Genomic DNA, 70,955 nt, shown 5'->3' on the forward strand with positions numbered 1-70,955 from the left:
CTCTGGAAATATTTATAGTATATAAAAGTAGTAGCAAGTAAAATAGAAACTGAAGTTGTTGAATGCTGATTAACTGTTGTCCTTAACTTCAAATATTTTTTATTACAGTTAACACACACTTTTAGAATTTTAAACAAAAGTCTAGGTATTACAAGCCATAAAAACAGGTAATAATAATTAAGGAGAAAAAAGGTTGGACCCTGGACCTTTGTTTTTATTTACCCTAAGGTTCCTTTTTATTTTTCTTTTTGTGTGCGGGTATCTCTTTTCAAATACTTTTAACACACAATTCCTGGAAATATTTATTGGTGTGTGTTTGTGGAATTTTGTACATTTATTAATGTGACCTTTTAATCTTTTTTAAAATTCTCTATAAAGATTTCAATACTACAAATATATTTACACTTTGTTTAAGAATTAGCTCCATTTTCCCTCATATTTTACAAAATAGTTGCTGTCCACTTCTGAGAAATCAGTATATACTTGTTAAACGTTTATCATATAATTACTGGTTAAAAATAAATTACTGATTTCAGAATAAAATGGTCACCATCACACTTCTGAATCAAAAGCTGGCTACAGGGCTCTAAAAGTTTCAAAAGAAAAATTAAAGTTCAGTCCATTCTTTTTCTGTCTGTGAAACTCTAAACAAATTACCTGCCATTTAAGTACTTTTCAGGATATTTCTAACCTCCTATAGATATAACTAGAGAGGCTTTGTGTTCTGACTATCAAATACATTCTGTATTCATATGTATGAAGATAATTTTATATTTGTGAGAGCCTCTATTTACTGACTATATGCAGTGATATATATGAGTTTTATTTTTATATTCAGGATCTTCCAAATGGCTAATTCAACTAGCCAATTTCAAGGAAATTATTTATGACAAATAAGATAATATTTAAGACGTTTGAATTTGTGGATTATTATTTCCACTTACATAAAAATTGTCTTAATTTGGCTGGGTTTTTGTTTAATTCTAATTTCACTTTCTTCTTTTTTTCAGAAAATCACTTCACCATCACCTGTGGAATTTATCATACTGCATGATTTTTTTTTTTTCCCTTTGCAGGGAAGAGCCCAAGAGAGAATTCGCCTCACAATGACCCTGCTGTGCCCTCTGTTTACTCGGCAGTGATCCTCAGAGAAAGGGTTTTTGAAAATGTATTAGAGCTAGAACCAAGACCTGGTGTGATTTTGAAGAAGTTTTTGCCGCTTAAAATTCTATTTTGAGCTAGATACTATATGTCTAATTCCTTTTAAAACAAAAGAAAAAAGGAGAGCTGCTTTCGATGCTACAAATGAAAGGTTTCGTTGCTGATACCGAATTGCACTGCTCATTTATCTTGGCCCTATCGGTGTACGTGGGGTTTTCCCCCCTTTTTTACTCAACAACAACAATAATAATATCAGATCTCTGGCTAAGGATCTAACCCAATGGAAAGGGTGCTATGAACATCCTATATCCAGGTTTAGGACGCAATGCCCATCCCCATCTCATCCCCTTGGGTGCTGGAGATGATTGAACTCCTCAAGCTTGAATCTACAGGGAAGTTGTCGATGCGAGTCTCACAGGAACAAATATTGGCGCGTCCACCAAGAACCTCCCAAACCAGGTACAAAATGAGGAGCCCACACCTACGGAAGAGTGCACGCAGGGGGCGGACCTGGACGCTGGAGGGTGCGAAGTTACTAACTATGCTTTGAGAAACCGAATCATTGTTTCCCACTCCACTTTTTTTTTCTCTTCTTTTCCCGCTCTCCACACCAATATATATATATATATACACATATAAATCTCAAAATCAGTTCCCGCCTGAAAAGCTTGAGCTTTCTTCGCAATATTTGGCGCCTGATAATTAATGACGCTCGCGCCGGGTGCCTCGTGGCCGGGGCTCGGGCCACCAGGAGCCCCTGACGTCAGCGACCGCGCTGCCTGCGTCAGGTCCAGAGCAGCCCCCGGGTGGCCGGGCCCCGGGCAGCTGGGGCTGCAGGGAGGGAGCCCGGGGCAGGGCCGGAGGAAACCCCAGAAGGGGCGAAAGGGGCTGCCCCCGCGCCCACCAAAAAGTCCTGCCGCAGGCGGAACCGCAGTGCCCGCTGCTTCCGGACACACGCGGGCACCGAGACTCGAGGCCGCGTGTGGAGGCCCCAAGCCAGGGGGAGACTCGCGGGGCTGGACGTGGGTGGGCGGTCTAGACAGAGGGCCAAAGAAACTCGGACAAGTCCTCAAGCGGCGGGCGCTTCCTCCCTTCCACTCTTTATAAAAGTCAATGGTAGATTGTTTCCACTGACTCCAAAAGCGGAACTTAAAATGAAATAGACCCGCCTTTTCTTCCTCAAACTTGACACAACTTGGACGTCGGTGATCCGGGGAGTTTCTCCCCCAAACACCGCTCGCTGGTGCTCCAAACCTGGGGAAGAAGGATGCTGGGACCCGCCACTGGGGGAAAATGAACTCGATCTCGCAGTCGACCAGCCACAACTTTTCCTCTCTCTTTCCTCTCCCAACATTTCCCTCTTCCCCCAACTCTCCTCTTCACCCTAAGACCAGCTTTTGCAACCCTCCCAAGCCAGGGCCGTTCTCAAGATTCTGGAGAGGTGTGGTTTCTCCAAAGGGGGTCAGGACCTCTGTCCCGAAAAGTGTTCCACCGGCTCAGTTGCCCTTGTCCTAAAGATCGGGGACCCGAGTTTGGCGAGCCGTCAGTCTGTGAGTGGGGCTAGGTCTACAGAACTCGGTCTGGAATGAATCCTGTAGCTCTCGTGGGCCCTGTCTGGATTTCTTCATCGCAGGTCTGGGAGAATCACTTCTCTCCCCTAGAATCCTTGCTTTTAAACTCTTTTTTTTTTTTTCATGATAGATAGTGCCTTTCTCGCTTAATTTTCCATCCTTGTATCCACATCCAGAGGACAGAGGGGAGTGGAGGCAGAGACTCCCCGAGCAAAGATTTGAGGCCGAAAACTGCTTCGCGTACGTTTTCGCCTGGAATAAATTCTGGTCCCAGCAACGGCCTCTGGGCAGCGCCAGCAAAACCCAGCAGCGGAAGCCAACACTCAGGTGCAGAAAACTGCCTTTGTCGCTGCGATCCTCCCCCAGGACAGTAGCTGAAGGAAATAGCCGTTGCAGGACTGCGGGACACAGCAAGAACACGATTTCCCTTCGTCTCCCCTCTTCCCCCCTAAGAGTGGCTGGGAACTCCGGCAGGAGCGATTCTCCCCCTCTACAATTCAGAGCACTTCGCGGGCTCTGTTATTAGGAGAAAGAGAAGAAAAACATTTTCTGGGGGGTGATTTTTTTAAATTTTAAGTTGGAGCTCTATTGCCAACTTAAATAAAATACCTTTCCCAAATCAGTAAATACCGCGGGAGCCGCCGCATCCTCCAATTGGCCTCCCATTCCACTGCCACTGCGCAGCCGAGTCCCCAACTCCAGCCCGCTGGGGAGCTGCAGGTTCCGCCGCCGCGCGCCAGGCCGGGGTCCCTGCGGCCAGCCTGCCTTCCCTTTCTGGGCTCTGAAGTCTGGACACGAGTCGAACCAAATTAAATCGAGACGCGTCAACTTGTAAACGGCTTTAAAATCTGTGACTCTCCCCTCCGTATGTGCCCCACTGCCTGGCGGATATAAATTGTCACATTCTAGCATCTCCAGAGAGTAAAAGAGAAAAAAATTATACACATGTGTATATTATGTATATACGTATAATATATTGTGTATGTGTGTGTGTGTGTGTGTATATATATATATATACATTAACTGTGACACTGTCTTCACAACTTTGCCTCGCATTAGGATTTAATACAACAGAATTCACTAGAACGAGATGATTAGCCTTATTTATAAGCATTACTTAAAAGTGGCAACTTGGAGGATTTCAGGAATTATTCAAAGAAGATTTAGGGGTTTTATTTTGTTTGTTTGTTAAGGAGCTAGGAATGTGCCTTTTACCCAGTGTTCTTCGCTACCCTTTTCAGGCAGCAATCGGCTCTCCTGACACTTGGTTAAGCCTCAGGACTTAAAAAGATCATTTCCTCGTACACTAATTTGAGCGAAATCTGGATTCAGAGTGTGGGTTTACACGCCCAGCTCGAATGTCTAATGTATCAAATCCTCGTTAACGAACGGCCCGCTCCGTGGCCGTGTCAGCCAAAGGTCAGCCCCGTGCAACAGGGCAGCGCGGTTCAAAAGCACTCTTCCAGCGCCCTGCCTCCCCCTCCCCCCCAAAAAAATTCCATCTTGCACATTTCAGTAATAGAGCGCGCGGAGTCCCAATGAGAAATGCCAAGCTTGTTTTTCTTTCTTCCTTTCTTCCCTCACACTAGTGACTTGTAAACGACCTGTCCTAAGGCAACTACTGAAAAATTAAGTTTATTTTTTTCCAGTGGGAAGGGAGGGGAGTTAGTGGACAAGGTAATTGTCGAAATGCCCTCAAGAGGCACGTATATTTGAGAAGTTGTGACTCTTAGAAATCTTCACTTGAAATAGTAATAATAATACTAACTTCACAGAATTCAAATGGAAACCATAAGTAAACTTTGTTGGGGACCTTAGGGATTAGAAACTGCTTAGGGGAAGGGGCACTTCTCCTCCCCCGCTCCCCTCCCCCAACACACACACACACACACACACACACACACACACACACTGTAGAGACCAGCAGAAAGCTTATTCTTAAAAGATAGCTTTAGTGGCTGTCCACAGGGACAAAGAGGATCCAGGAGAGCGAGGCTGGACCCTCTTCGGTCCCTCCTCACTGGGGAGCCCCGCGACATCTCTGACTACCTTGGGGTGCTCGGCGTTCCTACACACCAGCCGCAGAGGCCAGGCTGGCGCGGCTGCTCCGCGTCAGCCCAACTTCTCGGCGCGCGCCTCGGGCCCCTCGCGCACACGCAGCCGCGGGCCGACTCCGCCGGGAAGGTGGCGGGACGGGGTGGGGGAAAGAACGCGACTTACCGGGTCTGGGGTCTAGATTTCGGGCAAGGTTGGCAGCAGAGTGAGGCCGGGCAGACAGTCAGTCCTACCGGAGACGGGCAGTTTGGGCAGGGACTGAGGCGCGGCTGGGGCGGGGGAAAGGGGGAGGGAAGGAAAACGCCTGTCCGGTTCGGGGTCCCTCGTTCCTTGGCCCTGGCCCGCGCCCCCCGCCCCCGCTATCGCCTCCGCAGACCAAACTCGGCCTGGCCCGGGGAGGCCCCAGAGCCCGCCTCGCCGCCTGAAGTCAGAGCCTCCGGGCCTCAGGGACTCTGGCGCCGACCCCGGGGGCGCTGGGGGTGTCAGGGGCGGGGAAGGGGCGTCCCCCGCTCTCTGGCCCGGAGAGGGCAACCGCGTCGCCGGCACGGACGCGGCGGCCAAGCGCGGGAGCCCCAAGTTCGCCGCGCCGGGCTGCCGGCTTGCAGACCCCGGCCTGCTCCCGCCCCCGCCCCTCCTTTCCCTCTAGCCCCCCGCCAAATGCAAAGGGTTCTTTGGGCCTTGGCCTTTTGGGCAAGAACGCAGGAACCCACGCTGGGTTAGAGCTGCCCTGAGCGAGCCTGACCCAGGTCTTCATAATTAGCGTGGAGTTCGTAGAGTCTAGATCGCCCCCCTCTCCCAACATATTAAAACATAAAAGGACCCAACTCGGGAATGGGTTTCCTGTGGGGTGGCCCTTGTGGCGGGGATTCGTTGGATGGAAGGTCTCTTCGCCCCTAACTAGACGCCCGGTGCTCTGTCCTCCGGGGACCTCGGACAAGAGAACTCTGGTGAGCCAGCCCCTTTCCACCGAGTCCCTGGGACCAGTCCCAGGCTGATTGGCTTCTGCCAGGCCTCCCTGGGCCAGGTCCCCGGCAGCTCTTCTCGTGCCACCCCTATGTTATTGAGCTCCCAGACTCGGATGCTGGGTGGGAGGACAGGACTTTTCCTAACAGGAACGTTTCCAAAACCCCTCTGCCACACCTCCAGGTTCAAAGCTGAAGACGTGGCGAGTGGTGGCTGTCAGGTGAAATGATGCTATGGACCCCGGATCTCAGAACTGGCAGGAATGAAGCTGGCCCTGGATTAGCTGCAGTGCGAACCAAGCAGTGACAAAAGGCCGCTCCTGTTAGCAGTGAGGGAAGTGAGAGGCGTGGGCCCCATGGAATGGGTCTGTCCCTCCAGCTGAAAGTAAAATCCAGAGGAGGATTGGAACCTGTCTGGCAGCCATTTTCTGATGTCATGGGACCTAGGATTTTTGACCAAGACACCCAAAAGCATAACTCTATAGACAGTGGTGTGAGGATAGAGTGCCCCAGGGACTCTCCACTACCCCTCGCCTTTGTTTACAGGTGTTGGTCACTCTACCAGACATATTAGGCACTTGCTCTGGAAATGTCAGTACATTGACCACAAAATATTATGCAATGTGCTGACCCCCAGGAATGTCACCAGGAGGGGAAAGCAATAGCTCAGTGCCTGAACTCTGTGTTTCCCTCACCACACCCTACACTTTCCAGGTCTCGTGGCCAGGGCAGTTCCTCTACCACTTGTCACGTTTGCACCATGTAAGCCCGTTTGAACTCAACAGGACTATACCAGCTCTTAAACATGTGCGAGCTAATGAGTCTTATTTGGGAAGGGTCGAGAGAAAACCCTAGAGCAATCGTTCAAGTAGGCGGCTGATAGCCCCCCGCATGAGTGGGTAGGGGCTGGGGGACAGCCAGAGACAGGAATAGGAACCCGGAGAGAGAAAGGAAAAGGGGGAGAAGGAGAGAGACAAAGACAGGGGACAGTCAAGCCTGGATAAGAGCAAAGAAAGAGGGTGGGCGATAGGAAAACCCTTAGTGCCCTGCCCTCCCACCTCAGGCTTGGGGTCTGTGACTGGAGGGGGGCCAGGTGACTGGAGGGGACGTCTTCTCCAAAGAGCTAGAAGAACTGCCAGGGTGCCAGCTCCCTGGAAGGGGACAGGAGGAGGACAGCTCCTAAGTGGGCAGGGCTCGTAGTGCACTGGGGCGGCCCTTAAAGAATGGGAGATTGCCGGCCCACTCGATGGCTGGAGCCTACACTGTCTGCCTGGCTTTGTGAACTCACTTAAACCAGTGCGGTTTCAAAACAAACACGTGCAGCTTCCTCGCCGCACTATTTTGGCAGCCGGGCCAGCAGCTTTCGCAGGCCAGAGCCTCAGAGCTGTTCCCCGCGGCCCGTGTGGGCGGGGGGGGGGGGGGGCCTCATGCATATTCATTAGCACGTGGAACCGCGGGCCCAGGGCCGCGCTTGCGCACTGCTCTCCCAACCACAGTCCCAGCCCGCGGCAGCGACTTCGAAAGCGCCCCGCAGGGCTGCAGGGTGGCGCAAGGGGCCCCTCAAACCCTGGCCGCCGGGCCTTCAGTGGAGGGGCTGTGGGGAAGTCTTGCTGTTCCACCCCACCGCCACAAACTCACCTCCAAAGCCAGTGTTTATATATTTTCAAGAAATTCTCCAGAACAAGAATCTCCCTTGACGCACAGACTCACCCACCCCTATCCTTTTTCGTGGTTTTACCTTCCTCCACAGTTTTCAGCTTTCTGTGCCAGAGGCTAGGATTTTCCCGGGTAGACAGAAAAAAATTTTAAAAGGAGTTAGGATGTAAGCTTCTCTCACCTTCCTTATGTCCTTATGTTTTCTGTAGCTTAACGGGGATTATTACACAAAAGACAGAAGCAACATAATCGTAATTTTTTTTTGAGTTTGCTAAAGTCGCTGGCCTTCGAACGTCTGTTGTTTTTTTTTTTTTTTTAGAGAGATATAATTCCCATCTGTTTATATCCATGCTTAATAGTTGATTCTTGTGTATGCTGTAGGTGAAAATATCACTGTGTAAGTTTCACAACCCGTGAATTCTTCTGCATAAACTTACAAAGATGACCCGCAATATCAGAGGCAGTCAAAATTTTGTGGACAAGAGACAGACAATGGAAGTCTCTAGTACCATTGACAAGCAATGTCATTTCCATACTAGATAGCTAAATTCAGTTTCTTATTCTTGAAAAACCCACCTCCAGTATAGCATCAACTGGAAACTTCATACTGTTTTAACTCCTTGCTCTAAAGTGGAAATAAACGTTAGGAACTAATGCCAGAATTCAGCTTGCATGGTAAAAATAGCCCCTGGTTTGGGCTGATCGTGTTTCCTCTTACTTGGTGAGACACTCTGGAATGAACCTGACTTGCATAGATTAATGGAGAACACTGCTCATTTTTTGTGTATATTATGCCATTATACGTGCAATAAACTTTGAGGAAAAGGCTCAAATGTGGCATGCTATAGAAAGTTATTACCATTTTTTTCTTATTTCTTGCCCCAAACTAGTGATTATCATTTGAAAAAAAAAAGAGATTGCTGTATAGTTACTCTTATAAAATCTTACATTCTACATCTAACCAGTTTAAATGGGTACATATTACTGATAGTGAATAGGGTGGTAAAAAGCTGGGGAAAAAAAAAAAAAAAACCTCAGCACCCTGAGTAATATGAACCTATAGCAACATGAACCAGGTTTGCCTGGCATAGAAGAGATAAATCTTTCCACTGCCACTCTGTTTTCAAGAATTCTAAAACCAGAGAGTAATATGAACTGTGGCAAATTTTATAAAAACAACACTTTGTTTTCCTAATATGAACACATAGTTCTAAGAACTACACTTGATGCTAGGAGCAAGCGAGAACTCTGTACCTAGAGAGGACAAGATAAATTTGTAATTAGTATTTTGAGTTGGAAAAACAAAAAGAAAGAAATGTGAGCCGGGAATCTGCTGACTTCATATCTAGTTCACAAATAATCAAAGACACAAGCTCAGGGCCTTCATTTTGAGTTTGCCGGACCACATATAGTTACTCCCGGCCCATCATAAATTGGTGCTTCTCTTTAAGGACCAGAGCCTTCCCCAAGCTGCTTCCTGGAAAGCAGTATGCTCAGGTACCAACTCCACCAATACTGATTCACAAGGGGACCAGGACACTGATGACAGCTTGACCTCTAAAAGGGAACATCAGGAAGGTTTCAGGGCTGGGCAAGGTATTTGGGGAATGTAGTTCTGTTGCCAGCCCTTTCAAAGTTCTGAGAAAACTTCACCATCAACAAATAAAAACATCTAAATGCCAGGCCCATGAGCAAAGAAGGTTAGTGCTATTTACACTGTCAGCTAAAGAAAAAAAAAAAGAAAAAAAATGATAAGCATATGGGGCAATTGAAAGGTTACATCTTTCTTTTGGAGGTGGTTTGCTTCTTAAAGGTTAACTTGAATGCTTGACTTTAAAAAATCAAAATCATCAGCTGCAAACGCTTAAAGCAGTTGGGGGTAGCTTTTGAAGAAGAAAACAAAGGATCTGAAATGTTTGAAAATTACTTAGCCCCCATATAAATGGAGCTTGTATATTTACATGCTTACTCTATAAATGTACACACACACACATACCACAACTCATTTCTCTTCATTTCTCAAATACGGTTGCTTGTAGTCAGGCATCTTTTGTTGACGCAATATAACTTTTTAATAACTTGTTAGCTGTTCTAATCATTTGATAGTTATAGAAAACAATGCAGTCAAAATATGAACCAGGACAGCTTTCTGCCTAAATCAAAATCCACAGCTACACACACAAACCAGCCATTTGCAGCATCTTCAGCTGCTGCTAAATAGGGTCTAACAATATATTTCGCTGTTCACATTCATGTATTTCAAAACCTAATAGCCCATGAAGAAAAGTAGAAAGAATACATCCCAAGAAGCAAACATTAAAGGTACCAGCAAAATAATAGACTACATTTAAGTTTGAAGCATTATTTTAGGCAACCTACATCATTAATGACTTTTTCTTTGGGATAAGTGTTGGAGAAGAGAATGCATAAGGGGGACTGGCATAAATATTGGCTTCTACTATAAAAGTTCCTTTCTGGTGAGTGAGGTTATTCACAAACACACACACACAGTACTCCTCAAATGGTTTTCTAAAAAAAAATTATTTGGCATTCAATGTCTAAAAAATTTTTTAATATGAAGTAGTTTTGAAGTAAACATTTATCCCTAAAATTTATCTTTAAAATATCCTACTTAAAGCATATATCATAGTATGATATTTTATTATTATACTATGTTATTAAAGTTTAAAAAGGCATCAGGTACATAACAAATAATGAGGCATTTATATTTGAAGTAAACTGCTTTCAGGAATGGTCAAAGGAAAAATACATTCATTGACTATCTTCCTAAATACACTAACAAAGTTATAAAAGTACTGTTGTTATTATTATTATACTTATATCAGACTCCCAGACATTCTAATCTCTAAAGGAAAGGGAAGGATTATTAATTGAGGTGTTTACCTTTCTTTATCCTAGAGAGATGAGCTATTTTCTATGTTTATTAATTATTGGCGCTAATGTCTGGAATCACTTCAACTACTATGCTGTTAGTTAATTTTAAACCTCCAGAGCCAACTGGGGCCAGCTTATAGTCTCACAGATTTTCGGAACCAGCAACAATTTCTGCTTAGGTGTTCAACTTCCTTAAATCTCACCAAACCTTGCAAGGTGGCGCTCTTTTCATGAAAGGTTGATCTTTACTCTTATAGATCACAAAAACAATTTTTTAAAAGTTAAACACCACTGTCTCTAGTTTTTGATGTGCTACAGAAAGTGTAGCAAATCCCCTCCTTACCTAGTAAAACTTTGCTGCCTAAAAGTGACAAATACAAATAGCAAGCAATGAAAGGACGAGTCAAAAAAATTTTAAGTGAATTTAACATTTTGATTTTGTAATTGGTCAATGGTACACTTCGAAACAGATATGAGTATCTTAAGGGGTTCTCATACTCTTGAGGGTTTTTCCCTCTTGCTTTCCTTCTCAGAGTCACACATAACATTGTGTATTAAAGATGCAAGTCTCGGTTCCTACTTGCCTACAGTGAGGTCAGTTTCCGTCTTGTGCTCTGACACATCAGCACCCTTGCAACTACAGCCAAGGCCCTGATTTGTGATCTCCGGCTACGCTGTCTGCTTAATGGGGCGATCATGCAAGCTACAACCAGAGACAAAGAAGCTCACGTTCCTACCAGCGCAGCTAACTTCGGGGGAGCAGCATAGCTTGCAAATCTATCAAACTAAACTGCAAGAAAGACAATCTGATTTAGAGAAAAGGCGTTCTGCTACAGTCATTAAGCACAAGTAATTTAGATTTTTTATATTGTCTTCTCATTTACAAATTTACTGTATCAACGCCAGCCAATGGAACGAATTTCTTAAGTAAATGAGAAATAAATAAAAGAGATAGATAATCAAATTACATAAAATAATTCTCTTCTCTATATGTATTTTTGAGAGAACTAATAACTGGCAAAATTATAGGAATAATAACGTATCACAGGAAGTAATTAATTTAAATTAGCATCACGTTTGAAGAAATATAAGTAAAATGCTTTATGGAGGTTTACTTTCGTACAAAGAAGGAAGGCCTGGAAAAGCATGCATCGACATCCAGAAAATTAATTATGGCCATAAATGGTTTAATTGAAGACAGCAATTTAAAATATGATATTGTAAATCTGCAACTTGGTTTCAACTCGGGGAATTTAATTTGGGGGACAGCAGAACCCTTGGCTGCAAGTTCATTTGCAAAGCTGCAGAGCGAGTCCTTGAGCTTCTGACAATTCACCTACATTAATATTGATGTCGCCTGCGCAATCTATTTCTGTTATTTTTATGGTTGTTATTCTATGTCTGCAAAGGTCATTTAAATTATACTGCGGCCGAAAATTTGTTTCATAAATTTTGATATAAATACTAATTACACCCTCTCGGAGAGCCAGCAGGGTAGCGTTCATTTATCACGTTTATATGACCTGCGATGACAGAAAGGGAAGACTGGTGAGCTTTTCCCAAGACCCACTAAGGCTGGCAGAAGAGGCAGCAGGTTGCTGGGGATGAAGAAGAAATTCCTACCACAATCACTGAGATTTAAGAATCTTTAATAACGTACGAAAGGTTACCAAACAGTTCTGGAAACTAAAGTGTACATACGAGTTCTTCTAGCCATAAATATTGAATAGCTGTAACATGAATAAACCAGCCCTTTACATGCGGATAAATATGGAAACTAGGAATTATATACATTATGTGGTTGTATCTTTTGCCAAAAGCAACGGACAGTTATAGTTTATATCTTCTTTTAATATCACTTTACATAAACAAATGGAACAGTTTGACACGCAGATCCAGGCTCGTACTATACGAATTCTTGACAGGACGTGAAAACAACATTTTACTGCACTAAAGTACTTAGACTTTGGGAGGAAATGTTTGCACTTTATACAAAAAAAGCACATTAATACCAATAATATTCTGTTAGATCGACGTGGAGACTGTAATCGTACAAAGTAATTCACATTTTGGTACACATTTACTAGAACATTCTTGCCATTCAGTACAAACAGTTGGCTTTCGGCCGCCCACCCCTCCCCCCTCCGCCCTCCCCCCAGCCCCTCCCCCCTCCCCCAATGCAAAGACCACAACGCCACGATCCCACCCCACCCCCCCGTTCCAACCAAGATATAACTATATACAGAATCCAACAGTACAGTTTTAAGCTAATAATTCTGTATTTACAAGAATGCAAAGAAGAAAGAAAAAAAAAAGCCGACTCCCAGAGAGCCTTTTCAGATTCCCAGGAGAAACTGGCCCTCGGGGTTGGCGGCATTTGGTCAGGCGACCGCCTTCTCCTCCACCCCCCTCCCACCCCTTGGCTACCAAGCCTTTGCCAAACTAAGAAAAAAAAAATGTAAAGGTTTGGTGCTTCTCTCTTACTCGGTCCTGGGTCTATCGGCAGGTTTAGAAAAAATAGGATTAGGGGGTGGGGAGGGGACTCTTTTGATGCTCAGGGCTCTTTCAGTAATATTTTGTATGTGTGTGTGTGCTCAGTCTCTTAAATAGGGTTTTGTTCGGTGTTTTGTTTCTGATTTTAAACGTACCATTCGTTAAAATTGGAAGAGAGCGCGCTGTGGCCGGCTGTGTGGTGGACCGCGGAGGAGGAGGGCGACAGGGAGCTGGTGGTCGGGTTGTCTGTGGAGGGAGACACGATGGTGGGCGGCGTGGAGGACTCATAGCCCGAGCTGGCGGCCGGCGAAGGTTGAGAGCCCTGCGAGGAGGATTCGTGGACCTGCGGGAATAAAGTCGCGTTTTTACGGAGATAAAGACCCGCCGCGGCGGCCGCCTGGGGGGATGAAGGCCGCGCGCTGCCTCCCCCAGGAGCCCTGGATCCCCTTGAACTCCAGGGAGGCCGGACCCGCGGGACTTGGGCTTGGTTGCCCCGCCTCGGCCCTGCAGAGACTGGGCTCTGCGAAGGGACAGTGCCCCGGGGACTCAACAAAAGAAAATATCTAGGGAGGGGGAGGCTGGATGTGAGGCCAGAGCCTGAGATGGTCCTCACGGCAGCCACTGAACGTTGCTTGCTCAGGGTTAGGGGAGCCAGCGCTCAGGACGGCGTACAAGACCCCAACTCCCTGCCCAACGCTGCCAGCCAAGCCGCCATGGCCGCAGCTTCGTCAGCATCATCCCGCTTGGGCTGTCCTGGCTCCCCGTCAGTCGCGGCCTCTGCTAGAGTGCTCACTTCTTTTGATTTTTATTATTAAACAGTAAATTTAGAACGGTCTTGGGTGGCCCCATCTCCTCTCCCAGCCCCCGCCCTCTCTGCCCAGCCCCAGTCAGCAGAGAGGAATCGTTGCCTTTCCGCCTCTGCCGGCTCCTGCCACCGCCCGGCTGCCACTCGCCGCCCGACCCCGGCCGAAGAGCTGAGCGGGCTCTTGGCTCCAAGGCGGGCGGCGAGAGCGCGGCGATTACCTTCATGTGTTTGCGCAACGAGCTGGGGTGCGTGTAGGATTTGTCGCACATCTTGCAAAGATAGGGCTTGTCACTCGTGTGCACGTGCATGTGCTTCTTGCGATCGCTGCTATTGGCGAAGCGTCGGTCGCAGCCCTCGAACTCGCACTTGAAGGGCTTCTCCCCTGGTGCGAAAGGCAAGACAGAGACAGGTCTGGTTAGAACAAACCCCGCGGCTCTTTTCTAAAAATTAAACAAAAGGAAAAAATAAAAACAAAAATTAAAAAGGCAGCGGCCCAGGGTTAACACTTTGCAAGCTCAAAACCGGGATCTTTAACAAAGTCATATATCTGTATTGGAATTTTAAACATCTGAACTATTTTAACCCTTAATCCAATTAGATCCAGATTTTATTATTTTATTATTATTATTGTTATTAGTGGTCGTGGTAGTTTTTTAGATCCCAGAGTAGCAGCAGGTCTGGCTGCTGGTTTTTAGGCCCGGGGCTATACAGACGACTTCAGGCAGCTTCTACCTAGCTCTAGGTTTCTAATTTTCACATTCCGGGCCGATTCTCCTGCTGTTTTGCTCTTCTCTCCTCCCCTTACCCCCTCCCCGACGCTCCGCACCCCTCTCGTCGCCGCCCCCACCCCACCCCACCCCTATACACACTCACGTTTTATAGGATAATCCGGGCCGAGAGCTCGGCGCCGCAAATTCTTCCCTGGCTCCGGCGTAAAACGCCAAGTTCCAAACGCAGTACTCAGAAATCACCCGGGCAAACCAGGACAGGGAAGCAGACCGGATTCCCGGCCTTGTTGGCCCAAGAGGCCCAGAATGGCCTGCCCGACCCACACTAGAGCCCTGAGCTCGCCGCGAACTTTTCTTTTAACTGCGCCCGACCGGTCTATTTATTTTTAAAGGCCAACTCAGGGCATTCGGTGTTTCGAGAAGTCCTCACAGAATCTAATTGACAAAGCGGACTTCTCCGCCTTCTGCTGACTTCCCCGACTCCTCAAGCCTGCTCACAAACAAGTCACTACTAAAATCGGGGCTCTTTAAATATGCATAAGCCCCCTCAGGCCCGATTGACTTCCTTTCACCATCGCCACCCCCTCTTTCTGTCTCTATTTTTGTTTCTTTCTGGGCCCCTTCATCCGATCTCCTCCAATTTCCTCAGCTCCTTCCTTTGGCAAAGTCCTCACTAAGGTGCGTGAAGAGGGGATGTTGGCCGAAAGCAAATGTTTAGATTCGCCTGCAGCTGGAGCGGCTGGCGCCTCCGCTGCCGCCGCCGCCGGGAGCCGGCCACCTCTCCCGGCTTCGCGCGCACCCAGGGCTCCGCAAAACAGGGTTTGTCTCTCAGCTCTCCCCGCCTTTTTTTAGTTCTCTTTTAAAAATCTATAACCCTAGATCCCTCTAATCCGATCCTCTCTGTACTTTACCAGAATTTCAAGCTTCAAACTAAAAACCAGCACACATTTTCGCTGTCTGCCTGCTGGAATCTGACTTCCAGACCCAACCGAGGCCGGGTTTGTGCGCCCCCGCCGCTGACTTTTGGATTTCGGGTCCCAGGCCTGGGATAGGGAACGAGGGGTGTCAAGGACAGCCGTTTCCGTACCTGTGTGCGTCCTTTTGTGGATCTTTAAGTTCTCAGAACGGGCGAAGACCTTGCCGCAGCCAGGGAAGGGGCAGGGGAAGGGCTTCTCGCCCGTGTGCACGCGGATGTGGTTGACCAGTTTGTATTTGGCTTTGAAGGGCTTGCCCTCGCGCGGACACTCCTCCCAGAAGCAGATGTGGTTACTCTGCTCGGGTCCGCCGACGTGCTCCACTGTGACGTGCGTGACCAGCTCGTGCATGGTGCTGAAAGTTTTGTTGCACGACTTTTTGGGGTTGGCCAGCTGCTCGGGCTCGATCCACTTGCAGATGAGCTCCTGTTTGATGGGCTGGCGCATATAGCGGAAGAAGGCGCCGGCGCCGTGATGCGCGGCCATGTTCACGTTCATGGGCCCGTAGCCGTGCAGCTGCGGCGCGGCATAGTGCTCTGAACGCGGACTGGTCACCTGGCCATACTGCTCGGGCCGCGGGTACATGTCCCCCGAGAAGCCAAGCCTCATCTGCCCGTTGACCACGTTGGGCGATGCATGGCCCGCCGCCTGCTCGTGAAGGCCGGGGAAGAGGAGGTGGCCCGCGGCGTCCGTGTGGCCGTGTGGGCCCCCGAAGCCCCCAGCTGAAGCAGCGAACAGACTGTGCTGCGCGCTGGCTGCAGCCGCCGCGTCGCCAAAGCCCCGGTTGCGGAACAGAAAGTCCCGCGTGGAGTTGAAGGCTGCGCTCGAATAGGAGCCGACGTGGCCCGGATGGTGGTGATGTCCCAGGGCCGCCGCAGCCGCGTAGCCGGGAGCCTGAGACGTGAAGGCCGTCTGGCCCGCGGAGGCCAGCTCGTGCGAGCTGGGGTTGAGCTTGAAGGCACCCATGCCGTCGGCGAACGGGTTGATGCCCAGGCCCACGTCGCGCTCGGCCACGTCGCCCGCCGAGTGGTGGCGGGACGCGCCAAAGGTGGTCACGCCGATCGCGGGGTACTGGGGGCCGGCGTCCAGGAGCATCGTGGCTGCTCGGGGCGAGCCCCGGCCTCCCCCGGCCCCCCCACCCTCGCCCGCCGAGGAGGGAAAATTAGGAGGAGGAGGAGGAGGAGGTAGTGGAGGAGGAGGAACGGGAGGCGGAGGAAGAGGAGGAAGAAGAAGAGGAGGGAGGAGGAGTCGACCCACCTCGCGAAGTCCTAGCCTGCAGGCAGCGGCGCGGCGCGCCGGGGCGCCCGCCCGGCCAAGCGCGGGGAAGCCTGACTGCTGCGGGCCGCGAGCAAGGCGGGCTCCGGCGCCCGCCGAGCAGACCCTGCCGGCCCGGCTAGCACTTTGTCGCCGCTCAGTCTCTGCCGAGAGGACCCCGCGTCAAGGCTGCCCAGGGAAAGGCATGGAGCATCTCAGCTCCCCAAAAAAACTTCCTCCCGGATTTGTAGCATAGAGGAATGTGAGCGCCGGAGCAGCGACTGCTAGCCCTCTCTCCGCCTCGCGCCGTACGCCCCTCCTCACTTCTCTACTAGCCCCTCGCCCTTTCTTTTCTCTCTCTCTCTCTCTCTCTCCTTTCTCTCAGGCTCGCCTCCTCGCTCCTTCACTCTCCTTTTTCCCCCTCTGCTTTTTGCAAAAAAAAAAAAAAAAAAAAAAAAGGGGGGGGGTGGAGGGGGAGAAAAAAAAGAAAGAAAGAAAAAGCCAAAGAAAAGGCGCAAATCATGCACAATATTGTCTTTTGCGGTTTATCTTCCTGGGGAGAAACTTTCACCTCCTCAGCCGGGCGGTGAGCGCGAGACTGATAGCAGCAATCATTCCTGCAGATAAATGAATTGAAAGGACGACACCGTCCCCCCCTTGATGAATGGGAGCAGGGGGAGGCGTCACGTGCTGCCGACGCGGGCGCCCATTGGTGTGCCCGCGCTCCCCCCGCCCGCAGCCGCCGCGCCAACGGAGGGCGCGCCGAGGCGCCGCGCGCCTTTCATTGGCCCGCCCGCCTCATCAATCCCAGGTATTGTAAAGCGCTTGACATCCCCTTTTGACAAACAGGGCTGCCAGGAGTAGCAACTTTTTTTTTAGCCAAATTTTTCCCCTCTTCTCATGGAAAAAAAATTTGCCACGATTTCTTTTCCTTTTCGCAGTCATATACATTCTCTCTCCTCTTTATCCGTATCCCTCTCCCTTTCCCTCTCCATCTCTCTTTCTCTATCTTGTCCTTCTTCAGACCTGCTCTTAGCTGAGCGATTAGCGACTTCGGGCGTCTCCGAGAACAGGAGGCGGGGATGGGGCTGGTAAACACAGCTAAGGCACTTCCAGAATGTCCCGATTCAGCAACTTTCTTTTCTTTCTTTCCCCCTGTCCCCGCCTTGAAGGGCAGCAAAGGAGGCTTTTGTTATTTGCTCCGTTTGAAGTTCGCTTCCCTCTTGCTTCGTCCCCCTCCTGTTTATAATTTAAGATCTCGGGAGCACACAGGAACACACCACTTTCTCTTTACCAGAAATGTGATTTCTGAGGATAACCGGTTGCCTCGATTTTCTCACTGTTATCAAATCAATCAGACTTCCTGCTCCCTCCTCCCCCAAAAAAATAAGCACAGGTGGATGAGAGCTCCAACTTTCCAGGTTCAGGATTTTTTGTTTTTGTGTGTGGGTTTTTTTTTTTTTAGCAAATTGAAAACATTGTTGCTGATTTTTATTTTTTTTCCTTTCCTGTGTTATTCTCTTCTTTTCTCCCTTTTCCCTAGTCTCCCGTGTCTGCCCCCACTAACCCCTCTCTCTGCACTCCTGTTCCCAACCCTGGCCCCTTTCATTCAGGTAAAACTGTAAATTTCCCAACACGCCATTGTTCTTCAGGACTGCCCAAAGCTCCCTAGAAATCCCCGAATACTTTTTTTGGTATTTAAATCTGCGATAGATAGGACCAATGTAAATTTTGTGACATTCAAACCTTTTCTAGTTCACAAATCAGTCACCCTTGTCACAGTTATTGAAATTCCGTAACTCACCACACCAGGACGGTGGAAAAAGCGGGCGCGGTCTTTGTTGCCGACCAGGCTTTTGATCGCCAGAGAAAATTTACTTACCTTCAGATGAGTGAGCAGAAAAAGAAATAACACTCCCTTTGATTTAGTTAGGAAAATGCAGACATTTGGATTCAGTGCAAACATACAACACTCGCTTGTTTTCGCGATGCGGCCCTCGATTAACCTGTCTTTGCCCAGCGCAAAGTCTATTCAACAACTGCGCGTAGTTGCTTTTTGTCCCGTCCACAAAGAGCCATTGACTATATATTAAAATGATTGTTGAAAGGTAGAGGAGTATGGCACTTAAAAGCAGGAAAAAAAATCCCTGTGACTCAATCAATTAAGGCGAGCAACATTTATGCATTTCAAAAAATGCATGAGGATGCGGGGGGTTGGGGGATGAAGGTTGCATTTCTCCGCAGCTCTGTTTAAAACCCAGCAGCCCAGGCCGAGGGTTTAGCTGAAGCGTCTGCATATTCATTAGGTCTAATTATTTTCTAGTAAGGAAAACACAAAAAGCCAAGAGTCGGAATCCTTCAATTTGCCCTTTGTTTCTAACTTCATTTGGCTTCTTTGCAGCTGAATCACAGCCCTAAACTCTTTTCTCAGACAAAGAGAACTCAACTCATCCTTTCACAGGCGGCCCCGTTAGGAAACTCACCAGTGCCTGGGCGAGAGGAAAATGAAAATGAACATTTTTTGCCCAGTCGCCTGTTCGGGCTGCACAGGCTGGAAGAAGGCAGGGTCAGCGTCGGCCTGTCCTCCTTTCTGGTTTTCTGGTCTTTTCATCGACTAGATTCTCGCTTGGGGCTGACGAGCTGAGCTGCCCTTTCCCTGGGCTCTCCCTGCTCAAAACTGGACTTCTGTTAGCTGGGATGGTTTCCTGGTGTCTGAAGGAAACTGGCTGAGCATTTGCGCTTGTTGTGCTGGGAAATAGAAATTTGAGAATGAAAAAAAATATCAAATGTTCGGTCCCCAGCAACAAGTCTGAGTGCAGCAGCCCCCGAATTCCCTGCCAGCTTTGAGTGGAACAAGGATGGGGGAACGAAGGCAAAGGGATGGGGCTTGAAGGGTGGTTTAAAAAAAAAACTGTTATATACTTTGTTTTTTAAAAAGATATATCGGAGCCACTCAGAGTCTTTTCTGCTGCCTACAAGGGAAATTTGGATCCTGCCTCCACTGCAGTTGTAAAAATCTTATCTGCAAGGAGAAGCTTTCTCTAGAGGCTGTACTGCTTTCACCAGGGAGAACAAATCTTGAACCCACCTCTCCTGCCTTTCAAAAAAAAAAAAAAAAAAAAACAAGGGAGGGGACCTGAGGGGAGAAGGGTAGACGTTGGGAGGGGGAGAGGGAAAATAATTCTTCAAAAAAGAAAAGTCACTCCTCTCCTCTCCTGTTCGTGGAATATCCAAGGGGAACGTTGACAAGAGGGTATTTTTAGGAAACGCGTCCAAATATACAGAGTAAGAGTGAATGTGAGAAAAAAAAAGTTGTGGGTTGTAGAAGTTATCAAGTGGGATTTGCGGCGCTCTCTGCAGGAAACGCAAGCGGCTCCAGTTCAAAGCCACATGCACCAACGTGACATATAAGCCATTAAAATATCATCCTGACGGCTCATTTCTGCTTCATCATACATTCCCTAACTGCTTCCCGAAAGCTGGAAAAGGAGAAATGAAAGATGCCCGCCTCGCTGGAACCACAAAAGAGAGGCTTGGAGGGTTTTGTGGTCCCCCTCAGGCACCTCAAAGTGATGTGCAGAAATGAGGCGATCCCGGCAACAGGTGGAGTGGGGTAAGTGCGTGAGTCCGGGGGGCAGACAGACCGGACCTGTACCCCCAGCAGCGGGGTAGGAGGCACCCAAACCCCACTGGGATAAGAGGCCCAGCTAGATTTTCCCCCATCCCCCTCCCTCCGTAGCCCCCCAACCGTGGGTACAGGCCCCACCCCGCTGACACTGAGGGGAGGAGGGGGCCCTTCCGCCGAGAGGCTATGCTGGAGATGAGTCCATCCCTTCTTCTGGGGGGCGGTGCAAGGGGGACGAATGGGGCTGCCACTGGCACGCGGACCAAGGGCAGCTTGTTGCCTGCCCGCCTTCCCTCCCCTCTTTGTAAATCGCCTGGGTGCCCCACCGTTGGCCCAAGAAGGGGAGTCGTGGCCCAGAGCTTCCCTCGCCCCGAGTGCTGGGCCCGCGCAGGAGGGGGCCCCTGCAGACTGCTTCTCCGTCCTGCCCCCGCGAGGATGGCAGGGAAAGACTCGGCTTCCCCTCTCCAGGGTCAAAGGAGCCAAGTTACCCCGGCTGGCAGCAAGATGATGGAGCTTCTCCACCGCTACCTGACTGGGGATGCCGGCTGGGTCAGCTGCGGGGCCCGCATCCTCGCCTTCTTGCAGTCTGGTCCTGCCTCAGGACGCTGACCGCTGGGACCCGCTCTCTGCGCGCGGCGGGCTGTGGGTTTGGGATTTGACTTTCTTTCTCCCGGATGCGAACGAGGGCTACGACTAGCTCTCAAAGGAGAAGGCCGCAGCTACCTGGGATTCTGGCCACTACCCTAGACACATGGAGGCCCTGGAAATTAGGGACAAGTGGGGCGGGAACAGAGTCAGGCTGTGAAACAAAGCTAGAACTGCCCCAAAGGGAAAGTTTGGGGTTGATGAATGGTCCATGGGGACATCTGGGAGCCAGCAAGGTCTTTGGAATGGAGAAGGGGCGTTGGAGGGGCTGGAACTTGGCCTGCACCGTCTGCAGGAAACTCCCTTTGGATCGCAAGGTCATATTTCTACCCCTTTTCCGACAGCATTGGCCTCAGAGTGACCTGCGAAGAGGCACCATGTTCCCTTCCTCTGTCTGGCCGCCGGCGGTTTGTGGGGGGTTGTTCAAAGGGATGGTTAAATGTCCAGGCTGGTCTTTCAAGCAACCCACTAACGCAGATTCTATTCTGGGCACACGGAGGTCGCCCAGTCTTCAGGCCCCAGCTGGAGGAACCTCAGCTTTTCCCTCTAGGGAACAGAAGAATGAGAAAAGGCCGTCGCACAATCCAGCCTCACAGCCCAAATTCCTGGTATTTGAGGGCCTGATGAAGGGGAGCCAGGGAGGTTCCGGGTGCAGCTGGCGACAGCAGGCCACGGGAAGAGGCCGGAGCCGTTTTGCCTTTAGCCAGGGAGCTCCCAGATAGCCTGCAGGGCCCCTGCTCTGCACCCGCCCCGCCGGCCGAGCTGTGGCCGAGAAGCGGACATGCCTTTGCCGGCGCTCCTGCGGCTTAATCTGTGTGGAGCAGTGGGGAAGTCTCGGGGACTGAAGTCGCTGGCTTGGGAAGCAGGCTGAAGATGACCTCTGACCTTGGGCAGGCCTGCGCCTGTTAGGGCGACCCCACAATGTGCAGGCTTGGTGTTCCCCCAAAAGAAAAATGATGTCTTTTGCCTGTACCCACTGGCCCACTTTCATAGCTCTCCCCCAGCACGATCAATTACTGAAGCTCATTGGCACCCTTTTCTTGTCTCAAGGGAAAGAAGGCAGATTCCAGTAAGTCCCCAGGTTGTGCTCCTGACCGGTGATTCAGTGCCCAGGGCTGGTGTGAGGAGACAAGTCAGGAACAATCTTTCGGGGAAAACCAAGCTGAACATTTTCAGGGCTTTTATATCCCTGGGTTGGCAAGGATCTCAGGTCCAGGGGCCCAGGGGCTGCTCCTAGATTCTCTCACCCCTCCTTCAGCGAGATGACTGGCTTGCTAAGTGGGGTCAGAGTTTGAACCAAAGGAGAAGATATTTACCCAGGTTCCATGCACAGGCCGGTGATGGAGCTGCTACAGGAGCAGCTTAAGGTTGGTCCCAGTTGCCTGAAGTCCAGCCTCTGAGACATTCGTTTGCATGCCCGTGGGTTTATAATACACAAAAGACTGTCAGGACCTGGGGATAGAAGGGACCCAGGCCTCTTAAAGGGAGGGCTCGAGCAGCATTGTAGGTGTGGACAGAGTTCTTTAGGGAAACTCACACCCATTTCCCTCTGAAGCAAAAAAGTAAATTCTATTAGTTCCAACCAACCAGGACTTTTCCTGTGCCAGACATCCTGCCATGAGGAAATTTTAGAGCAAGGACACCCAGCACGCTGCCCTTCTGTAGGAATGCAAACTTGGGCTTTCTTTCTTTCCTGATTTGTGTGGGAAGGAGCTTCTTACCTTTGGGGACAGATGCCTTTTGGTTAGAAAGAATCGAAAATAAATAAAACCCTCTGAGAAAAGGTGAGTCTAAACCCCTACTCCCACCCTTCAGGCTTGGACCCAGAAAAGAAGGGGGAGTGAAAGGTGAAAATACCTAAGCTAGTTCAAGCCCGGGTTGGCGGTTGAGGGAGAGAGAAAGAGATCTTTGAGCATAGAGAACTGGAAAGTCTTTGAGATAGCAGAGGCCCACTTGGATTTGGCCTGTGGTTCAACAAGTTAAACAACCGCTTGTTCTGTGGGCTGGAGTGTCAAGACAGGCAGACGTCCTCATTGACAGAGAGCTTGCTGTGTTTGTCCAGCCTGAGACCTTTTCAATGACTGTTTGTCTTTCTAGGCCAGATTGAGGTTTGGGGCTGGGTGAATCGCCTCTGTTTGGCTGTTCCACTGCCTTCAGCCTTGCCTGACAGATGCAGAAGTCCCCAAGATGAGTTTAAGGTTTTAAGGTGACCAAAGGCTGGATAGCTCTATCCAAAAAGTGAATTTGATAAGGAATGCAAATATTTTGGGGGTGGGAGTGGGTTATTTCTAAGCTGCTTAACTAAAAAATGTGGACAGCCAGGACCAATTGATAGAAATAATCTCCCCCCACCCCAAACCGGTGAATTTTATATTCACTTTCAAAAACCAACGGCGATGGCTTCCAGATGGGTGAGGGGGTGGAAGCCACGCGAGGGTTAGGGATTCCACACCACCTTGGGCACAACAGGAGCTACACGCCTGCAAAGAAATTCCTCTCCTATCAGTTCCAACACTTACAACTCAATTTTTAACCTGCTAACCTCCCAGAGGACACCCAGCCCCCCTTCTCACTAAACTCAATTAATTAATGAACTTAAAGAAAATGATGGGGGCTTCTCAGATAAAAAAAGTTTAAATTCTGGAGTGAGAGACGTTTGAACACTGACTGACTGAAAGTGTGCTTAACTCTACCTGTAAGGGAGATCCACAAATAAGTTACGGATAAAAATCTAGTTGGGAAATGATGATTTTTAATATTTTTTTTATCAACCAGGATATATTATTTTGCAGTAAATATGGGTAGTTCCCAGCAGAAGTCTCTTCTTTCACTTCCAAATTTGAAAATAGTCAAAGAAAACACTGAAAAGATCTTCAGACCAACACTTTCTTTCACTCTTACATTCAGGCCACACAGTCTTGCCATACGAGCATGTAGGAAATCGTTTAACTAGTGACTGTCTCTCTTTTCTTCCCAAACAGGCTCAAAGTCAGAAAATGAGATACAAGACTTCTCTGGTGATGAGGAAACGAATGCGGCTTTACCGAAACGCCCTGAAAGAGTCAAGTAAGTTAATATCCTCTTTTGAATATTGGTTTGCTGAAGTTATTTTTTAAGTAGGAAGTTATTTTTGTATGTTTTGTGTTTTTTTTTTTGGTCTTTTGGTTATGTTGGTTGTGAGTTTGGGGGTGTTTCTTGAATTCCAATGAAACTTAGAACAACACCTTGGTGTTTGATACATTTGCACACAAATCAGCGACACAACGTCCCACCAGCAGCCAGCTAATCCCCCTCAATGTCTACTCATCTGGACATTCTAGAATTAATATTTGACGACTCTCTCATTGAAACAACCACCCCTGACCTTCTGCAGTTCCACTGTCACATTATTCTATGACATATTCATCTTGAATTCATTTCCGGACGATTTGATTGGAATGAGGTTTGACATGTATTGGCTTACATGAAAGGAGCAGACTTTGATCTTGGTGATGGGGTTTACATGATATGCATCATCTTTACCAGGGACACCAGCCTTCCGCAATGTGGCAGCCACGATGTTCCCACAATGTGGTGTCTGAACAGGGAGTGACTGACAGCCGCTCTGTCAGGAATACCTTCATTGTGAAGAATTTAATTTAATATTCCATTTAGAATAAGCATATGATTTAGGGTTGGGTGTTTCCCCTTTCAGGCATCTAGTTTCCCTCATTTCAACTACACCACCAGCTGATGGTTGCCTCCAAGGTATTCCCTTGTTGGTAGGAAATGCAACCTTCTTAATAAAAGTTAAATGGACAACTTAGGAAATGACTCTCTTCTATTATTTTGGGATGATTTGATGGCAAATTCTCTAGAGAGATGGGGTTATTATGTAAATTCCGTTGTTTTAATTCCTCAGTGCTGGTCTGGAAGATCCTTTAACAATGTTTCCTAATCAGTTGTCAAATGATGGTTTGCTGGGAAATTAAATTTTATCCGAGCATTTTATCCAAGCATATTTTCTTTCATACGTACTTCCATTAATGATGATTAAAGCCCGAACTTCCATAGACGAGGGGAGGAATATCTTCCTTTATCTTCAAAATCCTGACAGACCCCTTCTCCTCTGTACGATGTGGGCATGGACCTACGGAAGGCTCCTGGGGCTTAAGTTGTTATTTTTCTTTCCCGCAAGACTAGAGACAACCTCTCACTGTAGGAATCTTGAATTCTGTCTGTGAATAGCCTACGAAGGGATTTGCCCCCTTGTTTTGGATGGTACCCTGGCCAGAAACAGGGAAGAAAGGATGGAACAAGTGACTGCAGACCTAGATGCACAATATTCAGGCAACAGGATTTGTGCTTGGCCAGACTTTGTGCAGTGGCCCTCAGCTTCTGGGATCCTGGCTCGGGCATAAGCTGCAACAAGATAATCATCATTTAGCATTGTTGAAAAGATCAAAATGGAAAAAATATCCCAGCTATTGATCTGAAATCTCCCGCATTGTTTCCTTTCCAAGGAAGGGAAGTCAGACATTCCCCCACTTAAGCCAATGATATGAGGAGCTGTAACAGATGGTAGGGCCACCAAATATATTTCTATACAGCAGGACTAGGAAATCACTTTAGTTTATGATGTTGCTTTGTCACAGCTTGGGTAAACATAGGTGCTTATGGCATGATTTCGAGGTCTGGAGGGATGTTTGGAGTCTGGTGGTGGAACTTGCTCCAAATAGGCCCCCATGAAAACCCCCAGTGGTTCTTGAAACTCTGCTGAAGATTTCTGAGCTGCAAATGTATCTTTTTTTTTTTTCTGCAAATCAAGCAGAAATATGAACTCAACAATGCTATAACCCCCAGCACAGTTAGGAATAGAATGCTTCAGCCAAACATTTGGTATTAGGGGTAAGTGTGGTGAGATAACTTTTGAAAGAAAAATTCTGAGCACCATTGAGGGACACCACTACTTAGCCTGCCCAATGAACAGTCAATGAAACCTGGAATCCTTGCTACCTGGGCACTGGAAGACTCAAAGGAACGGCCCTGAAAGCTAAAATATGCCTCACTGACATCGGTGCCCCATCTGTCATCTGTGATTAGCTGGGTACTGCTTTGGGGCTTATTTCAGAGATACGCCTTGAAGACCCTTATGTAATCACCCAGAGTTCCCTGTTTATAAATATTAGTGAGTAAAATGGTATCTCTGTCCCTGAGGACATGTCCCTCTGGGAGAACGCTTGGTCCCATTGCTGTGTTCAGCCGACCAAGGTGTGAACTACGTGGCTCCAAGGCACTTGCAAAGATTAGGTAACCTTAGTGACCTCAGGTCAACTGACCCCTGACTATTCAAGAAGCATCTACCCGGGATGGGTCCAGATGTTTTCAGTGCTTCAAAAGAAGTCTGCATCTGGGAAGGAGCTCCATGGGGCCAGGTTACTGTCGGTGAATCTGGCTGAATCAGATGTATCTGCCCTTTCACTGTTGGCACAAAAAGCCATACACATGTTCAAAGCTTTTCAAGGGTAAACTTATCAAGAGAGATGGTAGTGCAGTAACAGTCTGTTGTATATAACTTCTGCTTCTTATCCCTGGAGTCTGTGGAGTCAGGGCTTAGCATTCGGGGCGGGGGGGTCCCACAAATCTGGATGGGAAGAAAAACACATCTTTATTTTCACCACCTTCTAATGGAATGTTATAGCTTCTTCTATTATGAGTGTGGGCAAAAGGCACAGGATTATTAAAGTTCACTAGCTTCACCAGGTTTCCAAAAGGGTCCACAACCTAAAACAACTTGAATACTCCTGTTCTGTATTGTTATTCAAAGCTTTTGATGCGGGTGTGGTCACGGTGTATACATTAAGGGGTTCGTTTTTGTGCAAATCAGAGTTTTCATGGAAGCCAAATTAGATGGTTAGTTTGACAAACATCCTGAACAGTAGGTTGTAGATTGCCAGCTTTCGGATGGGAAAGAAAATATTTTCACTGTTGGACTACTGCATCAGTGCCCCCACACTTAGGCCTCAATGCTGCTGGAGGAGCTGACTAAGTTCTGTGTTGATGAATGGTTAGGAGAAACTGCTGGGCAAGGGGTCCCAAAGAGGAATATGCTGGTTTGTTTTTTTGTTTTGGTCTTTGTTGTTTTCAGAACCCTTCATGGGTTTGCCTAGACAACTGTATCATTCAAAAGACACCTGCGTGGTGAGAAGCCTTGAAACCAGCGCTTTGAGGAAGGGAAAACAGGGCAGGAAAACAGAGGAGGCACCTGTGGGCAAAAGGGATAAACCGCAGAAAGCGAGAGTGTGGGAGAGGGTGAAAGCCAAGAAAGGAGACAAATCCTCCAAGTCTAGTCTCAACACTGCTGTGTGGAAGCCCTTGGTTTCCAGAGAAGGGCTTCAGCTGTCAAATGCTCTCCTTCAACTTTTTTTTTTTTTTTAATGCTAACTCAGCATCTATTGGTAGCTTGCTTAAGCTCTTCCGGCCGGAGGAGCAAAAAGACCTGGACTTGTCAAAGCCGAGGAAAATTGTTGTGGAAGTTAATCCCTCACTAAATTGCGGCACTGAGCCAGGAACAATGCATTAAATGAAGAAAGGCTCAAAGAATCTGCCAACCATTATAAATAAGTTAATTATTTTTAAAAATTTAAAAGAAACCGTTATTTACTGACCAGGAAATGTTTAAGAATAGTTCTTGGTGCTGGAGGTGGCTGGGGCAGCTCAATCAACTTCACCAGAGTTCCTCGTAATCTGTCCAAACTTCTCACCTCTGCTAGGGCAGTGGGGTCTTTTACTCAATCCTTCAAACTTCTCTTAAAAACCCAAGTCTTTCATTGCTTTGAGGGCACTTTCTATGGCTGCCGGGGAGCCCCGAGAGAACTTAGGTTGGCATTTTCGGCTACTGAGTGCAACGCAGGCTTGAGGGCCAGCAGCACTTTAAATCGCCGGGCGATGCAGCCGGCCCTAGCCGGTCGGCACAAACAAAGGACACTCCCCCCTGTTTATGCCACACTCGGCTGGTCCAGAACTGAAGGTTTCTTCCACCGGCCGATCCCCACCCCAAGACAGAGGAACCCGCAGCCCGGGAGGGCATCCCGCGAGAGGAGGCCGTGGCCCGAGGTCGCTCTCACAGCCTGGGCCGGGAAACGTGGCCTCGGCTCTAGGCAAGCGAGTAGAGACAGAGACTCCGGCCGCGGGCAACAAGTGGCCAGAGGGAACTCAAAGTGGAAACGATTCTTAAGTTCCCTTTTCCAAAGGCTCCGCCCGGCGGCAGAGTACAGAGCTCAGGACCGTAGTGGGAGAGAGACCTGGGGAGAGAGACCTGGGGAGAGGACCCGCTCCGCCTCGCTGAGCTCCCCTTGCCTTTATTTCTTTGGCCCGTCGCCCGCTGGTCGGTGTGATTTGCGGCGGGAAGGATTCTTAGGCCCTCTTGGGAGGGCGGTGTGGGTTCGAAGCTAGCCTCTCCCAGGTCATCACCGTCCCCGGCCCAGTCCTGGGGCTCGGCTCAGGGCCAGATTCTTGGGTCCGCCAGTCTCTGGGCGCCCCAGGCACCCGGGAGGAGGGGCCGGCAAGGCTAAGTGGGAAGAATGGAGTGGGGAAAAGACAGAGGGGGAGGGGAGAAGAAAGGATCCAAGTAGGAAGGCGAAGTGTGCTCAGGGGTTTCGTGGAACTGAGAGCGAGAGCTAGAGAAAGAACGAGAGCGAGAAAGCTGAGCGACGCGAGAAAATTTGGAAAAGCGAGAAAACAAAATTAGGCGCAAGGGCTGTTAGCCTAGGATCGCCCCCGCTCCCGGCCTCCTAGTCTGCAGCCGCCTTTCCTCCCTGGATCCCGGCCCTCGCCTCCTCCCGACTCCCGGGACAAGCTGCCGAAGCAGGCCGCAGTCCCCGCGCTCCGGGTGCTGTCCATCGGCCCCAGCAGGGCTGGGGGGTCCGGTCTGCCTGGAAGGACTTTACGTGCAGCGCAACGCCCCCTCCCCAAAGCCGTGGGGAATGGAGGCATAACCCAGCCCCGCTCACTTCCAAGAGCGGCGAGGCAGAGCAGATCTGCCCAGCTTTCGGGGAGAGAAGGGGGAGGGGGCTCACGAGTAGAGAAAAGAATCCGCGCCCGGGTCAGAGCGCATGAGCAGTAGAAGCGCGAGCTGGGGGGTGGGGAGGGGAACGGGAGCAGTTGTGACTGTGTGTGTGTGTGTGTGTGTGTGTGTGAGAGAGAGAGAGAGAGAGAGAGAGTGTGTGTGTCCCCGTGCAGAGGGCCCTGTCATCGCTGACGTCGGACCGGGACGCGGGCCAATGGGCGACTTAGGCGATTGTTCCTCTCGGCGGGCCCGGGCCACGGCCCCGAATCTCTATTCAGTATCTCACGCGCCCCGCTGCTGCCTCTGTAGTGTACAGGATTTCAAGTAGGCATTAAAGACTGATAGAGAGGGAGAAAAAAAAGTCACAACCCAAAACTTGAGGTGGGGGGGAACTTTGCAGAAGTTGTCTATGGCTGTTCTTTCCCCTCCCCGCCGTCAGGTGACGGTGGCGTGAGCGCCCCGACCTAAGGAGCTCCGGGGAGTCCCGGCCGGGATGCAGCAGGCCTCCCTCTCCCAGTCGAGCTGGGCGCTGAAATTCGTATATATGGCCGGGGCTCCTGGGCACCACCACCACCTACAACATCACCACTCCCCCGCAGGGCGTCGCGGCCCCGAGGGCCTTGGGGAGTTGGCCGCCAAAGCGCGCTCGGAGCGCCAGTCGGACCCCTTTGGAGCAGAGCCCAGGGGCACCCAGCAACCCACAGCCTCAGCATTGCGCACCCCACTACCCCTTCCACCCACCCCGCCGCCACCATCACTCTCCTGCTCATGAAGCGACAGGGGGCTCTACCGAACAGCCGCCCAGCCGGACCGCGGTGGAGGCGCTTGGCCTCGCGTTGTCCGCCCGGATCGCAGCCGCCGCAGTCTGGCTTTCGGTGCCGGCGTTGACCGCCGAGGCCGTGGTGTGGCTGGGCTGGGCCTGCCCCCTGGGGCCGGGTAGGACGCTCAGCCCTCGCCACCCGTTCTCACTCGCGCTATTTGTCTCAACAACAGGTAGCAGCTCCGGACACCATGGCCCCCAGCTCGCTGCCGCCTCCAGCCCCTCGGTGTTACCGGGCTTTCACGAGCAGCCTCCCCAGGCCTCCCCTAGCTGCACTTTGAACGGACTCCTGCGTCTGGGGCTCCCCGGAGACATGTACGCACGGCCCGAACCCTTCCCGCCGGGACCTGTGGCCCGCAGCGACGCCCTGGCAGCTGCCGCAGCCCTGCACAACTACGGGGGCATGAACCTGACCATGAACCTCGCCGCACCCCACGGTCCCGGCGCCTTCTTCCGCTACATGCGCCAGCCCATCAAACAGGAGCTCATCTGCAAGTGGCTGGCGGCCGACGGCCCCGCACCCCCGCGCCTCTGCTCCAAAACTTTCAGCACCATGCACGAGCTGGTCACGCACGTCACCGTGGAGCACGTCGGAGGCCCTGAGCAGAGTAACCACATCTGCTTCTGGGAGGAGTGTCCGCGCCAGGGCAAGCCCTTTAAAGCCAAATACAAACTTGTAAATCACATCCGCGTGCACACGGGCGAGAAGCCCTTCCCTTGTCCTTTCCCGGGGTGTGGCAAAGTCTTTGCTAGATCAGAAAATCTCAAAATACACAAAAGAACTCACACAGGTCAGTATTCGCCACTGTCTGTCTCGTTCGGACCCTCTGGGGAGGCAGGGGGCCTCTTCTGGGCCCTCGGAGCTGGATTTCCTCAAGTTCCACCTGGGCGGGGAGGGGGGATATTTTGGTGTTTCCATGATCCAAGTTCATAAAATATTAATTATGCCCTTCAATTAGAATCACAGAAGTTTCCTGAGGCTGTGTGTGGGAAGGATAGTATGAGGTTTCTGCTCTGGGGGTTGGGAAGGGGATGCTCGGGTTTCTGTGTGTGCAAATGTGTGGTCCCTGCTTACGGAGTTTGATTTTAAGGTATTTTAAAGGGCACTGTTCCCCAAAGTTGTAAAGACATAGGAACAATTTAATTTTTCCCTGTCCCTTTGGAATTGTGTGAGGCACACTCTTCCAGTAGTCAGCCTGACAACCTGACTGCCACCTGAATGGAGAGCGCACCAGGCCCTTAGTGACTTCTCTAGGATTTGAGGGTCTCATGGGCTAATTTTGTCCCGGTTTTGGAGCCTTGGTGACCCACACTCGGGACGTTTCACAAACCCTCCCTTTTGCTTTAGCAGAGACCCAAGGAGACTCATTCACCTTAAATGTCATTTACTGAGCTGTTAAGTGAAATGGGGACATGTGTCAACCACATCTGTTACTTATAGTTAACAGAAAGAAAAGGCGCCCTCTCAAAAGCCTGCAAAGTTGAACTCCTCTGGCCAGAAACATCTCTAATTGATGCAATTGCAAGGAGAAAGTTTTCACACTTCCCAGAACAGCCTGTGAAGTTACATTAATTAGTTTAGCAGCCCGATGTTTGTATTCTTCTTAGCTAGGGTTTTCTTGCCCTGGCTTCCTCAAAGTTTAAGAAGTCAACATCTCCCCTCCTCCATTTTGGGTGCGGGAGAAGGGGACCGATGGGGGAGACAGAGGGGATGAAATAAGTTCCAGCTTGGTGCCCCACTTCTACTCCCTGGCACTCTGCCTTACACACGTCTATTCTTGGTGAAAACATCCTCAATTATTAGAGTCAAAGAAGTCACCCAGGTTGGCACTACCCGGGAAAGAAGCTTGCTAAATCCCACCTTCTCCCCCCGAACCCTTCAGTCTTGGGGAAGGTCCCTGGCTAGGACATTGGCACACTCGGAGGCCAGATTAAAGTCCACTTTTAAGTCTCCTACTTTATTTCGGAAATGTATAGTTTTTCTGAGCTGTTTCCAGGATTCCTCCCCCCACAACCTCTCGCAAGCATTTGTCCCCCCACTCCTCCCTCCCTCCGATTTTTATCCAGGGGAAGAAGGAGAGAAGTGAGACCCAGATCTCCGCCCTCAGGCTCCCTATTCATTGAGCTGGCGGCCCGCACCACGAAGGTAGACTAGAAGTCCTGAGCCAGAGTAGGAACTCATTTTTAATGACAGGGGGGTTTTAAACAAACTTTTACTGCTCTTTGCCGGCCTACTGTTTGAAGTCCGTGAAGCAGAAAATGGTTAAATTCTCAGTGCAATCGACCTACAGCAGAGAATCAAGTTCAGTGCGCCCGAGCTGGCTCAGGTTTGCGTCTATTCAGAACAGAATTCTAAGTGCATCCTTTCCCTTTCCACTGGCAGTCCTGATTCATTATCACCGGAGTTTAAAAAAAAAAAGAAATCTACAGAGCCTCTCCTGCTTGGGCGTTTCCCTCAAACCCTCCTCCTAAGTAATGAAAAGAGGAGAAAACAACAACAACAAAATGTTTCTCAAATGGCAATAGACCTCACTACAAATTATTCATGAAGACGGTTCTCGATTCAACAGGGAAATAATTGCCTTTTCAAATATTAATGGCGTTTCATTTCCTCGAGTCGCGGAAGCGGCGAATAGGCTGCTTTCTCAGGAGTTGAGGTTTTCCGGGATCTGAATCCCAGGCCTGGCTTCGGGGGCAGCGGCTCCGATCCCACTCCGAAAGCTTTCGCTTTGCGGCGGTCACAGAAATCCCGGAACAATGGTGCCGCCGCGAGGGAGACGCGGGCCTGCCGCCTTTCCCGGGACCCCTGTGTTGCGGGCTCACCCCACTCTCCCAGGCAGTCGGTAGAGGGAGGTAGGGCTGGGATCCGAGGCAGAGGAGAGACCGCGCCGGGGCGGAATGCTCGCACAGCCCGGCCCAGCCACAAGTGCGAGAAAATGGCGCGAGTCGAACCGCCCCGCCACTGCCAACTTTTGTCGGGCGGGCCTGGCGCCGAGCCGGGTCAGGGGCCTCTCGCGGCTGATGAGGCTCCAGGAGGAGACTCCGGGCCTTTTAGGACTCAGCCTCAGGCCCAGGCTACTCAGGGCGGGCTGCAGGCCCAACCCTGCTTCTCCACATCCATCCACCCACCCCCCTAGGGCTCAGCGCCCAGATCTGGTGGGAGGGAGAGGGCGGGAGGCTGCGTGTTGGGTGGGGCGGGGGGTGCGCAGAGTTAGGCGAGGAGTCCGGGGCTCCTCCCGCTGCTGGGGAGAGGCCGGGAGGGCGCGGGGGCGCGGCCTCACCTGGCCTCCCAGGGGCCTTGGAACTTCCAGGCTGCCCGTATCACCTTCAGTGCCCTGCTTTTTTCGCCTCAGTACCTCGTCTGGAACGAAATCATTGTTTCTGTTTTACATGAATGTCCAACAAGGCGGTCACAAGATGGGATATGAGTGTGTGTGTGCGGGGGAATAGTTGGGGGGTGGCAATCAACCTCAAATTCTATTTCTCCTCTGTTGTCTTAGCAGATCTTGATTTCTTTTGCAGGTCCTGAATTACATGATTCTTGTAAGTGATTTTAGAAAGAAAAGACAGAAGGAAGGGAGGAAGAAAAGTTTTAGTTTTGCAGATGCTAACAGGGATCAGAGGGGAGAAAACGAGGGGCACATAGGGACATAGGGTTTATTGTGCATCTTTCTAAATAAAACTGTACCGGTGTGCCGAGAAACGGCAGATGCCAGCACTGTCCAGTGTTCCACTGTACTAACAATACTCGTGCAGCGGGAGGACGCAGCGGCCGCGCAGTGCAGGAGCCCTGGGCTCTAACCCGCTGCCGTGCGGAGGCGAGGGTTGTGCGCAAACCTCTGGCTCTGCCTAAGCCTCAAGAGGACTCGGGAGTAGGGCCTTTGTTTATTCAAACCTGCCCCAAAGCACCCATCTTTCCTGGAAGCGGCGGGAGAAGCAACCCCAAAGGCAACATTCCACCAGCCGGGCATCTCTCCCTCCTTAGCCAGACGCTTGGTAGTCTCTCCCTCAACCCAGGGCGCCCGGTAGCATCCATTTGTTGCAGCACCCGGACATTTCTTTCTCTCCTTCCTTTAGCATCTGCAGCTCCAGAGGAACCTGGGCTTCCGGGTTCTTGGGGTCCTTTCCTCCCCCACACGCTAGCAAATCCAGCCGGCGGTGAGCTCCCGGCTTGGGACTCTGTCCTCGGCCAATATTGCCACCCTAGCGCGCGCTCGCGCCTTCCCGCGGCTCTACAGGGCATCACACCACTGATCAGAGCCCCTCCCGGGCCTACCCCGGCTGCCCGCTTGCCCTCCGGTCCGCGGAGCCAGGCCTCGCCTGATCGCAGCAGCTGCGCTCATCCTGAAGCCATCGCGACCACGGGTGCGATCGCGGGAATGGCCCCGGATCCCGCTTGGCCCGGGCAGAACCTGCCTTGCCGGTTTCTCGGCTCAGGCTGGGGAGACCGGACCGTGGGCCATGGGTGGTCTAGGGAGGCCGCCCGGCCTCTCACAGTCAGTTCGGACTGGGAGAGCCGGCTCTCCGCGGCGGAGTCTCCGGGAAGCCGCTGGAGCAGCGTAATAAAATATTATTGCCGGCGCGAGTATCTGGAGGGATCCCGGACGGTTTAGGCAAGATTTGAAGAATGCTACTAAATGTTTGCCCTCAGGGGGTAGAGGGGAAGGGGGAGGGGGCTCTAGTCCCCGTAAAAATCGCGTCTGAAGTGAATTGCCCAGAGTACCTTTCCCTGCAGCACGAATGCACACCATGCACATGCCGTGTGCATCGGCTGCGCATCCTGATATTATTCCATCGCTTTGGCGTTTGCACAAAACCTACTTTAAGAAACAATTTGGGCCAGGATGTGTTTGGGGTGGACCGCTGGGCGGGGAGTGGGGAGCAAAGGCATTTGGCTGGAACAGCAATTTTGAGCAGATGCGAGCTCCTCAGTCAACTCTATTCTCCGGGCAAAGGTGCTTCTGGCTCCAGGTGGAGAAAATCTGGAGGAAAACAACCGGAGTGGATCAGGATTTTCCAGGAAGGAAACTCGACTAAGATGGAGTCTTTGTTTCTCCTGCTCCGTCCCCTCCCCCCAGGTCCCGGCGGGAGAAGGGGAGGGGGGGAGGCGTGCAGGAGGGAGCTCAGGGGGCGCGCTCTGAGCGGGGAAAGGGGGTGCCGGGCTTGCGGCGCCGGGGAAAGAGGTTTCTGAATTTTTTGGTGGCTGTCTTCCCAAAAATGGCAGAGAAATTGGGGTAGGGTAGTGAGGCCGAGCCGGGGCCACAGCCCACGCGCACTAATGTCTCTGCGTTGCCTCCACCAGGGGAGAAGCCCTTCAGGTGCGAGTTCGAGGGCTGCGAGCGGCGCTTCGCCAACAGCAGCGACCGCAAGAAGCACTCGCACGTGCACACGAGTGACAAGCCCTACACGTGCAAAGTGCGCGGCTGCGACAAGTGCTACACGCACCCCAGCTCGCTGCGTAAGCACATGAAGGTGCACGGGCGCTCGCCGCCACCGCCCAGCTCTGGCTACGACTCGGCCACACCGTCTGCCCTCGTGTCGCCCTCGTCGGACTTCGGCCGCGAGCCCCCGGTGGCCTCCTCGGCGGCGGTGGCGGCGCGTAGCGCCGACCTGAGCGAATGGTACGTGTGTCAGGGCGCGGGCCCCGCCCCCGCTGCCCCCGCAGCGCCCCCAAGCCCCGCGCGGCCACCTGGCCCCGCCACCGCCGCCGCCGCCTTCGGTACCAGGGTTGCTGTTGCGGTTGCTGCTTCCGCGTACCCTGACTGCCAGGTCTAGGCCGGGTTATTGAGGCTTGAAGAGACAGTGAGGAAGGAAACAGGGAAGGCAGGAAGGGAGGAAGGTCACCACTAATAGTTGTTAGAGCTCAATGAATATGCTGCTATAATGTCCATTGTCTTAAAATATCAATATGGTACCCATATGGATTCTACAGTCACATCCAGCACCCCCCTCCCCAGACGCCCTCATGACTGGGTAGCTTGAAACCAGGGTTGGGATAAAGAAAATAGAGAGAGAGACAGGCAGAAGGTAAACAAGAAAACATATTAGGAGAGTTTCTGTGCAATCTTGGCCACTGCAGTCGGCAAAAGTAACACCGCAAAGTCCTTGTGTGGTTCACAGAATAGGAAATGTTTTCCTCGAGGCCTGGGCCTCCCGGATAGCCACAACTACTCCGTTCCCAGCTCCCAGTCGGAGCCTCCTCGGAAGTTCCTGTGGCGGGAAGGTGGCAGAGGGAATTCCTGAGCCGTTGTCTTCCGTCCTCTTTCCTTCCTCTTTTGCCTCCCTACACTTCCCCTCCCCCAGCTATTTAAATCCCAGATGCAAAATTTTCCAACCGCTTCAATAAAGGAGATGATAGGGAAGAGGGGGGAGGTTCAGCATCTTCCCTAGGGATTTTATGCCCCTCCCCCAGAGACTGGCCCAAGCACACAGAGACATCTGTCTGCCTGTCTGTCTGCTCTGTATGCATTATATACTGGGGGTAAGAGGGGAGTCCAAACAACAGGAATTACAGACAAAAGAGCGGTAAAGGGGCTTTAAGATTCAATGCTCTGAGGCCTCCTGAGAACAATCACCCTCTCCTCACACCCCACAATTGTTGAGGAGCTGCCTGTGGAATCTTTTGGGTGCTTGGCATGGGGGGTGCAGAATGGGCCAATGATGTCACTGAGGCCAGACCTCCACAGCAAAGGGATCCAGCTTAGGCTACAGTGTCTGGATGAATCACGTCAATTCTGTGATGGTCTTTGTCAAAAATCGCACCATGTTGGTCTTAGTTTTAAATTTTAAAAAGGCGGGGGGGGGAGGGGAACAAGAGATGAACTGCAATAATAAATGTTTTAAAGGCAAACACCCAATGGGTCTAGATTGAATGTGTATGTGATATGCTGGGTACCAAATCCCCTGAAAAGGAACCAGATGTTGGGGGCAGGGAAGAGAAAAAATCTGTGCAGTTGTTGCCAAGGGGGGAAAAAAATCAGGGCCTGGTTCCCAGTCTGTCACCCTCTGCAGGGAGGATGGTGCTGCTTCAAATTCTTGCTAAGATTTGGGGTGCGGGGGGGGAACGTGAATAAAACGGAGGGGAAAAAAGTTTTGGTAGACCCATCCCACTCCCCTAAGAATTTGGAGATAAGTAGGGGTGTGGTACTCCTACCTAGGGGGAGCCCCCAAAGAGCTCAATTTAAAAAGCTGAGCCCAGCAAACAAACCCTGATTCTGCCACTCTGCTGGATTTTCTTCTGTTCTTTCCTCTTCAGACACCATTCGAAGATTCTCACTCCTGCCCCGTGGCCGCACACTTCCATCAGATAAATAACGTCCTAACTGGAGAGGGACTGTTTTCATTACTCCTAATAAAAACCAGAATCTTCCAAATACATCCTTAGTGAATCCGTCCTTGTGGAAGGGTGTCTGCAATCCCCTTCCCGCCTCGCCGCCACTACAATAGGGCCCAGAGGTCTCCTAGCCAAGGGCCCACGGTCAGCAGCAAACAACTCTTTCCCATCGGGAAACACCCGCCCCACCGCCAAGGTGCAGAGGGCATCTGGGGAACTTGCTTCTGAAGATGTTAAAAAATTTCCCCCTCTCCAAACAGGACTCCTTTCTTTCTCTTCTATTTCTAGGCCCCATTTTACCCCCCACCCCCATCCAAAATAATGAAATAAAATAAAAATGCATAGTCGGTCACTAATCGCCTTTAATTTTTCATTTGCTTGTTACAGATGTCCACCGCGTTGCTCGCAAGGTAATCTCGCCCTGCGCAGCTGAGCGCCCGCATCTTGCGCCTGCGACATCAAAGGGCCCGCGCACAAAGCAATGTTTCTTCGCCACGGTGCATCTTCATGGTAAGTTAGGATTTCTATGGCAATGGGCAAGTCGCACTGAAATCCTGAAAGGCCGAGCCTGGAGCCCGTCCAGGCTTTTCATTAAGGACATAATATTTACGTCTAACAGGCCTTTTTTCTTGTGTATACAAGTATATATTTTTGTTTGACGCGGACTAAATCATTTTCATTTAATTTCCGGTAAACAAAACCCACGCGAATGGGCACTTGTTCCCGATCATAATAAAAATGGATAATAATGTGAGGGAAGAAAAGGGCCGCTTGAATCGCCGCTCAGCTCCCTTTGTTTCTGCTTTCTGCGGTGATCAGAGGGCGCATTTGGGTTTGATGGCGAGTTTCTAAAGGCGAGGAAATGGTTTGTAAGAGGGGAAAGAAAAGGAGAAAGGTCTAATCAAGCTCGGGTTGTTCAAAGAGTCGGGTTTTGGGGTTGAAAGTGTGAGTTTGACGGTGCATCAGCATGCCGCGTTAGGCTCGCCATGGAAATGCGCGCGGGGAGCGGCCGCTTCAAAGGCGGCACACTTCACTGCAGACACTCTATTAAGATACATTTGCGCTGACCTTTGCTTTCACGCCATTTAATACTGTCACTGTGCTCTCCAGTATATACTTCCTCCTTAGGACCTGCCTCGCCAGCGTTTAGGGGTTCACCTGGCACTCCGATGGGGGCGGGGAAGGGGCGCTTTGGCAGCAGGCAAGCTTTCAGGAAAGGGAGGAGACAGACTCGTGCATCTCGACTGCGCCCCAAAGAGGCTCCAGGGTCAGAAGTAAATAACTTTAGGACGAGCTCGGAAGCTTAACAAATGAGCATCCCCAGCTCGGTTTTGTGCCAAGTGCCTCTCAGCATCTTGAGCGTGTTGGAGGCCTGAATTTCAATGGGACTTGGGGGAAGGAAAGGAGCCACCCTGGATGAGTCTGGGGAGTTCAGACTGTGCCTTTGGGACATTTTCACTCTGGCCCCCAGTCCAGCCCATTCTGCCCCTCTATCCCAGAAGTTTCTCACAGACCCCCAAACTCGTTTCTCCGCAGGGTGGGGTGTATGGTACCCCTCAGGCCTGCTCTGGCCCTGGGCACAGACTCCAGAGCCCAAGGCCAAGGGGATAGGGAAGATGGCAGGAAAGTTAGAAGTCCATGTTCCCTTAATTGTCTTGTTGTTTATTTTATCCAAGTACCCCAGTGAATAGGGGAAAAATAAACACGGTGGAAAAAAAATCAAACAGTGGAGTATTCTTTAGTGCCAGTCCTTGTGGTTGAATAAAAAGGATGGTCCGCTTTCTATTGAGCTGAGAAATCTTTGAAGTGGGAGTTATTATCTGAGACATTCCTGCTTGTCGTCCTAACAACGCTGATGAAACGTAAAAGGTTCTTTGTCAGCGATTTGTTCTCCTCTCTGTCAAACTCCCTCTGCCCCGTTAGTTTCAAACCGTTTCTAAAGAGATAAAATCTAACTTTTTAAAAAAAATACATGCACATTACACTAACTGATAACTTAGGGCCAAGTCCTGCTAAGGGAAAAACAAAAGCAATGCAGAGACATCAGGTCCAGAGCCTGTGGAGGTGTGCAGATGTTGAGGGGCCCTTTGCCCAGGCTCTGGGACAGGAGGGAAAGAATGCAGAGACAGCGCAGGCAGAGGGTATATACCCTAAGCCTACACTGTATGTCTGCTTCTCTCTTCTCTGGTCTGCACTCAATTAGTCCAAGTCAGGTCACCTAGAGACCCCTCAAGTTCCCAATATTCTTGCTCCGAATCCTTGGAACCAAGGCTGCAGCTAAGCAATTGTTACTATTTCCTGCTCCTTCGAAGACAATCTCTGCTAAAAATAGACCCATTGTGTGTTTCTTCCCACTAGCAGCAATCAGCAAGCTCTTTCTGCCATTAATAGAAAGGAGAGTGGCTTGAGGGAGAGAGACATTTTTATAATTTCCTGTTTTCTTCAGAATCTTGGCATTTGGAGTTCAGAAGGTCCACGACCCCAAAGTGCATGCAAACGCCCCCCTCCCATCCACATGTGCAGTTCTAAATTTCATATTGTGCCCAAGAAAGAAACTTTCACCCGTCCAGCTTTCCCCAAACCTTCTGATGTAGTTTTAAAGGTGGTTTAAATAAACAAGGATGTTCCAGCCTCCCCACCCCGTGTGTGCTGACTAAATGATTTGTAAAGAAGTTTCCCCAAGCTGTAACCCATGCTGTTATTATAGTTGCTACAAAATGTTGTCTCTTATACTGATTTTTGTTTACTTGAGGTCCCCATATGTTTGTTTATATTGCTAATTTATGGGACAATGTAATGATTGCAATGAATGTGAATTATACGGATGGGCAAATGTCTTGTAATCATAATTCACACACCCAAGAAAGCCTGACCGAAATCTTATACTATTTGGTACCCTCTCTAGCCACACTGTTTGTGATTTATCACCTGTCCCCTTAGCATCCTTAAATTATGAACTAACTTGAAAGAAAAAAAAAAGTTGTTATGTATTTTACTGAAAGTGATTGTTGAATGAAAACATAGTTGAAAGCTGTGGTTTAATCTTGTTGTAAATATGTAAAAATGAATTAAAATCTGTGATTCCTTTTCCCTTCAAAGGCTTTTGTGTACATGGAGCTCCGTTTTGCTATTTTCTTTGGAAATAAACGATGTGATGTTCCCCTTCCCCTTTCGAATCCGAGTGTCCTGTTAACTGCTTCATCATCTTGGGAGAAATTTGGGGCCCTTCCACAGCATCCCGTCTTCTTCCCTGCCTTCCCTCGGGGCTTCGCAGAGACAACTCTAAAGCCTAGTTGTTCGGGGCAACAAAAACACAGGGACCCACCTAAGCAGCCTTCGAAGAGAAGACTTCCCTCGATCCCAATTTCACCCCAATGACACTGGCACTCATTAACCGGTTTCCATTGCGGAAGAGAAGAATGTAAAGCCATGCTCGCAGTGTCTTCCGAGAAAGGCTGCCTTCCGCGGCACCGCGCCCCCTCTCGCAAACCACCTCTGACTTCCCAGAGAAATGTCTGGTAGCTGGCGGGAATAAAACAAAGAAAAAGAAAGGGCGGGTTGGCTCCAAGCCTTCCCTAAGCCCTAATGGGGTACCTTGGGCACAGTTGCCCGCAGCAGTCTTCCCAGCTGGACGCTCCTCTCTCTGGGAGTAGCGGATGCTCAGACCTCTCGACTCCCTACTCCCTTCAGAGAGCTGCGAAGAGCCAAGTCCTAAGACTGTGTGGCTCCAGCCCACAGGACTCTTCTCTGAGCCCCGATTGGGAGACTGGGCTCGTCAGTGAGTTTTAGCATCTGATGCAGAAGCTCTCTTATCCAGCCCGGCCACTGGAGAAATTATTTCAGACGTATCAGAAGCACCTGAACCACCAGAGCCCTGCTGCACCCTCCCTTGTGGTCACTGAGCCTCCGGGCACTCGCGTGCCAGGCTCCCTTGCTCCTACTGCGCAGGCGCCGCATCCGCCTGGCCGGAAGAGGGAGAAGTTGGGTCTCCAGGGCCTGGCTGGGGCTTGGGATGCTCTGAGCGGGAAGACGACGGCTCTTGGGGTCTGGATGCTAGGTTCCCTTCGAGAACACCTGGGAGAACCAGCTTGTAGGGCAAGGGCGGCAGGCCTGCAGAGAAGGTTGAGGGAGGGACCTCAGCGCGCAAAGGTGCCAGGGCGACGCGCGGGTGTGAAAAGAGCGGCCCCGAGGGGACGGCCACTGGAACCGCCGCGACACGTCCGAGTCGGTGAGCGCCGCGAGGGAGGAGGTCCTTGGCCATTAGTCCTGGGATTAGCGCCCCCTCCCGTCCCTCTCGCCGAAGGGTCCCCCTCCTCTGGGTCCGGGACCAGTTAGAGGAGCCTCTCTTGCTGTTTGGGTTCCCCCGCCCGGCCTCTGTTGGGAGAGCGCACTCAGGAAAGCCCTTTCACTGACGGAATCCTTGTGGTAGGAGCAGGTGGGGATGAGAAGGGCCCCGGGCACCCCGGGCCAGGGCTCTTCTAGGCTCGTCGCCTGATCCCGCTGTCTCCCGTCCGCACGGCCGCCCCAGGAAACGTCTGCCAGAGGAAACGTCCGCGCCTCCAGCTGCGCCTTCGCACCCCGCCTGGGACCGCACTGTGCCGCAGGGGCACCGGGGAGTCGTGGCCCAACCGTCCCCGAGAGCCGAGAGGACAGTGTGAGGAGGGCTGCTGCCCTGGGAACCTCCCGAGTTCGAGTTCGAGCCGAGGAATCACGGGATGAGGAGAGGAAAGGGGAAGTGTGCTGGGACACCTGCGCGCTGCTGCCCCTAAGAGTTCTCGGGCTCCCTTCGAAAAGTTATTTTTGGCAGAAAGTTGAATCGTGTGACCTTTGGCAGAGGGGTGAAGTCACTCTCGCTTGAGTGCCCATGGCTAGCTCACCCTAGAGAACACCTCAAATGTCCTTTGAAGAAGTTACCCACCTCCTATCTTGCAGTGGCAGCCCCGAGGGCAGTTTGGGGGCACCTTAGCCTGCTAATGATTTCCAGTGAGCCCTTCCACTGGCTTCTTCGAAAGCGAGCACTAGGTAGAAAGTGCGGGTGTGATGGGAAGATTGGCTGGGCTTGTCCACCTGTGGCCCTGTGCCCCTGGATGAGGGATGAAACCTCCCTGTGCTCCAGTTTCCTCATCTGCTAAAAGAGAATTTCCAAGCATCATCTCCACAAGTTTGTCTTGAGCAAGAAACAGGATAATCCTTGAAACCATCTAGAATTACCCGTTAAGTGCTTGCTGTTAAGGTTGTTGTTATTATTACTCACAAGACTCCATCTTTCAGACACGTCCCCTAGCTCCCCCCTGAATCAGATTTCCAGACCCTCCTAGAAAGCGTGGCCCCCAGGGACCTCAAGCTCCAGAGAGGGTGTGCCTCGGCAGGCAGCACCTAGGCTAGCTGAGGGTCCTGAAACAGTTTATGTCCTCTGAGAGTTCCAGATGCTGGTGCAGTGGGGCACTGAGGCAGAGAGGCCATTTGTTTTTGAAAGGCTCAAGAAAAATGAGAGGGAATCGAGTTTATTTCGGTGCAGAATGAAGCAGGAGAAACCCGATCATCGTAATGTCACCCCCATGACTTGTTAAGACACTGACACTGAAGATGGCCCAGATGTTGATTTATTTTTACCATAAGTCTCTGAGGTTACTCTGAGTCCGGTGTTGGTTTTTGGGCTTTTCAAGACCCAGGTGTAAAAGGTGGGAATGTGCAAGTGGGGAGCAAAGGTGGGCAACCCAGGGCAGAGCGGTTTGGGGCAAAAGTTACACAAAAACACATTCTTTCCAGTAAGGCATCAGAACCTTTTTTTTTTTTTTTCATAATCATAGTTGTTCCATACTGAATCTCTGTTCTGGGAAAATTAATAACATCTTAGTCACCAAGTGACGGAGAATCCCACAGTAACATGTTCTACTTGTCACCAACTCCCTGTCTGGGCATCAGGACACCGTTGCCTTTTTAGCCAGATATCTTCAATGAGGAAAACGCCTGAGAGTTTTCTAGGAACATTATCAAGTTCAGACCCCAAAACCATTTAAGAAAAAGAGAAACTCAGTAGGCAACTAAGAGAGGTCTCGGCGTTTGCCTCTGAATCTTCCAGTGGCTTTGCAAACATCCAAAACAGCTGTGTAGAAAAAAAAGAGAGAGAAAAAAATTACTTCAGGTTGCAAGTTGATAAAATGTAAACAGGCCCAGGGAGATGAACTTGTAACTTGTCTTGCATTTTTGACTTCTTTAGATCCAATATAGACTCTGTGTGAGCCAACATGCAGGGCAAGAGTATTCATCAATTCAAAACAAGTCAACCAGGGCTGTGCATGGTTCTGAACCTCAGTAATAAATGGGCAGCCTTGAGAAATGTCTGCAGAGGAAAGAAACCAAAATTGGGTACGTTTCTATGCTTTTGGCTGTGCCACGCATTTGTGGAATGATGGTGAAAAGAAGAGGAAAAAGCCACCCACAATATGATCAGATGATTCATACAGAAAATCAGGATGACCCAGTTTTCTCTTGTCTATGACTGACGGCTGGCCCATGCAAGATCAGATTAGCCAGATGAAGATAATGTTCTTCACCAGAACTGGGGAGAAACTGCAGACGGCTCAAGGTCCCTGGCTTGTGCCACCGCAAGGTCTTGCTCTGTGTTTAATGGAGGCGTCTAGCCTTTGAACTCATCAACGTATTCATTAAGTGTTAAAAAGCATCTTAGTGGAGTGTTTTGCCTGAAATGTGCATATGTCTAAGTCATGAAAAACAGGCATCTGACCCCAAAAGATTTGCTTATTTATTTCCTCTGAAAGAAGTGAGAAGAATTGCCTGATGTACATATGCAATTCTCAATCACACTGCAGCCACTTTTACCTGAGAAAATGTGGTTCAAACCTGCCATACAAATTTCCCCTACATTTTCTGGCACTGCATTTAGTAAGCAAGGAATCCACAGTCCAATGCTTTGTATAGTTCAAAAAACCTGCCAACTTTCTTATAAAAAAAAAAAAAACTGTTGTAGAAAAACAGAGCTTCCTTTAAGTGTGAAATATCATTTCATTGTAAAAAGTTAAAAAAGGAACGGTAATCCAACTTCCGGATACTGTTCTGAATTATTTCACCAGACCCTTTTAAAAGGGGATTAGCAGGGCTTTGGGAGCAAAATCCTTCTGTTTTATTCAATCTCTGATTTTATGTTATAATTACTGGTTGTAAAGGCTCTGGAATTAGTATGCAGGCACCATCAGGACACGATGCAGGTGCTATTCTAATGGTTCAGCTTTTTAATTAAGAAAAGAGGTAAGAGAATCTAATCATAAAAACACTTTTGTGAGAGCTGAGAACACTGCAGCCACTGCATGAATAAAGCCTTTATACCTTCCCCTGACAGGTCAGCTACCAAGGCTCTGACTTACGACCTTTTCAGGGCCAGACAATAGTTTAACAGCTTTCTCACCTTGTCCCCACTGAACCTTTTCTTCTAGTACAGATCTTATGGAAATTGCCTTAAGTAGCTTGACTTTTACAAACTATATTGCAGTTAGAATAGATACATATCCACATAGGAATGGCTGTTCATAGGTCCCAACCACAGATCTCTTGTTCTCTGCATCCCTTTTCATGGGTGGGGGAGGAGGAAGTCTGGGAGGCACAGATACAGTAGTGTAAGGGGGGGGGGGGATGGAATCCACCCTAAAATCTCCACACGAGGGGAAGCAGAACGAAGGCCAAGGTGGACCCCCCCCCCACCGCCAAACTCTGGGAAAATGAAACAGGAAAAGTGCAGAGAAAGTGAGATAGAGGCTGTGAGTAGTTCTGGATGTCTCTGAAGTGGGCTCTCCCTCGAGGAATAGATTTGACCTTCTTGGAGCCAACCCAGATTAGTCGGTGTGTCTTAGTCCTTCCTAAGTTCCTTCAGCTCTCCAGTCACTCCCAAAGGATCATCACCTTTGAGTAGAATTGTTCTTGCCCGTGACACTTCAAGACAAGTCCCTCAGCTTTCCCACCAAAGTAATGCTGGAGGCCCTTGAGCCTTCAGACAGTTGACCATTGGGCCTGAGGCCCTGGAGCCGCCATGATTCTCCCATGCCAGGCTTTGCCAAAACAGAGGGACTAGATCTGGACTCCCAGGGAAGCTCCCACTCTGTCTTCCTGAGGCCCCTGTAAAACTTCTACCCATCACCATTTCTTCCAGAACCCGGACAGGGTGTGTGATTGGAGACCTGGTCCAAGGCCAGCAACCCAGGCTTTGCCCTTCCTGAGGAGGCCAGGGCGCGCCTGGGCCCAGCAGAGAACAATGTGAGTATTAGGATATCAGCCGCCCTCGCAATGATCACGCGTTCAACGATTTTGTTTTCACGGCTGAGGGGGCTTTTTTCCAATGTAAATCAAGCGCTTTAGTTATTAAGGCCAAACACTAATCTCCAACAACCTTGACATAATGTGGCCGGGCTCGCCGGCCCACTTCGCACCTGCAGTCTGAATAGGGCGCCTTGTCAATGGGGGACACGCTTGTTGCCCTGGCTTGCAAAGGAGGGGAGGGAATAAGTCAAGCTTTGTGAATGCCCATGCGCGCTCTCCCTTCCGCCTTTGATCACGGAAAATGTCTTCTAATTTGTCCCTTTTTCATTGTAACAACGTTTTCAAGGCCCTTTCTATTTTTCCAAACCACATTTTTATGAAGAACATAAATCGCCCCCCGAAAACAAAAGGGGCGCGCCCCCGGCCAACCGGCGTCATCACGCTTCAGTGTTTCGCGGCTCTAGAAAGTTTGTTGCGTCTTGAAGCTGCCCTCACTGCAAACGCTGGGCTGGAAGGCCCCAATCATCTGGAGCTCCAGATCGGGGCTTCTGGGAGAAGGGTGGTAACAGGCTGTGGGAGGGGAATGTAGAGGGGACTCCCTTTTGGAGGAGGGGAGACGCACCGGGCCTGGGTAGGCAATCCGAAGGGCCAAGGGGCTGAGATTCACATAGTCAGGACCCAGGGGCAGATGTGTGCCTCGGGGATGTTATGCCGCTTCCTGGCCTCTCCTGAACTCAGCAGGCAGTTCCCGGAGGTAGAAATGGGCGATCCACCATCGAACCAAAGCCTTTCGCAACCCCTTTTCTCCTCTCCTATCCCTACTTCTGCAATCGGCAGTGGTCCTACGTCCTCCACAGAACCCGGGAAATTGCGGGGTGTCAGGAGAGGCTTCCTGCCCGCAGGCAATCCCCCCAGATCTTCTGTGGAAAGCCAGAGCATTTTAGGAAATCTCCCTCCCCATAAAAATCCTACAAGAAAACAGAGAAATAGGGCCATTTAATCCCGGGCCATGAAGCAAACTTTTTGTCGAACGCGGCTTTTATTCGGGATTGCAGTTCACTAAAAGTCTGTCTCCGGGAATACAGAGGCATTAATGATGTTGATGTCTCATTTGGTGGGATATTAATTATCAAGGTGCAAATCAATGAGCAACCTCTGTTCCTCCTCCCCCACCCCACTCCCAACATCGATTAAGTTTGGATTTCCAAGTGTTTTGGGGAACCTCTTGCCAGGAACACATTCACCCTAGAGTTTTCACTTTCTCCCTCTCTCCTAGAAGATCGAATACCTTTTCTAAGACAGAAGCAAGCCAAGACTTCTTTTCTCTTTTTCCTCCCGTTAGTTATTACTTTAGCGCAGGTTCTGCCCAGTAAAAAAAAAAAACTAACATCAGCCACTAACACAGTTTAAAACACTTTGATGTCTTGCCAAGAAACACACTTCCTTCAAGAGAGAAGTCAACATTTGTTTTTCACATTAAATGGCGTTTAGTTGCCAGTGGAAAAAAAAGTAATTCTGAGGACCACTTTTTAATTCGATGGATAACAACCGCAGGGGTCTAAAAGAAAATAACGACGATAGCTATAGACACAAATAACTAAATTACCAAAACGTTAGTATATCTCCCGGCTTCATTAATATGTAACAGACGCCCCAGTTAATCTCCAAAAGCTAGTGTTCCCCCTGTAAAATAGCACTCTGGGACGAATTGTACATGAGATCAATCACTGCTAATGCAGGAAGGTTTACTGCAAGAAAGAAAAAAAAAGCTATTTACACCTTCAAATGGAAGCTTTTCAGATTTAAGAGTAAGAGCCATACATCACCAAGAATAAATGATTATGAATTGGTAAACGCGCCCTCCAGCGATTAGCTATTCGATGCTATTTATCATTTCTTGGGTAGCGATGGTGGTGGAGGTTTCTTTCCCACTTCTTCTGCTTTGCCTTTTTTTTTTTAAAAAAAAAATCTGACTGTTTGGAAAGAAAAGCTTGACAAGCAGAGTAGAAGGAGAGAAAAAGAAAATAACACCGCGGGAAAGTTTGTTTTTGCATATACTCCAAGTCATCAACACATGGTTATTGCAGATATAAACGGGGTCATGGATGGAGCGCTTAATAGGAAACAATGCAGTCCTTTCATTGTTTCATTTGTTATTATAAGATTGCCCATTGAAGCTGACACATCAGCAGGTATTATTTCTTTTCTCTCTGGCCCCCTCTCTTTATTGATACCCTCCCTCATTATATTTCCCTCCTTCCTCTAGTCCACGAATTCAGGGAGTTCACCATCAGTGCAATTCATTCATTCATTCATTCTTCATTTCTTTAGGAACTTTTCTTTGTGTGTGTGCGGGCGCTGCTTGTCTGCGCTGGCTCGGGGGTGCGTGGCAGCGTGCCTGTGTAAGATTACCACCCGGTGCCCCCTCCCCCCTCGCCAGCCACAGTCGTCCAGGGAAACCGTGCTCCCGCCAAGGCATGGGGTCAGGGACTCCTGGGGACCCCGCTTGCTGTTTGCAACACAAAAGCATATGCAGCCCCTAAACATTCCAAGAAAGACAAAGGCTGGAACCGAGGACTGACTTAACCCTGGTGAAAACAAACCCACAGCCTACCTCCTTGGCCCAGTCCGGCTCTGGAGGCAAGGAGGAGGTGCCGAGACCCGGCTCGAGCCAGGGACTAACAGGCTTAGGCCCCAGCCTTGGCTGGGCTAGGGACGGCTGGTGGAGGCAATTCCTGGGCAATTCCCAGCTCTAAAGCAGGGTACAAGGGAGACCCAAGGCGCTGAAAGGGTACGGTAGGGGTGAGGGATGGGTCCTGAAGCTAAAGCCCGCTGAGCTGCTGGTCTGTCCGTCAGCGACGTCAACCTGAGGGATGCTTGGCGGGAGAAGCATCCCCGGCGCCAGCTTCGCCTGAAGGTGGAATGACGGTCAGCTGCTTGCTCCGTAGAGCGGGGGGCGGCGCAGAGCAGAAGTTCGTGGGCAGGGAGTTCGGGAGTCCAGGTCACTATACCCGGACTCACTTGCCCACTGCTCTGGAGAAAGGTGACCACATTCAGGCGATGGTCCACGTTTGGTAACTGGACAGCACTCTGTGGGGGTGCTCCAAGGGGCCCAGTGCCTGTGCATCTACTTGCAGGGTGGGGTGTTGGGTGCTCGAACCGGGAGGCATGGGGGAAATTTTGAAGGTTACTGTGGGCTGCTAGGTTTCCCAGCTGAAAAAGAGGACTCGGCACAATTATTATATGTTTCCAATGCCCCACAAATTCTGATTTAGTTGTGATAAGGTGTTTTTGTTGTTGTTTGTTTCTTGACAGATTTAATATGGCTGGGAGGGTAATTGTAGCTGTAAGTCTGTCACAGCAGCTAACACTCCCTAGGGATCGTTCAAGCAAACGTACAACAGGCCTTGCAGATAGTCTCAAGTTTGTGGAATAAACCCAGGGCATGCCCCCCATAGGCAGGAAAAGGGCCCATTTCGGGCTTGCTTTTATGATTGACGTTTAAAGCTAAAGCGATTGAAAAGCATTTTACCTATAAATACAAAAGGAAGGAAGATTCCCCCCCCCCAAAAAAGTTGATAAGTATAGTTGGAGGCTGAATCTTAAGGATCTAATCCTGCACTCCCAGATTTAAAGCATAATATGAAGTTATTATGAAATAAATTAATGTCTGGGAAGTGGGAGCTGAAATGAAACATTTCTCATTTTTATTTCCTGCTCTATTATGTAAACTTTCCTCTTCCTGTCCCCCATGGAATCCTCTCCCATTTTGATAACTTATGACAGGCTGGTGTAGAAAATCTGCTTGAAGGATCAGTTCAGACAGTACTGATCTTCAGGGAGTGGATTTCTCTTTACTTTTCAAAGATGGCACAATCCTGTGCTTCAAAAAAGAGAAATGGGGCAAAGGAATGAGCTGAGAAGTTTGAAAGAGGAAACATACATTCCTCTTGTATCTCCCTCCCCCAAATCCTTTAATACTTTGCACTTAACATTGAGTCCAGGAAGGAAAAAAAAGAAATTGTTGATAATAAATGCTGTGAAATAAACAAATTGTCATCGTAAAGATTTAAATTTGCAACTCCAGCAAAGAATATTATTCATTTACTTTCTATTGTTCTTCAAGATTTTATTCTTAATTTTAAATTATAATGCCATTATTTTCTTCTGTACAACCCATTTTTGAAATAAAGGATATGTTTTCAATAGTGAACATCTCTAAAGGTCTATAATATTATTATTTATCTGAATTTTGTAGCTCGGAGGGCTGTATACACTATGTAATTGCTTTAACATGTTTTCATAAATTACATTCAGAAATGTGTCATAGTAAATTACCTTTGTAATAAAATGTAAAAAATGCAAATGGCTGTTGTCTTTATTACGTTTTAAACCATTGGTTTATCTGCACTATTTCACTTGTCACTTGCACAATATGTTGGCTAAAGGGGTGGCACAGTTTGATCCAGAGAGCCGGGTCCTGTGTGTAATCTTGCAGGCACGTACAGTTTGGGTCATTTCCTCATCTCCCGCAGAAAAGACATTATCCAGCTCATATTTACATACTTTTCAATATTTGTCAAACAATCATAAATTATAAATTAATGAAATGTTCAACAGTCTTCGGAGATCAGGCTAATGAAGACATTTACCTTTTTGGTGATTTTGAGTCTCATCTTTGCAAGTTTAATGCCATTTCAATGCTCATGCTTTATTAGACTTTATCAGATTTGTCCTTCACTCCTGCTGTCATTCAGATGTTTCTGCAGAAACATCACCTGCTTCAGGTAGAAGAACAAATAGACCCAACCAGGAAACCTTTGAAATAGGGACTCTGTAACCTTAGTTTTAAGAATTAATGTTGAGTTGGGTCTAAAGACCACTGGAAATTTTTACTCTTCTTAAAATTTTTAGTGCGACTGCTGTAACATTTATTCACTAGAAGGCAATAACATGGATACTCAGAAAGATGGAGAGCTGAGATATATTGCAGTTTCAAAGCGATTTATAGCAGCACTATTAGGAATGAGGGAGATCAACTGTGATCCTGATTTCACAGGAATTTTTGGAATGTTTTGAAATTTCCTTTGGATTGAGGATGGGCACACAGTGCATAAACCATCTCTTGAGTCCAAAGGCAGGGAGCTCATTTAGAACTCGGCCTAAATCTTGGCATCATCTCACTCAGCTTTGGTCCTAGGCAAGCAAAGGACTCCTCCTTTCACATGTCATCACCCATCAGGAGCTGAATTAACCTTGTGTCCTCAGAGGGAACACTAGGTATGTGTCTGCTCAGTCCAGGACAGGAAAGGGATGGTGTAAGCGCCATGTGTCCATGAAGTTGACACATTTCCCTGGAAAATGTTGCCTCCCCGTGCTCTCGTTATGATTGATGGCCACACGGCTTTTAAATAAAATTATAAGTGATGAATTTAGTTCAATCCAGAGAGGTCAAACGATCAGCCTTGACTTGATTCAAATAGTAAATCACATGGAACAAACGCACATCATCATCACCATCCCCAGCCACGATGGAAGTGAGCTGGGGCTTTGACGCCATCTTACTTCAGACAAAGGGCAAAGAGCAGGGGAAGTCTGAATGTCAATATCTCTGTCATCAAGTTGGGTAATTTTATTAGCCCCGTTGCAAATTTTATCAACCCATGTTAGTACACACTTCCCTGCTGGGCCACAAGACGCCTTGCTTTCCTTAGTCTTGCGCATGAGGGACATGCATCCTTCAGGACGTAGAGGTGCTTGGGGAGCTGGGAAGAGAGTCCTGGAAGGAGGGGGCTCATAGTGCTTCTGGATTATCTTTTAGTAGAAAGAGAAAGAGATTGTGTGTGTGTGTGTGTGTGTGTGTGTGTGAGAGAGAGAGAGAGAGAGAGAGAGAGAGAGAAGTGGAGTCAGAAAGAGAAGATTTTAAAGGGTGGCAGCCCTAGCTGCAAGCCTTTCCATGGATCCATTACGTACCAGTCAGCCAACACGGCTTGGAGCAGAAGCGAGAGGCTTTCTCTGGGTGGAGAGCAGGTGGGGGACTCCAATTCACTCTCAGAGCAGGGACTTAAGAGTTTAGCCTTTGCCCCTTTATAAAATATACATCAGGAATGAAACAGCGGCCCACTAAAGGCCACAATCAGAACCTATAAAAATGTTGGGAGCGGCTTCAAAATATTTCCAAATACTACTTTTTTAATACACAACGGAGAGTTATTAAACGGTTTCTTGGTGAAGCTAGCATGGCTTCCGCAATCATCAAAAATTGATATGTACCGCTAGTAAAGTAATTATGCGCCATCCTGAGGATAAGGGAGCGGGCAATTGTTAATCCACTTGCACACCCGTTGACTTGCAGCATCAAGCTGCAAATAGCTTAATTAAGTCATACACGTGGACTATAATCATATTGTTCCATTGCATTATGCACACTATATCTCAATTTATTGGGACAATTAATCTGAGAGCTCCACCTCAGGCGGGAAAGTCATCCACCCTGTGCGCCCAAGTTCCTTTCTATGGATACTTGCCCAACCCAGAAAGGCAAGAACAAGTGAGAATTAAGAGAGACAGAGAGAGAGAGAGGGAGAGAAAGAGAGAGATGCCGGGTAGGGAGTGGGGGGTGGAATTTGTCCTAAGCAAACATTGGCCCAACAGAGTTGTCTGAATGGGATGCCCTAAAAGCTGAGGCTAAGCGAGTGCCTTGGACAGACCATGATTCATCACCTCGGAGCGGGACACATGCTTAAGTGGACAGAGTCTCCAGTAGTTTAATTATAATTGCAAAGCTCAAGGCAGAGCCTATTCATTGATCATAAGAAATCTTCAGCCCAGGAGGTCAGGGGTCTGTTAGGACAGTTATGAAAATCAGCTCCAACCCCCCTCCCCTACAAACGTCTATTGGCCACAGCTTGTTTTTCTGAGTTAAAACTACAGAAATCTTCAGGACAAAGCCAATAAATTTCCCCCTATTTCCGAGCAACCTAGGCACAAACTTCAGTCCTAGAATTCCTCTCTCTCCCACTGCCATTCTTGAGGGTGTAAATATTCGACTTGGGGCTCGGCTGGAAACTCTGTCTCCTGCCTGGGAAAGAACCTTGGCAGCAGCGGGGGAGTGAAGAGGAGGGAGGCGCCTGCGCCCTAAGCCAAGGACTCTTGACTCAGCTTCCCCCCGCAGGAGCGAGAGCCCGAGGCCCTGGGATGGATTTGAACTCACAGTAACCCCGTCTCTTGAGGACCTGCACCACTTTTAACTTGAATGCTAGGCAGTGCTCTAATTTGGGTCTGAGGTGCGAGATGCCCAAGGTAGGCAAAGCACTGACGGAACTCTAGTTCTCCTTGCCTCTTCAGACCAGGTGGAGACTAGGCATCACCTTTGTGCACTTCAAACATCACAAATGAGTGGGGAACTCCAAGCGGAGGTAAAAGGGCTTGCCATCTACGTGCCCCATAACGCTGGTTGATGTGAGCCAGCCTCACGTCTTGTGGATTTTTAGCTCGATTGTCCCACAAGACGGGGACATTGATTATGACAGTGTACTTCCGAGTTGTGCTTTGGATTCCGATCTGCTGCTGTGCCTCCTTCCTGCAGCGTCCTAGAGCATTTGGGGACTTCAGCTTCCATTCTGGGGCCGACCGCACCTCTCCACCCCCTCCGCCCCTTAGGTCTGCTGGGGAGAAAGCAGAGGTTTCCTCCCAGCATCCTCTGCGAAAAATACTTGAGCGGGAAGCTCCGAGGTGTGAACTTGGAGTGAGCAGGGCGCTGGCCTGACCCTCTCAGCCACCCCCGAGTCTTTCTGCCATTCTCCTTCCCCAGCTGATTCCCTTCGCTTCCAAAAGAAAAGTGAGTGCCTTGTCTTTTCCAAAAGGCCTTTTCCAACCCAGTTCTGGAAAAGCTGGAAGCTTTTTCTAGAGTGCGGGCACTGTTGAGAGGCCAGGGTTGGGAATGCTTCAGGCCTTCCCGGAGATACCTGGGGTTCTGCGGCTCTGCGCAAGGAAAGGAGGGAGACAACCAGGCACCCACTGGGGCTAGATCAACTCGGGTGGGGAGAGCTGGTCCGATCCCAGGACTGTCGAGATTTCTGTAGGGTGCCAGGGGCCTGAGTCTGGATCTCTAGAGCCTAGAGAGTGAGAACGTGGGTCCGGAGACCCGCTTGTTTGGCGCCTATGCTTCGAGGTGTTGTCACCGCAATGCCTACGTCAGCCTATAATAAAAACAACAGCGGAAGGAACACTGACAGCACACTAGTAAATGTTTATTGTGCTCTTTCTCTAAGCGCTTTACATTCACAGTCCCATATAAAACGAACGAACCAAAACCCTCATTTGAAACAGATTGTACTTTTATGTCCATTTTAGAGATGAGGAAACAGAGGGCTGGGACGTTAATTAGGATCCCTCAGCTAGGAAGTGGCACAGCAGATAATAGGATCAGCGAGCCCCCTTCCCACTGTTCTCCTTGCCTGAGCTGCTTCTCCCCTTCGGCCTTGGGGAGGCTGGGGCAGTTCAGATAGTGCCTCCCCCTTCTCCGCCCCCTCAGGATCGCTGAAGTCAAGTCTCCAGTACTAATCCTTGCTCTCCCTGATCTCTCTGTCCTCTTTCCCACCCATGCCCCAAACCCCCTGCAATTTGAGGGGTTGTCTTTTGGATCTAGACTAGGATGAACCAGGCCCAACTCGCTGAATCCTTCTGAAAACCTGCCCCTTCACAACCAGTTCCTCAGCTTAGAGAGTTGCAGTGATTCTAGGACAGAGTTCATCCGGAGGCCTTCCCGGAGGTGGTGGCCTAACTTGCAAACCAAACTAAATCCTTTCAGGGCTGACTCTGAGGGATGGGGTCCTGGGTGCCTTCCGACCCCACCTCCCATCTCGAGAGGAAGAGCCCCAGGTGTTAAGTCCTATCATCTGTTTTTACTGCCCCCACCCCATTTCTCTGCTTAGCCAACATCTGACTTCAAGAACAAGGTTCATATAGGATGTATATTAATTTCACAAGTCCCATTCCAAGTCGGGAAGGAGCCACTGTGGCCACTCCAGTCTGTTCCTCTTTGACGCCCAAGGATATTTTAGGGAATCTTTAAGAAATCTGCTGGGACTCTAACTAACTCCATGTGGGTTGGGATCGCAAGGGAGGGATCCATGAGGGCACAAAGCTGAGGAATGAGCCAAACTCTTCTGATATTCCACGATTGCGGGGTGCGGGGTGAGGGGTGGTCAGGCGGTGTGGGATGAATATTTGTCCTTATATTCAAAGGCCTTAGCTGTCAAAGGCTGCAGCATTTGAATCAAGAACCTGATGATGGGCCACAACAAGCAGGCCTACCGCCTTCCAAGTTAGCTTCTCTCTAGACTGCGTGCGCTGGAAAGTTTAACTCTATTATCAAAGGGGAAATTGCAAAGTGACTTCTGCAAATCCCAAGACAGGGTCTCACCAGCAGCTCTGGGGTGGGGAACCAAAAGAGAGGTGGAGAAAAGAGCGGGGGAAATCAATTGAAAAAAAAATAAAGATACACGCGGGATTAAATAAACTAAGAAGTCCAGCCGGCGGAATTCCAGATCTGGGTTTTGAAACCGAGAGGGTCTCTCTACCTTTGGCCATCTGGCTGTTTTAAGCTCTGCCCCATGCTGTATGATTTTAGCTGAAAATCTCTTCCGTTGCAGTTTCGCTTTTATTGAATTCATCAAAAGCAAACTTTCCCTGAGTTTTTTTTAAGAAGGCTAAAATAATACGCCGACCACTGTGACATTCTCCGCGCCCAGGCCATTTTTCATAACGCCGCGGATCCGCTTTTGTGCCTCTGAGGCGACTAAACAGATGAATAACGAGCAAAGTCTCCCGAAAGCAAGCTAGCAGCTTTTCTCAGCTCGAAAAAAGTTAACTGGAATGAGAGGTGCATGTAAGAATTCACACCCAAAGATGGGGGCCACACTTTTATTACTCTGAATGACAACGACGTCTTTTTAAAAGCAACTAACTCTCACCCCCGCGCGCGCGCGCGCGCACACACACACACACACACTCACACACACTAGCACATTTGCGCACACAAACCACACAAACTTTAAGCCTTGTGAAGCTGCCCAGGTGGTGTTTAGGAAATTTTGGTAAAGAAAGAATGAAGAAGTATTTGAGGCAGATTCTAGCTGGCAAGATGTGAGAAGGGTAAAAGCCGGTTTTATTTAGTTTTGTTTGTTTATTTTTATTTTTATTTTTACATTGCAGCTAGTTTGAAAGTTGGTTTCTGGCAAGAGGAAAGAAAAGGCTGCAGCACTAAAGGAAGAATCAAAGTGTTAAAAGGACGCTCAGAATGTAGTATTGTGGCAGGTCGGGGTAAGTTACTTTTTTTTTTTTTTTTTCCTGTTTTCTCTTTGGTTTTGGAACGCAGTAAAAATGCACTTCGGGGAGAGTTTTCCTGTTGGTTTCAGGGAAGATAAAACTAACTCCAGGCTCCCTCCTGGGTTGGTTGCCTCCCGCGACTTTGCTCTGGTTTTGCGGGTGTTTTACAGGGAGGCGCTTTCTTCTCGAGCCCTGTCATCACGGTCCCAGAAGCCCTGGAGCCCTGAGTGCCGGGGTTTGGAGAGCCTCTCCGGCGGCAGAGGCAACAAGTCCTGGCCTCTAGCCCCGGGCGAGAGCCGCGCCGCTCCGCTCCGCTGTTGAGCCAGGGGCCCGCCTCGCAGGAATGAATTTTGCACGTGTAAACTCTTTGCCTGTGGACGCGCACAGCTGCGACCCTCGGGTTGATCAGCGGAAAAAACTCTTCCCTTAAATGGACGGTTTGGAAAAACTCAGCCATTGGTTCTCGCCAGATGATTATTGATGCAAAGTAAACCCTAGGGTTGGAGCGCGCGCGCGTTTGTTTAACCCTAAAAGTATTCCACTTCCGAGTTGCTCAAGCTGACATCCACTCGAAATCGTTTGTATTTTTTTTTCCAGAGGTTGGAAAAATAACTAGAAATGATCTGTGGGAGATGGCGTAGACATGTATTAGTGAGAGGCATATCTCACCGGAAAGCGATGCCCCGTGTTCGCTGAACTGTTTGAAAGTGGCCCCAAAGAAACTGGAAAGGCGGCTCCCAGCGCGCGCGCGCCCTTTTCCACAAACATGTGTTGCAAATGCGTAGTTTTATGCACTTTCCTGTCACGAACCCGCGGCTCTGGGATTCGGTTTTGTGGTTTGAATAATATTATTGGTCTGCTGTATATTTCATGACACCAATATTTAGGCACCCGGACAAAGTGGTCGTTCATTCAAGCACTAAACAGCGACTTGCAAGCATCTGCCGTGAGCCAGATTTTATTTATTATTTTTAGGTCATCCCCGACTCAGGAAAGTGGAACAAACACGTGCTGCGCCAAAGGTTGGGCAGAGGTGATCCACATGTTGGCAAACACGTCTTTGCCAGTTATTGCCGAGGAAGCCCAGAGAAATTGACTTAGGCAGCCAGAGAGAAGTTGACAAGAGAGCTAGCTGATCGCGGAGCGGAGGCGATTTTTTCATTAGCAGGCGCGACTCCTGCGCTTGGGTCTGGCGGGGCGAGCATATAAAATGCAACTTTTGCCCCATTGGTTCGCTAGGTGAATTAGCACATACTGGGACTGAACAGTCCTTGACCTTTGCCTTTATGTTTGCACAAATGTTTGCCTAAAACACAATCGGCCTTGACAAGGGAGCATGCTACCGTGTGACACTGCCTATTCACCAGATAGATGTTCCCTGCCACACACGACCCAGAGCAGCCTTTTAAATAGCTTAGGTATTTGTACAAACTGTATAAATTAATGTCGGATGATTGCTAGTTGCTGGTTAAATAGAAGACAATTTGGGTGTGGGATACACATCTCTCTCTGGTCTTTTTTTTTTTTTTTTCCGTCAAAAAAGTCGATAAGATAATCAGGAAACAAAATTGGTAGTGGAGGAAAGTTTATATTTGGGGGAATCAACAGATTCTAGTTTGATCACATCCATGGCACAAGACTGTAGTTGTCTTACAAATGACTTTTCCACAAGGATGGGGAGTAGATGGAGGAACAGGAACGGTGGGGAGAACTGAGGGACTAATGCTCAAGATAGTTGGTAATGGGGAGGTTTGGGAAATGAACCCGAAGATCCTGGAGGATTTATTGTTCCTGGAGGAGCCATGAGAGTCCAGAAGCTCTTGGGGCCCCTGGGAACCCTGTGGGACTGGGGAAGTTTTCCCAATTCCTGAGCTTTATGGTTCTGAATACTTCCTCCAATAAAACTAAATACTTTAGCAGGTGGAGAAAAACATCTTGTAAAAGTCTAAAATTGGTTTAAACCCTCTTTTTAAGCCCCGCATTGTAGATCAGAAATGATTTAGAGGGCTGGGCTGCCTTTCTCTGAACTTTGACATAGAGGAAAAAATGAACTTCCCTTGGCTGTGTTTTCTAGCTGGGTTCAGAATTTTCCACATTCCTTTCTTTACCATCAAGGTGGCAAAACCTCACCAATTTCCACGGCTTAATTTCTGGGGCAGATAGAGCTGCAGAAACGCAGAGGACAAATTAAAAAAACAGGGTCATTTGCAGTACTCTCTTTAAGGAGTGTCATTCCTTTGGGTGAGAGGAGTGCTTACTTTGTTCCAAAAGGGTGGAGTTGACCAGGGCAGCACCAACTCATGCCACGACCCGGGTATGAAGATTTGAATGTCTGAGAGCCTCTATGATTTCTCCAAACACTGGCCAGGTCTCTTTCAGGTTTCTTTTAACCGTCTGCAGGTAGAGAGGAGGGTGGGTCACCAGTTCTCCTTGGAAGCCCCTTCTCATGGTCTCTGGGCAGAAGTTACTTTCTCTCCCTGGTAGGCTGTGGGTCAGAGCAGGGGGAAGTTTGCTTAACAAAAGCTTTGTTCCACATAGAATTTTGGTGTAGCACAAAAGTAGCAGAAAGGTATGAACAAGTCCAGAATGCAAAAGAGAAAGGTATATTTGAGAACAAGCACCTTGCAGAGAATTAGAATCAGGACAGGCTTAAAAGAATAGTAGACATAAGTGATATAGAAGAAAATGAAGGAGACTACCTCTATTTTTGAATAATTTCCCCTTAAGAATTTTTTCATGAATAGGTAGATTTGTTAGTTTATCCTTATTATTTAATTAATAATGTGGTGGGTCTGAGCCATTTCAAAACAGTTCTGTAAGTTTCACAGAAAAGAATGTGAATGTGTATTTTGACTTTAGGCTTAGAAATGTAGGAAATTGGATACACATAGAAATCATACTTAAGTCCTCAGAGGATATATACTTGTTTTCTTAAACTTATAATCATTTTAACGATTTAAAAAAAATTGTTTCATTTAAAAGTAAAACGACTCTAGGTATTCTCTTTTCTCTCCCTGCCCTTCTCACCCATCCCCCAATCTTTTAGAGAATTTAGAAATTAAAGATATAGAAATGCACATTTTAGGGCTCTGTATTTTGAGATATTCTACAATGACATGGAGGAAGCAAGGCAGTAACATGTTTCTAGCCTCCAGCAATATGTTTCCAGCCATCCTATAGTTGTACTTAAAAGTGTACATGTTGTAGATGAAGTTTGTTCAGGCTCATGGGTGAATTGGGACCTAGAATCCACAACCCATGATAATGAATATAAAAGACTTAGGTTCAAGTCTAGTTGTTGTAAAAATCAGTTTAGGAATTCAAGAAATTTCCAGTTTGCTTAGTTTTAAATAGATAACATCTAACACATCTAGTTAGAAAAAATATCTGTTATATAAAATATATTTCACATATATTCTAGTTATCAAAAATTATTTAGTCTATGTGTTCATTTAGTTATTCAAGTATAATGAATCAAATTGAAGAGAGATGATCAATTCGATCTATTGCTGGACGACATCTAGAAAGTGTGCATTTCTGGACAAAGCTAAAATACCATTAAATATTTATACTGTGAAATCTGTAGGTGGTTTTATCTGGCAGTGTTCAAGACAACATATAGTAATTTATTGATACAAATGAAGACACAGCATAATTGCCAAAACCATTCTTATTCAAGTGACTAACACAACTTTAATGGAGAAGGAGGAAAATTTTTTATCATTTCTGAAAATAATAGAGCTTTTATAGTAATGTTATTTTCCTTAGAGCAAAAGAAAATATGTAAAATTAGTTTATAACTATATTTGAGAAATTAAGGTTAACTGGTTTATTCTTCTGAGTTGAGTAGTTCAGAAAATCTCTGCTGAAGATTTATTTGCATATGAAATTCACATTCATTAAAGGTAAAATGATTGCATTTGGCTGACACTAAAACTGTAACATCTTTTAGATGGTTCTATAGTATTCATTAACTTCTGTTAATAATATTCTTACTGACAACTATAAAAGGACATCTGCCAGAATCTGTGAAAGTTTTTATTTTACTCTGCAGTGAGATTAAAGTGAAAAAGAAAAGTTAGGTGTCAGGTGCTGGAGATAGCACCCCAGACTTTCCTCCCATTCTATCCCCTCACAGATAATTCTTTTCCAGTAATATGTGCAGAGATGGTTTATATTGTCTAAATAATCCTCAAAAATTACTTGCTATTAAATTCCATTCTACCCAGCGCGTGAAATCTTACAGATGGTTTGGAGGCATGTGAATTTTACCATTAACAACCGAACTTGAGTTGAAATAGCCCAAATATGCCACCTCCAGGCATTGTGTTTGTGCATGTGAAGAGTCAGGCTGTGTTAAAGTCGGGGTTCAGAGACCACCTGGTTGGTGACAAGTCTAGGTTTTCTTGGTACAGAAAAAGAGAGTCCTTCTCACCTCCATCTTGATACACAATCTCTGACCAAATAAATTGTGCTCCTATTTCCAACGCCTATTGCATCCGACATCAGGCCCTAATAACCTAGTCCTGGCAAAGAGAACAGCGAGGCTGGGGCAATACTGAGCCGGGCTTGGGTGCCAGAGGGCATTTGGAAGGGGCCACGCCAAGCTTCGCCCAAGAAGTGAGATTTAAGACCTGGATAAGCAGAGATTGTTCCTATGGACAGTCGTGGAAAATCCCGGACGTCGAGCAGTCTGGGGCCCTATTTTAATCCTTTCCTTCTTTCTTTCTTTTTTTTGTTAAAGTTGTGAATTCAGAGTTAAGGAGGAGGGAGCGATAAAATCATCAGAGGGGCGCGCAGGGGCCCAAGCCCCGGGCCCCGGGCAAGCGCCCACACCTGCACGGTCTGGGAACCACGTTCCCACCTGACATTTCAGGAGTTCCCTTAATTTGCCAGCAGCGCTCAGCCGAGCGCCTGCGTTCATCAGTTACTCTCAGACGCACATCCCCCCAGGGAGCGAGCGAGGTGGGTACAGCGAGCGTGCGGAGAGGTGGGGCTCCCTCTCGGCTTTATCTCAGTGCCGGCTGGTGGGGGAGCGAGGGGCCGGGAGTAAGGTTCTCCTGGCTCCCGACGCGGTCGCTCACGCTTTTCGGATCCCTGTTCATTTGCATTCCCCGCCCCCCGCAGCAGCCCGCGAGACCAACCCTGCACCCCGGCCGGCTCCAACCTCCCCACTCAGCTTCTCCGACACCTCACACCCTCTCACCCTTTCCTACCGCCTCAGTCCTTCACATACCCTCTCCTTCTCACGCTCCTTCCCAGCTCTCCCCAGTGCCCCCCCCAGCCCTTTGACTTTTTTCTTCCTCTCACCCCCTTCCACGCAAACCCACAAGCTCCGCATATGTCCTGCACTCTCCTTACTCCTCTCACCTGTCTCATACTCTTCACCACCTCACCCCCCTTCGCGCCATACCCCGTCATACTCCTACACACCCTCTCACAACCCCCCAGACTCCCCTTACCCTCTGACCTCTGCACCTCCCTGATCCTTTTACATTGGTCACTCCGCTCTCCTGCCTTCACACCTCATCCTCCACACTCCTCACATGCCTCCTGGCATTGCTCCCACTTCGTGTACCCGCTTGATTCGCATCTCCCACACCACTCACGCGTACCCCATACTCAGACTCCTACTCTCACTCAGGTACACAAGCCAGCCCCTCAAACTGCTTTTCGCAGTTTTTGAGGTATTTGAGCACCCCTCTCTCTGTTTTGGAGAAGCTAACTTCCAGCCTCTTGCCCTCCAATCCCTCCTCCCTCCACACCAGAGGTTAGTATCTCCCCTGTCCCGTTCTGGACTTGTCTTTAGAGAAGAGGACATGGCTGCCTCCGTTTTCACCCATGAGGAGCAGCTGGAAGCCAGTCCTCTGATTTGGCTTCTCTGCTCTCAGTTTTCAGCTTCAGGGAGCTTTTCCTGGACTCTCTTTCCAGATTTGTCTCCCGAATTCAGAGACACAGACTCAAAAGTGTAACCTTTCCATCATCAGGGTGGGAGACAGGGTCCTTTAAACTGATGGTTCTTCAACTCGATCAAGCTTCAGAATCACTCAGTCTGTTAAAAATCAAAACAAAATAAAACAACCAGAGATTGCTGGGCCCCACCCCCAGAACTTCTGATTCAGTAGACCTGAGATAGAACCAGAGAATTTGCAGTTCTAATGAGTTCCCAGGTGCTGCTGAGGCTGCTGCTCTGGAAGCACATTTTGAGGAAATTTAATGTCTCAGCAGTATGAAGGGAATCCTGTTGTACAGTTAGAAGACAGAGGGAGGTCCAAAGAACATAGACATTCAAGAGCAGAATGGTGCTGTCTAGATGGGAATAGTGCACTAAACTTTGCCCAAGCCAGAAGATACTTTGGAAGTGTGAATTCATTCTGATGAAGGTTTAGTTTCTCAGAAAATGACCAAATCATCTTCATGGTTAGGGCTTCTTCCATGAGAGGAAGGGGAAAAAGAAAAAAAGGTGTGTCCAGGAGACGTCTTTTTCCTAAGCTCTCAGTGTACATTGTTCATGAGGCTAATGGTGCTTAGAACTGGGGGGAATTGGGTCTTGGGTCACTGAAATGCTAGTCACTCTGGGTAGCTTTACTGTTTGTGAGCCTTGGGGTGTGTATGTATGTTAAAGGGTTTGCTGACTACCTTTGTGGTTAAGCTTCATTCTAAATGGATAGGAGGACTCGGGCCCTACAGAATTACCTTCTCTAGCCTGGGTAGTGGTTACCATGGTTACTTCCTGGTCCTTCGCCATCTGGTTGTGAAGAAGCATCATAGACCTCTCCCTTCGGTCCTTCTTGAAGGCTGGAATGTGGCCCAGAAACTTTTAGCCAGTTCATGTTCTAGGGAATGGTTGTCTTAATTTATTTGGAACTGCAAATGTATGTGTATAAAGGAGGAAAAACATGAAAAAAAGAAAATCCCTCAAATTCAGCTTTCTTAGTGTGGATATGTGTGTGTCTATATGATATGCTTAACCAGTTAGAGAATACATACCATAAGCGGTTATGATGCTAGGCAATAGTTTATTTTAGATTCGGGTTTACTTGACAATATAAATCCCCAATCCTGGTCACTTGGGTCAAGAGTATCTCTGTACATTTGCTCCCAGCTGATTTGGCCAACTGTTTTCAATCTCATTTTCTCTAGGTTTAGTGACCAAGGCAGAAATTTCTAGTCTGCCTTTGGCGACTATGGGTCTGGTCTAGGGATTAGAGTTCTGTGATCTTGACTAGAGTTTGTATAGCCCTTTCTGAGTTCACAAATCCTTAGCAACACTTCAACACCCCCAAATTTCCCATCTTATCTCCTCATGTTACAAATAACTATACTGTTCCAATATGCATTGGGAAAAACCTAATTGTACTAACCTGTTTCTCTTATAATCCTGTTATTAAAAATGACTGGAATTTTGCTAATGCATAGCTTTTCTTCCTGGTTTGAAAAAAAAGTCAATCTTGTCAAACGTCCCTTTGCTAGCACATTTTCTTAGTTGTATTCTAGCCCCAAACATTACAGACATTACTAAAATGTTTCAAGAGATCAGCAGCATACCAGCTCCTTGAGAAATGCTGTTAGACATCAACTACCAAAACAATCCAATCATTCAGATTTTTAAAGATTTCAAGTTGGTCTTGCTTTCCTTTCTCCCACCATAAGATCTCTGTATATTATTCTCTATTTTATTGAAAATTGGAGCTTTGCCCGATTTTATTTTATTTTATTTTAAAATAAATTTATTTATTTATTTTTGGCTACGTTGGGCCTTCGTTGCTGCGCTCGGGCTTTCTCTAGTTGCAGCGAGCGGAGGCTACTCTTCATTGCGGTGCACGGGCTTCTCATTGCGGTGGCTTCTCCTGTTGCGGAGCACAGGCTCTAGGCACGCGGGCTTCAGTAGTTGTGGCACGTGTGCTCAGTAGTTGTGGCTTGCGGGCTCTAGAGCGCAGGCTCAGTAGTTGTGGCGCTCGGGCTTAGTTGCTCCACGGCATGTGGGGTCTTCCCGGACCAGGGCTCAAACCCGCGTCGCCTGCTTTGGCAGACGGATTCTTAACTACTGTGCCACCAGGGAAGCCCCCAACTTTATTTTAAATTGGAGCTTTTAAATATAGAAAGCCAGAGGTTGCCAAAGGAATTGGATACTTAATATTTAATCCAAACTGAGTAAAATTTTGAAGTATATAAAGTTCACTTATTAACTTTAAATTGAGATGAATGTAATACAAACCTATTTGTGTTTTCTTCTATCTAAATAGAATATTCATTGGGACAAAATCAATCTATAAACATGTTGTTTGCGTATTAGACCCAGATGTAACCAGTTCAATTAATATTGCTACTATATTTAAGTCGTGAGTGATGAAAGTATTATCTAAAGAAATGCTTCAAGTATCTCAAGGTTGAGGTTCTTACAGTGGTCTCGGTATGGGGAAAATGGCCCAGGTATGTTTTGGCTCAGAGATGTCTCTCCAGAAATATATTGTGGCAAATGACATCTGACCATCACGTTGGGAAAAAAACCTCGCTGAATTTAGTGTCCATTTACAGATGGCTTGGCATTTCCCCCAACTCTCTAATCATCCTTTATGACAAAGTATGGCTGTTGATTGTTTCTTGACTTTTGGTGTCTAACCATTCCCTCCGGGCTGGGTAAACCCCTCTTCTGCCCCCTAGCGGAGGGTTTGACGGTGCACCAAGAGCAGGACAACCAGTGATTATTTATGGATCAGCTGCTGTGTGCCAAGCACTGTGGAGGAAGCTGAAGAGTGTCCAGATCTGGGCAGATTCCACTGCCACGCAGGGGCTTTGTAAGATGCTTTAGGATTGAGCTTATATTCTAGCTTTGGGTCCTTGTGGCTCCTCACCTGGGGGTCTCTTCAGAACCCTGATCTCACCCATGTTGCACTTGGAGGCTGACAGGATGCATCTCTGGCCACCAGAAGCTCCTAGCTACAGCCAGTTTGAGACGGAAAGTCTGGCTGCCCCTTGGCGGGCCTGGTTATAATTTGCGTCCTCGTGTATAGAGCTGTCCAGTTTGACCTGTAGTTACAACCAATCCTGGATCAGTATTGTCAGACCTCGGTTCCACCACACTCTGTTTGAAGAGCCCCATTTTGTGCAGTGGCAGCCACAACAAAACCCAACTTTCCTCTGTGACTTTGTTCTTTTGATTTTTAATAGATCAAAGACGTGGAGGGAGGAAGGAAAAGCAGGGGAGGGGGAAAAAGAGAGGGGGTAGGGATTGTTGTCGTGTCAAGATGCAGCGCCCATTTGAGGCCACTAGCCCCATTAGAAGGGAAAAGTGCACGTAAAAGGGCGAGAAACCTGCGCTCGGCGCGGCATTGTTCGGGAGATCCGAGCTGCGGCGGCTGCCGCCACCACCATACAGTAGAGTCACCATGGCAACGCAACCTGCTGCTGCCGCCGCCAAAGTTGAAGGCGCTTGAAAGGGCTTGAAGAGACCAGAATCACAACCCTATTTCAGTTCCCCGTGAACAACGGGGCGAAAATGAAGCAGAGAAAGAAAGGAGGAGGAAAGGAAGAAAGAGAGGACGAGGGGAAGGGTGGGTGGGGGGGAGAGAGTGAGAGACAGAGGGAGAGAGAGAGAGAGAGACACGGAGAGAATACGAATGAATGAGGGAGCGAAAGAGAAGAGAGAATATGAGAGAGAGGGAGGGAGGGGGAAGGCCAAGAGAACCCCCCCCAGGCCAATGAATGCTGGCATTGTCCCTTCTTTTTTGAATCTGATTTACCATATCATAACCCCCAGGAAGAAGAAAACATCAATATCCCGAAGGAATGGAGATGTTTCTATGGAAAACCTAAGAATTTTAGTCCATAACAGATCTGGTGTAAAAAAAAATCAAAGAGATCAAAGGCAGAGCTCCCTGGAGTATAGATGCGTCTCTGAATTAAAGATAGACGATGCAGACTACAAAGTACTTTTTTCTTCTTTATTTAGTCCTCTGTTTCCATTTCAAGGGAGGAACTAGCCTCGTCATATCTGAGCTAGACCGTCATTGAGAACACGGTCTTGAAGGGGAATAAAAGGAGGAGTGAGAGAACCAGGAACTCTGCTTCCCCTGCCCCAGCCTGGTTTCCAACCATCTTCCAGAGTGGGTGTCAGAGGAGGCATCCTCCTGGCCCCCCTCGCAGAAGGAGCTCCTGGCAAAAATCCACCCTCACTCACCCTCAGTCCTACAGGGGCACTTAGGAAAAATGAGATCTGCTGAAATTAGGGGGAAGGGGAGTTGTGTCAGGCTGGCTTCTTGCCTCACCAAATTAAGCTCAGGACAATCAAGGTCGTGGTATGCAGTTCTGGGGTGCAGAGGAGAGAGCAGGAGCTTTAGACCTAGATGTGGACTGGGGTGGGGTATAGAACACCCTGGGTCTGGGGATTTTAGGGCAGCCCCACTAGTTGTCTTTGCAGTTGTGGGTTCCTGGCAGCTCTTCCAAGAGAGAGGCTGGCCAAAGGGGAAGACTTTCAGAGGGGCAGTTCAGTGAGGTACCTCCTTCCTTATAGCCCCTTAATTTGCACATCTAAGAAACAAATTCTAAATGTTTTTCGGATACTCTTGGCAAGAAAGACTAGCTGACTTCCACTTTTCCTTTTTAAGTCTAAGGCAAGTTGCAAAGTCAGGGCTGGGGATTTCAGGGTGTATCAGTAGAAGAGCATGGAAAGGACCAGCAGCAGTCCTAGATGAATGTCTTGTTCATGTGCACAAAGAGAATTCTCTGGCCTGGCCTGCGCTGGGTGTGTGCGTGCGTGCGTGCGTGTGTGTGTGTGTGTGTGTGTGTGTGCGCGCACGCGCGCACACGGGCTCTGACAAGGGCTGCTCCCATCCGCGGAGCTGCTTGTGGGCTTGCTGTCCTTCTTCAGGACCTTGTGGCTGGGACATTAAAACGATAAATTTTCAAAAGCTGGAGACTCTCCGCTTCCTCCGGAAAGAAGCGAAGAAAATCAGCCAGACGGCCTGGACGTGTGTGTGGGGAGCTAAGCCTCCAGAGGCCGCGCGCCTTTGCCCCGCGAGTGCCCCCTTCAATTTCTCCAAAGCCAACGCCAGCAGACGAATATTAGAGAAGTCAATTAAGCTGTTTGCAAACACGCGAGGGCCGGAGCGGACCACGGAGGGGAGAAAGCCGGTTCCCCGGGTGGGATCAGCATCTGTACCGGCTGCCAGCGGCCCCAGGGTCAGGCCCGACACTAAGTAAACAGTGCCGCGGCCGAGGGGCTCCTTTGTAGCCACCGCAGCTGTCCAGCCGCGCATTGTCTGGCCAGGGCTGGAGACTCCTTCGCTGCCCCGGCGCCAACTCTGTGCACAAAAAACAGACCAGAGCGGGCTGCACACATCACCTCCCATCTCCCCCTAGGCCGCCAGAGCTTGTCTTCTGTCTCTCCTTCAGCAGCCTAGCCTCTCTGGACATTTTTCCTCCTTAAGTAACTGAGCACGGGTGCAAAAAATCCAGAACCTGGGGAAGAATGGGGTGGGGGTGGGTGAAGGCAAAAAGACCCCCTCCCTTCCCAAGAATGGGGGTGAGAAGTACATTATTGCAGAACAAAGGAATAGAAGGTTGGAAATCCCAATAAACCTGAAAGCAAGAACTATCTTGTTAAACAGGGGATCTCTGTTTATCCTGAGTTGTCTGTCTTGGATGAGTTGGTGTATGTGTCGGAAGACAGAAAGCGGGGGCGGGGGTGGGGAGGTGGAAGGGACTAGGGTAGTACCATTCCCTGAACTGTGGGGTAAGACGGTTGGTCTCAGGTCTTGGGCTCACTCAGGGGACGCGACAGAAATGCCCCAAGGGTTCAGCCGCCTGGGTGGCACTTTGCAGGCCTGAATTTCTGCTAAGGATGAAAATCGAAATTACAACACCCTCTCCCCATAACACCTGCTCTCCCCCCACCCAGCAAGGGTGGGAAGGGTGCTGGAAGCACTGGGGAGGGGTAAAGGGAGCACAGGATCCAGAGTTTTAAACTGGTGTTGTCCGGTTCAAACTCTCCCAGGGCAACAGGAGGAGCTTGCTAGGGTGAAATGACTTCTCCCTCCTAGAGCCCAGAGCAAGAGAGTTGCAGGCTGAGGGGAAATTTGCCGAGCAGCTAGAACTTGATGGAAGTACAGGAGTGGCTCCTGAGATGATGCCTCTTACAGCTTCCAGACCCATCGCCACCCAAACACGTTCTTCGGACTCTGTGGCTCCCACTCAAGAGGGATCTGTGGGACACACTTCTCGGAATTACGTTTTGAGCGGCCAAGTCCAAGGCCTGTCCAGCCGTCTGGGGCCAGCCTTTCGGGCCCTCACTGAACCCAAAGTCAACAAAGTGTTTCAGATCCTCAGAGAGTCAAACGTGAGCCGCCTGAACCAGAGTGATGCACAAGTCCAGAGCTGTGGCTAACGACACTTGCCAAAGAGTCAGCCACTTACCTCCTTGCTCTGGGGAAAAAAAAAAAAAAAAAGTGTTGGCTGCACTTCTCTTGGTGTTTGGCACTAATTCCCTCATGATCCCTTTTCTCCATTTCGAGAAAAAAAATATTAAATTCCATTTTGAATAACAACGGTCTCCCGGACATTGGAGAATAAGACCATTCATCTGGTTTAGGAAGTTGGAGGCAAAAGGGTACCAAAAATTTAAAACGCTGTCAGGGTGTTGCTGCTGAAAAATCCTCTAGCACCTGACTGAATAAAAACCTTTGACTCTAGAGAGTCAAGTGCTTCAAGCACTCAAGCTCCTGCTACGGCTCCAACAGTGCTCAAGAATTTGTATTGTTTTCAGCTTTTTTTTTTTCTTAGACGACCAAGAGAATAGTAGAGGGTGAAGTGAAGGCCAGAGTTTTGAGAAGCAGAAGCTACAAAGTTCCTGAGATACAAGTGTGCGGATGGGAAGCCTTGAGGTCCCAAGCCCATACAAGCTGAATCGTCAAAGTTTAATTAACACGAAGAATGAATGAGTTTTAAACATTCTGACATTGGCTCTAATTGCTTTTGTGTGTGTTTCTATGTGTGTAAAAGGTTTGTTTGGGGAGGGGGTGTGGAACCTCAAACCAACTACCGGATTCCAGGAAGTCTGTCTTCCTGTTTCCCTAACCAGGAAAACTGTAGGAATTAAAAGGAAACTTGAATGAACGCCCGCGCCTCCGGCCCCGGACCGCTGGGGAGGGGATGCGGCAAGCTCGTTTTTCTTGTCAGTCAGTGCAGAGTCCTGTGGACAGATGACAAGGGGACCGCAAGCCTCCCAGTACGGTCAGGTGTGAAGAAGCTTTCCAGCAACCCTCTTCTCAGAACACTTATTTGCAACTTGCAGTGTTTTGTTTTTCGTTTTTGTGTTTGTTTGGTGAGACATTTGCCGAGGACAACTCCGATGGCAAATCGTTCCTCAGGCGGTGGTCCAGATTCTTCAAATAGCTGGCGCTCGGGGGCGCGCGTGGCAGAAAAGACTGGAAGCCCCGCCAAGCGATTTCGCCTCAACTCTCCAGACGCTGTGCTTGTCCTCTACGTTGGATGCGAGCCTGCCCTGCTTGCGGGGCTCCCCTATGAATTGGAAAGGATGTGGGGAAATATTGGGTAATGGTGCCCCATCCCCAACAAATACACAGGGTAATTAAAATGACACAGATGCTGGTGTTGGACTTTGCAGTTTCTATGATCATTAAAGCCAGAGACTTAAAAAAAAAAACTTAATTAAGGCTAATGACGGAGCTTTTCTTCTCCTGAATAGTTGGCGGGTTAAACCAATTAGACACATTCATCAAATTCTTTCCACCAAGTTTTTAGAGACATTAGGATATGTTCTCAATACTGCGCAGAAACTCGCCCGAATGGCTTAGCTGCAGGGCAGGAGGGAGGCTCCCCGACGCAGGTTAAGGAAAAGTGTTCCCTCCATCCCATCCCAGGAGACCTTTTGTGCCAGGGTCGGAGGGTTCAAGCATGGCTTTTTCTAGCGTAGCACTAGTCCTTTTCTCGCCCAACTTCTGTCCCAAAATGTCTCTTAAAATTCACGAAATTTCCGTTCCCAAAGTCCCTCCGAGTGGCCAAGATTCCTGGGTGCGGGAGTGTTTGAACTCTTCTTGGAGCAGAATAGAGCCTAGAAAAGGCCAGACTTAAGAACCCTGAGAATGGAAGTCGAATAACAGGAGAATCGTATTAATTCTCCTTTTGCACTTCCCCAGAATCTGCTGCGGAGGCCCGGAGAGGTGTTTCGAAGGGGGCCAGATTTGAGGGGCAGGGGGGAGAAGCCGCAGGGGGAAACGAGTCTGGAGGACCTCCCCACCCAACCCCAAGTACTGAGAGCCACAATAACCTGGCCGCACCAGGTAAGCCCGCCTCGGTGCCAGACGATCGTCCTGAGCAGATTTAAGACCATTTCCTCAAGTTGGAACTTTGACCCAGCCTAGCCAGGAGAAGTTGAACTTCTAGGGAGTTTTCCCGTGGCCCGCGCTGTCTCGGCCTCCTCTGAAATAGAAGTACCAGCTGTTGGCTCAGACCCGGTGCAGTCTGCTAATTTGATCAAGGACTTCCCTTCCATTGCCACGGGAGTGATAGGTATCTCTCAAGCTTGAATTTGTGGGGAAGAAAGAGAGACGAGTCAATGCGCTAGGTTCCTACTTCTGGGGGCCACAGGCTTTTCAACAACTGGTGAAAGAGAGTGGAATGAGGCTTCAGAGCCGATCCTGGTATCTAATATGCACCATCTAACATGTGCCCATAGGTGTAATATTTTTATGTATATATATATATTCGCATTATCTATAGATATTTCTATATCTATTGTATATTTACCTCACCTAATACCACCTTACTTGATGTATATTAACGTATGCTTTCATTTTCTTTTTATACAAGAGTACATTAAATGACATATGTATGTATATTATGTGGTGTATGTTATATATTAGGATTTATATGTATATATGGTGATACATATTATAGTAGATGTGTATTGCCATTTGGGAACTATATTGTATATAAGAGATGATAATAAAATTGCATGTAGGGACCAACATTATCTAATAGGAAGCGGATTATAAATTGGGTGATATATACTAAACTGGAGACATATGCACATGTTTTTAGAGGGTGTATTTACAAGTTTGCACGACGCAGAGTGAAACCTTTTGAGCTCTAACCCTAGCTGGCCGAGACCAAAACAAGCACCTTCTTATTCATGCTACTCCTAACTTCCCGCATCACCTCCACTACCTTGAAATAAATAAGAAAATCACAGAAATAGGTAGACAAGCAAAACACTCCAGCCTCCTCCCCACCGGGGCCCTTGGCCTCAAAGCTAGTTTCTTTGGGTTTTGAGTTTGGTTCAAATGTTCCCTCCGCATGGCGACTTTCG

At 48.8% G+C, this 70,955-nt stretch overlaps 2 protein-coding genes across 2 annotated transcripts; one reads left to right on the forward strand and one right to left on the reverse strand.

Annotated features, from left to right (window-relative positions):
- Nucleotides 1-12,938: 12,938 nt before the first annotated feature.
- Nucleotides 12,939-16,395, reverse strand: ZIC1 (Zic family member 1; the record flags this gene model as incomplete). Its single annotated transcript, XM_082839131.1, has 3 exons — nt 12,939-13,136; nt 13,817-13,980; nt 15,414-16,395. The coding sequence occupies 3 exons, from the start codon at nt 16,393-16,395 to the stop codon at nt 12,939-12,941; spliced, it is 1,344 nt and encodes a 447-aa protein (XP_082695257.1).
- Nucleotides 16,396-21,114: 4,719 nt separating this feature from the next.
- ZIC4 (Zic family member 4) lies at nt 21,115-40,806 on the forward strand (the record flags this gene model as incomplete). The annotated part of the gene is made up of 6 exons (XM_082839284.1): nt 21,115-21,141; nt 23,806-23,890; nt 29,865-30,482; nt 34,994-35,410; nt 37,412-37,534; nt 40,715-40,806. Exons 2-6 carry the CDS (start codon nt 23,821-23,823, stop codon nt 40,804-40,806), a joined length of 1,320 nt encoding a protein of 439 aa, XP_082695410.1. The 5' UTR covers nt 21,115-21,141; nt 23,806-23,820.
- Nucleotides 40,807-70,955: the final 30,149 nt, after the last annotated feature.

This window comes from Leucopleurus acutus, assembly GCF_964270905.1.
Source record: "Leucopleurus acutus genome assembly, chromosome: 5".
In the NCBI taxonomy this organism is placed as follows: Eukaryota; Metazoa; Chordata; class Mammalia; order Artiodactyla; family Delphinidae; genus Leucopleurus; species Leucopleurus acutus.